Here is a 72,089-nt window from a genome sequence, read left to right on the forward strand (position 1 = left end):
AATTAATATAATGATAAATTATTCAATTAATAAAAATTAACTACGAATGACATATTAATTAACAATAAATTATTTATCAATAACAATTTTGTTTTTTTAAAATTAATTTATAATTTTTAAATTACTCCCCACCCTATTCCCCTGTAAACCCACAACCCGCTCTGATACTAAAACGCAAAAATTACTTAAAAAAATTACTAATTTCCAAACATTCAATACATATATTTAGAAATAATTAAAATACATTACAAAAAAAGTTAAACATACATATAAAATACATACTAAAATACAAAACACTGATATAAATATCGATATTATTAATAACAACATTTTTGCTTACGACATTACTTACTTTGATATTACTAACTTCGATATAAAAAAAAAACATATTACTTACCTTAGGGTCGATATTCTGGTCAAGGATATTCTTGACATCGATATTCTGTCCCTACGATATTGTAAACTCGATATAATTGTAGGTCGATATTTACAATTCGATATTTTGACAACCCACCCTCATATTCATGGTATGTCATTGCAAAGCACTGTACCACAACAGGACTTATGATACGCCTCTGCGTCATTGTTCTATCAGTCACGTGTGCCCATATAATGGAGCGCAAGTGACCTAAAGCTACCCAAGTGGAATGAGAGATGTCCCTGATCTTGGCTACTCAGACGAGAGAGGTTAAGCTTAAGTATTTATGTGCGAGCAAAGAGTTTCTGCAGCCTAATGTGGATAGAGGTAAGGAGTGTCACAGGGATTACCTAGCAGTTACCTGCCCCACGCAAGATCAACATTTCCAGGAAGCAGCAGAGCTTTAGAAACAGAATATAGTGATATATAGAAGGAGAGGGTATTGGTAATATATAATTAGCCTAACAGCGGCTCTAAATGGTCAATAGATGAAAAAGATTTTTGGGGTGAGTCAGTGGACCTCCAAACAGAGCTCCTATGAACATCACAACCCGCAATTGACGGAGAGCCAGTGATGTGTGTTTTCTGGCTGCAGGAAGGTTGCCAACCATAATCTGGGGAGCACGCATAACACCTATAAATCATACCTCTGAAGGACACTGCACTGGGTCTGCTTCTAGATACGGCCTGTGTCTGTTTCAATCAAAGAGCATTAAATAACAACTCTCAACATATACAATAAACATGATCCATCTCCCAGCGTATCATTGCATCATCTATGTTTGGGCGAGACTGGGCAGGCCTTGGCAACGGACTCGCATTACCTAGCCAAAGGGTCATGCAAAATCATCTTATTCCAATATTACTCTTTTCCCCAAAATACCTTTATTCACATTAGATCACTATCTTCAACATCACTGGCTTCATGGTATAGAAGTCATTCCATAGAAATAAATCTGTCATCATAACTGGTAGTAGCAAAGTATACACAGTCATAAACAGGTGCTTATTAGGCAACCTTAATATGTCTCTTGTTTCCAGTTGTCTGTCATCTCTGTTTCTGTCGCTAGATGCTCAGCGTCAAGTAACCACCTCAAATCTATCCCTCTCTTCACACATCATGAAGCATAGGTTAGTTCCTCAAGTGTTATCTGGGACAAGGCTTGGCAAGGACTCACCTGTGAAGCATCCATGGCTGAAGCATTCAATGAATCCAGTAGCTTTTATAAACAAATCGGGATCATCAAATTCCCTGGTTTTCCCAACAATCGTAACCAACATGGCAGCCTGTTCAAGCAGCCTGAAGCATATATTCCATTTCTTTTAGTAAGGTCTGAGAGCTGCTTCTTTTTTTTTTAAAGTTCGTCTCATAGGAAACCCTTGAGAGTCATATACTATGGGGCCCATTAGGATGTAGGGCGGATTTGCCCTACATCCTTCCCCGCCTGCCACCCATTTCCCCCCCGCCATATTAATATGGCGAGGGGACCGCGGCGGACGGGAAGACCGGGCGGAAAAGGGTTTAATATGGTGGTGGTGTCTTCTAGACACTACCATCCATATCAGGATTCAGGCAGGAGGTAGCCTTTCCGTGGCAGCATCTTTGCCACTGAAAGGCATGTGGATTTTCAAATTGTTTCAAGGCATGTTGCGGGCCCCCAGGATGTTGGAGGAGTGGGGGGGGCACATGGGGGGTACCATAGGTACCCCCCTTGCATGTGCATGCACAACATGGCAGGCACCGCGTGGTGCCTGCCACGTTGTGCATGTATATGCACAACATGCACTTTTGACATTGCGGCGGGTGCTGCTGAAAGCACCGCCCGCCGCAATGTTAAAAATGTGTGATGCGCCCGCCAGTGTGGAGGGCGCATCCTAATATCCCCCACTGGACCGCCACACATATGGCAGGTGGTCCCTTTTTCCGTCGGGATGGCGGGAGGGCAAAGTCCGCCTGCCATCCTAATGATGCCCAAAATATTCATCTTAATGGACAGAGGGTGTTTCTTCTATCCCAAAATCATTTGATGTGCTATCTGGTGTCTTTTGTGCCTCGGCCCCCTTCTTTTATTGTGATTCTTCATCTTTTTCCCATGCACCCTCTGAAATTAATGAGGTGTCGGAGAATAAAAGACTTTGTGAGCTCTGAGTCAAACCTAATGAGGAATGTGATCATGTCATGTGCTTTCAGTTTTGCAGGAATTTCAAAATAACCAGCTGTTGTCTCACTGGTTCCTGTCCTCCAAATCCATCGTCTTCCTAAGAAAGTTCCAGTGATCCTGTTCCCAGTCTAGTCCCTGAATGAAAGAACTTTTATATAGCGCAACGTTCACTCCAAGGAGTATCTTGGCGCTGTTTGTGGGGGGGAAAAGGCACCTGAATAGGAGAAGAGCTGGCACAGACCTATGATGTCAGAGTATTAGATAAGAGACATAACAGTGTTATCTGGGATACCAAAGATCCAAGTTTTTAAGGACTTCCTAAAATTGAGTTCCGTTTGTGTGTGTCTAAGTTGTGTTGGCAAGGGGTTCCAGGCTTTGGTCCCTAGGACCCTAGTTTTCAGTTTAAATTTGGGTACTGTTAGAAAGTTCTCAGAAGATGACCGTAGAGTGCATTGAGTGGTGTATGGTTTAGTTTTGACATTTAGATATTCTGGTCCATTTTTTGTTGTTGTTTTATAAATGATGGTCAGGACCTTAAAAAGAATCCTCTTACGGACCGCCAGCCAATGGAGGATTTTTAGTGCTGTTGCTGAGGAGGAGTCTCTGGGTAGATTGAATACCAGCCTCGCTGCAGCATTCTGGACTATCTGTAGTCTTCGCAGGACCTTTTTATTGGTTCCTGCATAAAGACAATTGCAGTAGTCCAGGCGAGATAGGATTAAGGCTGCTACCACCGTCTTCTTGGCTGGCATAGGAAGTAGATCGAATAATTTTCGGAGGATCTTTATTACTTGAAAGCACGTACCAGCCACAGCAAGAGCTTGCTTGTGGAAGGATTGTGTGTGATCAAATTTTATTCCCAAATTTCTCATAGTGTCTACTTTATTTGGAGGTGGCCACCATTGGACTGGTCTGAATACGTTGGTCTTGCCAAACAGCATAATCTCAGTTTTAGAGCTGTTACATTTCAGATGATTCCGTTGCATCCAATCCATCACTGCTGTTAGACAGTGGTGAAAGTTTTCTTCTGCCACTGTAGAATTTTTATCGAGGGTGAGGATGAGTTGAGTGTCATCTGCATAAGCGATGCATTCAACATCATAATTGTCCATCAGAAAAAGCAGTGGTGCCATGTAAAGGTTAAAAAGGGTTGGGCTCAAGGCCGAGCCCTGAGGAACCCCTGATGCCAGTACTTTTTCTTGTGATTTGTAACATCCCAATGTTACAATCTGATGCCTGTTTGATAAAAAGGATGTAATCCAGGCCAATGCATTGTTCGTAATTCCACTGCATGCAAGTCTGTCTCTCAGAATGTCATGAGAGACCGTGTCAAACGCCGCTGACAAGTCCAACAGAACCAGTACCGCATCCTTTCCCTGATCCATGGCAAGTTTTAGAGACTCAGTGGTGTGCAGTAGTACTGATTCTGTTGAATGACTTGGTGGGAAGCCAGATTGCTTGGGATGTAAGATGTTAGTTTCTTGCGTGAAATCATTAAGTTGGATGTTAACAAGTTTCTCTACAATTTTACTCAAGCATGGCAACAATGAAATGGGCCTCAGGTTGGAAAGGGTCGTGGGATCTGAAAGTTTATTTTTTTGAATTGGCTTTACAGCAGCAGTTTTCCAGCTATCGGGGATTGTGGCTAGCCTAAAGGTAGCATTTATGATCTGCTTAATGATGGGATTTATGGTATCCACCAGCGCATGTAAAATTTTGGGGGACAAGGATTGAAAGGCGAGACAGATTTACAGGAGAGAATAGCTTGCCTGGTTTGTTCTAAGTTGATATGCTTAAAACATGTAAATTCCTTTTTTCTTTTTCCTATGCTCTGGACGTTGTGCATTTGGGGGAGTGTTTTCGAGAAGTCTTTCTTTAAGTCAAGGATTTTGTTATCGAAGAAGTCGGCAATTCGATCGCATAGGTCCTGTGAAGGAGAGATTTCCTGTTCTAGGCTTTTTGGGTTAGTGAATAATTTTACTATGTTAAATCTGGTTCTGGTTATCAGCTTTATTTATTAAATTTGAATAGTATGTCTTTTTTTCTATTTTGATATGCTGGTGGTAAGATCTAAGTGCTGATTTAAAGATCCCCAGGTCCTCTGTTTTGTGGTTTTTCCCCCATTGCTTTTCTAGTTGTCTGCATTGTCCCTGCAAGGCTTTTAAACTGGGGGTAAACCAGGGAGCTGACTTATTTTTTATAATGTTTTTCTTTAGGGGGGCTAGAGTATTGGCCAATGATAACATCCATTCATTAAATAGATTGTTATCAATTTCAGGGTCCCCTGTGAGAGTGGGTTTTCCACCTTCTGCTATGCTTTGCAGATTGGTATTAGAGAGCAGGTTTTTCCACTTCCATGTGAAGCCTGGTTGCTCAGGGTTTTTTCTGGTTGGACATTGTTGAAGTCAAGCTTAAAAAGGAATTAATTTATGGTCTGACCAAGTAATCACAACTGGAGGAGCGGTGCATATCCCATCCAGGGTGTGTCCCGCCTGATGTGTGGCCCCCTCTATCAGTTGTTTTGGCCCTAATGTATTTATAATTCCACTAAAGGAGTTGGTGTTAGGTGTATCTGCTGCTTCAAGATGTATATTAAAGTCACCTAGAAGTGTGAAATTTGAATATCTAACCACTAAGGAACTTATGCTTTCTCCCAAAGTATCTAAAAACTTGCATGCAGAACCCGGTGGCATGTAAATCAGAGCCCATGCAAACGTGATGCAACTATCCAATTTAAAACTAAAACAGAAGCTTTCTGCTTCCTTTAGTTCCATAATATCGGAAATGGAGCACTTCAGGTGGTCCTTATATATTATGGCTATACCACCTCCTTTCGGGCCATTTCTATCCAGTCTGGAAATGGTATAACCCAAAGGAAGAGCTTGTGTTATATGAGGATTGGAACATTCTGTTAGCCATGTTTTCATTACAGACAATCAAAGTTCCAAGCCCTCAGCATTTCCCTTTATTCTGCGCAATCTCTTCAGCCATATGATAGCACGTATATTTACATGCAAGGCAGGAGAAAGGGCCTTTGATGTTTTCTGTGAATGTAGGGGGTTGGCAGATATTAGTTATTGTTTTGAGTGCTAAAAGTTATTTTCTAGTGTAAGAACAACGGTCTGGTCCTAAACCGGCAGCATTTATGGCCCTGGCAGAGTTCCGGGTGCGGACGGGCGCAGACGGGCTTGCCTTTGGTGCGCCCGCTGCACGCGCCCAGCAGGGCATCTGGTTTTTATTTAGGAGGAAAGTGGCCACTAGACCGCTAACCTCCCTAGAACCGGAAGTTGCCTAGTCCTCCCTCCACTCAAACGGGTGTCACCCGTGGTGGACCGGGGAGGGGCGACAGAACCGAGAGACAACAAGAGGGAGTCTGAATCAGGTAAAACAATTTTAAGAACAATTAAAAAGGCTGTGCAAATTTAAAGTTGTGCAAATGCATCAGGCTAAAACCGAGATTAAAACGAGGTCAGTTCAGGCACTATTCAGAATATTTCTAGGAGCAAGCTACAGGTATGACAAGATGCCAAGTAATCTTCATCACTGACATGACAAAGAGGGTTCAGGAGTTATTCAGAGTTACTGTGGCATCAAGACGCCACAGAGGGTCATTTCAGTTTGTTTTGCCTTCTTAGGTGCCAATTACGATCCTGTAAAAACCGGGTACGAACCGTCGGACGGAGCATATTCTCCATCCGACGCGTACCCGGTCGCAACAATATACAAACATGGAAGTACGATTCGCACGGAAATACTATTTCCGTACGAATCGTACAAAACCCCTACCGACGAAAATAAACATACAAATGTGATCCGGGAAAGCGCCGACGTGACGTCGGGACGCACGCAGCCTGCCATTCACGAACCATTCACACCGACGTCATCCCGCACGGAGAATATTTTCCGGCAGCCAAAAACTGCCGGGAAATCAGGACGACGCGAACAAGGAGTACCTGCACGCGACGGACAGACATGGACCCGAACCTACGTGTCATCCCGGCCCTCATAGCAGTCGACCTCCTCTACAGGTTACGACGCAGACTCCGCAGAAGGTCAGAACAACAAAGGGGGGGGGGCAGGAGCAGGGGCAGGCCACAAAACCCCCACCCAAGTCACACAGCTCACATGCCCTGGACATACCTGACCTCCAGGCCCTGGTCACTATGAGGGGGTGGGGGCGTGTCCAGCAAAGCCAGCGTCCGCCACAATGGAAGTGGTTGACGACGCGAACCGGCAACGCAACAATACAGGTACGTCCCGTACCCACGCCTTAAGAGCGTGGGTACGAGTCGTACCACGCTCACACCTACGTCACCCCAACAATGGTGGGACGGCTGTAGCCACGTGGCAAAGGCCTGGGTACGGCCCGCACAAGCATTCCACAGCGTGGGTATGGATATGTACGGACCGTACCCCCACCCCGTATGTATGGAGCGTACCCCCCACCCCAACAGTGTAAGTACGACCAGTACCCTCACCGCGTATGTATGGAGCGTACCCCCACCCCAACCGTGTATGTACGACCCGTACCCTCACCCGCGTACGTATGGAGCGTACCCCCATGCCAACAGTGTACGTACGGACCGTTCCCCCACCCTGTATGTATGGAGAGTACCCCCCACCCCAACTGTGTAAGTACGACCCGTACCCTCACCCGCGTACGTATGGAGCGTACCCCCCATGCCAACAGTGTATGTATGGACCGTACCCCCACCCCGTATGCATGGAGCGTACCCCCCACCCCAACAGTGTAAGTACAACCCGTACCCTCACCCGCGTACGTATGGAGCGTACCCCCACCCCAACCGTGTATGTACGGCCCGTACCCTCTCCCGCGTATGTATGGAGCGTACCCCCACCCCAACCGTGTATGTATGGACCGTACCCTCACCCGCGCACGTATGGAGCGTACCCCCCATGCCAACAGTGTACGTACGGACTGTACCCCCACCCCGTATGCATGGAGCGTACCCCCCACCCCAACAGTGTAAGTACGACCCGTACCCTCACCCGCGTATGTATGGAGCATACCCCCCACCCCAACAGTGTATGTACGGACCGTACCCCCACCCCAACAGTGTATGTACGACCCGTAGCCTCACCCGCGTACATATGGAGCGTACCCCCCACCCCAACAGTGTATGTACGACCCATACCCTCACCTGCGTATGCATGGAGCGAACCCACACCCGTGTACGTCCTAAGCGTACATATCCTGAAATAGGAGGGTTGGGTGCAGAGTCCTCCCAGCAGTGCCCAGACACAGGAGGGGTGTGTGCAGAGTCCTCCCAGCAGTGCCCAGACACAGGAGGGGTGGGTGCAGAGTCCTCCCAGCAGTGCCCAGACACAGGAGGGGTGGGTGCAGAGTCCTCCCAGCAGTGCCCAGACACAGGAGGGGTGTGTGCAGAGTCCTCCCAGCAGTGCCCAGACACAGGAGGGGTGGGTGCAGAGTCCTCCCAGCAGTGCCCAGACACAGGAGTGGTGTGTGCAGAGTCCTCCCAGCAGTGCCCAGACACAGGAGGGGTGTGTGCAGAGTCCTCCCAGCAGTCCTCCCAGCAGTGCCCAGACACAGGAGGGGTGGGTGCCTAACACTCCCAGCAGTGCTCAGACACAGGAGGGGTGTGTGCAGAGTCCTCCCAGCAGTGCCCAGACACAGGAGGGGTGTGTGCAGAGTCCTCCCAGCAGTGCCCAGACACAGGAGGGGTGGGTGCCTAACACTCCCAGCAGTGCCCAGACACAGGAGGGGTGTGTGCAGAGTCCTCCCAGCAGTGCCCAGACACAGGAGGGGTGGGTGCCTAACACTCCCAGCAGTGCCCAGACGCAGGAGGGGTGTGTGCAGAGTCCTCCCAGCAGTGCCCAGACACAGGAGGGGTGTGTGCAGAGTCCTCCCAGCAGTGCCCAGACACAGGAGGGGTGGGTGCAGAGTCCTCCCAGCAGTGCCCAGACACAGGAGGGGTGTGTGCCTATCATTCCCAGCAGTGCCCAGACGCAGGAGGGGTATGTGCAGAGTCCTCCCAGCAGTGCCCAGACACAGGAGGGGTGTGTGCAGATTCCTCCCAGCAGTGCCCATGGAAAGAAAAAGGGTGGAGTACCCACAGATCCAATTGCCACAATTGTCACTCAGGTGCACAAAGACCCTTCAGTACATGTAACACATGTGTGCGAGGCTGGGAGTACACATATGCATACTGCCTAAAAGGGAACATGTCCACATGAAGTCATGTCAACAGACTACATACCCAAGTACAGTGATCACCCAGGATGCCACGAATGATGCAGGTGGAGACATCGCTCTGCATGCATGGCCACAGTTGAAGGGGTTCGTCACACACCCAGCTAATGTAGACACAGCTCAGCGCAACATATTGGAAAGACCCTGCAGGGAAGATGTCAGGTTACACAGAGGAAGGAACACACCTTGGGACGATGTCACCATGCAGTAACTGCTTACATGAACAAAGTTATGTAGCCAACAGCTTGTGATGGCACACAGATACCAGGATCCACCCTATGACCAGCACAAGACTACAATTCCCACACACCCAACACATTATCACCTCCCAAAATAATGGGGCAGGTCCACCAATAGCAATACCAGACAGACAGTAGTGTACTAAGGAAAAATAAATTGCTTTATTCAGCATCCAAAAATCTGTAGGTCCCTTGAAAGTTCAAAATGTACAATGCCCATAGGGCAATCCAAAGTTCAAATCCAGGTGGGGGACACAGTGGGACGCGTGTCCCCTAGCTTGCCTGCACAGTCAGACTCCTTCGTCTTCCAGAGGAGGGAGGGCATCATGTGGGGGGGAAGAACCAGGCACCGCAGGGACATGAGGGCAAAGGGTAGGCGACGTGGGGGCAGGGATGGAGGACTCCACCACAGGGGGTGGGGCAGGGCCAAAGGCGGAGGCCAGGATGGCGCTGCACACCTTAGCAAGGTCCTCCAGCGACTCCCCTGCACCCGAAGGAACCACAGGCCCCAAGGAGGGGGGGGGTCAGAGGGATGGGTCGCAGCGCCACTGGGGGAGGGTGTGGACAGGGGGGGGACTCAACCACCCTGACCGGGGACTCCCTTGACCGCTTGCGGGGTGGTGTCACTGTGGGGCTCAGGGACAGAGCGGCCATGAAGGAGTCTTTGCCGGATATGTGGCCAGGAGAGCTGAGGGGAGGGGATTTGGAGGAGTGGATTTGGTGGAATGCGGACTCCCACTCTGGCTGCGTGGCTTACGTTTGCCCCCCGACCCAGTGGGTGTGCCTACTTCACCCTGTGTGTGCGTGCCAGGAGGTGTGCGTTTGACCTTCCCTGCTGGTGTGGTGCCTGTGTCTGTTGTGGTGGGTGCATGCTGACATCTGGGTGTACGTGGGACAGGCATGGGAGTGGGAAGTGCGGATGGGTCAGGGGTAGGGGGTTGGACGAAGCGCTGCAGGAGACCCACTGCTGCAGTCAGTGTCGAGTCAATGACCTCAGCAAGTTGCGTTGGTCAGCATGCGATGAGAAAATGCCCTCCAAATATGCCTCCATGTTGTTCAGCACTTGGCTGTGGCCATGGAGGACATTAAGCATTGCAGCCTGACCAACCTGCAACTGCCGCTGGATGTCCACAGACTCGGCATTGGCAGCAGCAGTGGAGACAGGGGCAGGGGGTGCGGTGCCTGGCAGGAAGGAGACATGCGGTGACTGGGCACGCTGGGAAGGGACACGAGCAAGTGGGAGGCGGCTGATGGCAATGGAGGGGGCGGGGAGAGATGTTGTGCCGCTGTCAGCTGCTGGTGCAGCCTCCGCCCACTCGGAGAGATCATCCTTGGACCCGTCAGCTTCATATTCTGTGGTGGCAGTGGACAGATCCTCGGCCTCACTCTCCTCCGCCTCAGTTCCACTCGATGTGCCAGGCACGATGTCACCGCTGGCACTGGTGCTCGGTCCCTCCGCTCCGTCTGTGCTGATGTCTCCCTCCGTGTCCCCCGAGGATGCTGTGGGCAAGGTGAAGAGACAGCAATTAATCATACACCTGTATACATATGTCACATGAGTCCAATCTACATAGGTTACAGTGCATAGCCTGAAAAGAAAGATGAGTAACATCTACAAAACAAGGTACATATGTAGGGCATGCAACACACAGTTGGTTGACCCACCATGCCACTGAAAAACTGTGGAGAGCATGACACAATAGCAAATGACATGAAATGGATTTTGACAGAGGAGCCAGGCCCTGGGGACAATCCAGCACTGCATCTGCACCACACAGCGTCGCCGAAAATAGGGATGAGCAGGGACCATATCCATGAACTTGAGGCACATGCTGCATAGGTAATACTGAAAACATGCCCACCATGACTGGCTCACTGCACCTTGAGTGTATGTCCAGACAAACATCACACACTGGCCAGACCTAGCAAGGAGAAATCGGGTTTTGACATGTAGGCTTTGCCCGCACCAACCACCCCCTACATGAGACAATTAGTTGAGACACAGGAAGCACTTACATCTCTTAGTCTGGGTGAAATACACAGGGGCTGCATAAATGCAAGATTGGACACCAAATACCCAAGGTGCGCCTGTCCAAATAATCATGTACAAATGGTCATCATCAGATGATTGTAACAAGACACACAGGCACTGGCCACCGTGAGTATGAACAAGGAAAATCAGGTCAGGCTGTACAGTGGACACTTGTACTACATTTTACGTCAATATACATGGTGCCAGGGGACAATGGCACAGAGCACAACCTATGCTGTGGACACTGAGAGTGTCCAAATTTTGTGATGACACACATGACACCTAGGAAAATATGCCCCAGGGGACAGTAGTGGCCACACAACTCCATGGTCCTGAATGGGAATGACTGCAACACACGCCACCATCCCTGCACCATGCGTATCGCACACTCATGCACATCATGTCACAGGCCACAACATAGGACATGCGTGCTGTAAGGCATGACACTTGAGAGACTAACTCCCATGTCTGGACTCTGCATCAGTGCCAACTGACATGGAACCCACAAGTACTGAACTGGACAGGGCACATGCAAGGTCCCAAAACCTGTTACACACCACCCCCACACATGATGCTACAGGCATTGTTCACGTGGATAAAGTGCCAGCCTAGATAACCTTGTGAAGGAGTGACTACACACAGACCAGGGAACACATTGCAAGGAGGGGAAGGGAGGCAGGAGAGCACCGCTATACTGTGGGTAACAGGATCTGCACAGCACCTTTAAACCCTGGCAGTGTATCCATGCAACTGTGCACTTACAAATGCTGGTGACACACAACAAACACACATGTACCTACCCCCTTCCTGCTGCTGCTTCTCCTGTAGGCGCCTGTCCAAGTCTGGAAAGACCACCGCCAGCACACGCTTGTGGATGTGGGTCAGACGGCGGCGCCCGCGGTTCTTATGGGTCTCAGGTGAGTCCCCCAGCAGGACCCGTGTGATCCTCCGCATCCAGCACCGGATATCCTGCCAGCGTTTTCTCACCTGGGCCAGGCGCCGCTTGCGACCCTCCATCCTCCTCACGGCACTGACGGCGTTCATCCATATCTGCTTCTTGGCAGAGGCGCCTACCTGTGAGGATGAACCAGTGACACTACATCAATACACCTGGCACATGTCACAGAGACACATATTAGAACAAATTTGCTGTTTACAACAAGGCATAGTATGCATCCAAAGCATTGCACCTTTGTCATAGGGACATGATCCTCTGGGGAAGGGCAAAAGCAGTACGTGCCATTGAAAGTACACAGGTGGAATGAGGGCAACGACACAATCAATGATCCAGGCTCACACTGTGCATCAGAAGGTACACCAGGATTATGTGCAGCACCTCTAAGCAGTCACATGCCACAGGCCACTGACGCTACCTCAGCAGAGTACACAGACACACACAGGCACAGGACATTCACCTGCCATTGCCAAATGCAGCGACAAACCTCACTCTGCACATGTGCCACTAGACGGGGGGGGGCTCACAGGTGTGGGGCTGGCTCTGCACGTCAGACACACAGCACTGCTCCCTGCTCACATCACATGGGCAGGGTATATCCATCCCTCATGCAGCCCGGGTGCTGCACTCCACATATGCACCCACCCACATGACAGGGGACTTACACACACACCGATGTCCAGGATACGAACACATCATGTGGACACTCTCAGCACAGGTACACAGAACTAACACACATCTGTGGGTACAGTCACCTGTCACACTGGGCTGACCACATAATCAAATGAGGACTGTAGAGGCTACATTCCCAGGAGGACAAGACAGGCAGAATGTGGCATGCACCATGCAGTGATTGTCACAGTAAACACAATCCAAGTGAGGACGGCAGACATGCACCACAGCATGCTCTGGCTGGGAGACATCAGGCATTCCCCCCCCTGGGACCCTCCCTACAGTACATAGCATGTGTGTCACAACTGGACACAATGCCAGAAGTCACAGTCACAAAGAGACACAGTCTGTGCTATTAGACTCTGCACTCACCTGATACCCTGGTCGCCCATACAGCAGGGGGTACTGTGGGAGGATCACATCCAGCAATGCCAGGTTCTCCTCCAGGGTGAAAGGCTGTGCCCTCTCCACAGACCTTGACATGGTTCCAGGGAATCAGGAGCAGCAGCTGGGTCGTAGAATCCAAAGATGTGCAGGCAAGTGCTCCCTCATGGGACCTGGCTGCCTTATATCTGCCTTGCTGGCCTGTTTCATGCACAGGAGTACAGAGTGATTGGTCACTCACATTTACATCCTATGTTTCCTCCAATCCCTTCAAACCTAGCACAGTCAGTGGGTTTTTATTGTTTTTTTTCTTGAGCATGATGTCAACTCCAGAACCACATTGCAACAAAGTAGATTAATTCAAAATGACTTCTGCTGTGCACCTTCTGGAAAAAATTCAAACTTTAAACTTGGTCTCCATGACAACCAGCATGCATGTAGGCCTTTATACTTGTCCCTCATGTGTCTCCTATGTAATTTGGAATTTCACACACAGGTACGGTGCGTACCGGGGCCCTAGGGCACCCCAAATGCATAGCAATGGCCCGTACAGGCGTGTGTACGGTCCGTATCACTATGGGTACGCATACGTGAGAACACCCATAGTGATAGTGAGCGTACAGGCGTGTGTACGGTCCGTATCACTATGGGTGTTCTCGCGTATGCGTACCCATAGTGAGACGGACTGTACACGCGTGCGTACGCTCACTATCACTATGGGTGTTCTCGCGTATGCGTACCCATAGTGATACGGACCGTACACACGCCTGTACGCTCACTATCACTATGGGTAGGCATACGCGAGCACACCCATAGTGATACGGACCGTACACACGCCTGTAAGCTCACTATCACTATGGGTACGCATACGCGAGCACACCCATAGTGATATGGACCGTACACACGCCTGTACGCTCACTATCACTATGGGTGATCTAGCGTATGCGTACCCATAGTGATACGGACCGTACACGCGTGCGTACGCTCACTATCACTATGGGTGTTCTCGCGTATGCGTACCTATAGTGATACGGACCGTACATACGCCTGTACGCTCACTATCACTATGGGTACACATACGGCAGCACTCCCATAGTGATAGGGAACGTACACAGGCCCTCTGAGCGAATGTACGGTGCCTTTCACACATCACAGTGGTGACAGGCAGCACACAGGAAGGAATAGAGCTGACATACTTGTCCATGGATGGACATCAAGGCATTGTCTGGTCAGTACTACATGTGTGGGGCACAGGTGTGAAAGGCTGTGATGTGGCACATTACTCCTGAGTCGAGAAGGCAACAGATGTATGATGAGATGTGTACAGATGTTATGTGTGACGGTGCAATGTGTGCCAGGCATGCCCTTCACTCCTTTGACATGTGTGCATGTCGTACTTCACACTTGGGATGAGCGTCACTGGCATGGCACAGTCAACAACACACGCAAGTGTCCCCTGATGCCCGCTACAGGGGTTACCACACCAGACATGTGACTACCCACGGGGCACGATGTGTCTATGTCATGTATGTGTGGTGTGTTCCCATTAGCTTGATGTTGGTGCTCCCTCAAAAGCATCAGCTGTTGCAGCAACCAACATGTGTCTGTGTGTAGATGGACATGGCACACTGTTACGCACACTAGGCCACATGTGGTATCGGATGTGAGGTGCGTATGTATGCATGGGACACGGAGTAGCGTAACAAGGACCTGTCTGCATCCTCTCAATGAATGTGTGGTGAGTCATTACATGTACACCTTATTGGCAAGGTGTGTGGGCTGTCCTCGTGGAATGTCATGTGATCTGTGGCTCTAGTGTTCCGCTACCTGTCTCTGAAATCGACATCCTACTTCTGCTGATGTGTTGATGTATGTCACTCCTGTGTTGCGTCTGGCTGTTCACTTACACTGGGACACAGCTAACCCCATGCCATGGCATGTGGAGGTTCACAATCTCCGTGTGTAGCTGGGTCTTGGTAGGAGTGTCACCTGGCAGCCATACGTGTCCAGGGCATGTGGCACATACCTGACTCCGTATGTAGCATATGTGTATTGACAGATTAACATATGCTCAGTACAAATAAATTGTTGTTGTAGTGCACTCACTCTTCCTTGTCACTTCCAAATTACTGCAGAGCTCCACCTCTTCCCCGACCAATTACGGACTTGGCTGACATTCGGGAGAATGACTGTATACGGTGCTACCGCTTCCCCCAACCGTTGATTGAGGAGTTGACGGCAAGGCTGGCACCACACCTGCAACCGCTGCACAGGTATCCTACGGCACTGACACCCAAGCTGAAGGTAATGGCAGCCCTACATTTTCTTGCCACGGGTACCTTTCAATATACCATAGCTCATGTTGGTGGCATGTCCCAGAGCATGTTCAGCCGTGTGCTGCATGATTTCTTAGAGGCCATGTTGCTTCACCTGGATGAGTTCATCCATTTCCCAACTCCTGAACTGTTGACTGGGGTCAAGCGTGGATTCTATGCCCTGGGAGGGATGCCCCATGTCATTGGGTCCATAGATGGGACACATGTGGCTTTGGTACCACCACAGGCACAGGAGGTAGCGTACAGGAATCGCAAGCACTACCACTCCATCAATGCCCTTGTGGTGTGTCTATCCAACATGGTGATTTCACATGTCTGTGCTCGTTTTCCAGGATCAGCAGACGATGCCTACATCATCAGGCGTAGCAGGGTGCCTGAAATGATGACGCAGCTGCGCAACGAACGAGCATGTGTTGTTGGTGGGTACACTCTGTCTGTCCTGTATTTTGCGTAGACTTCCAGCACGACCGCTTCTCCTGTCCTACTTATGTCCATGTGGTTTCCATGTAGGGGACGCTGGCTATCCCAACATGCCATGGCTGATCACATCTCTCCGCAACCCCAGCACGCCGGCCCAGCTCCGCTACAACACCGCCCATGGCCAGACAAGGCGAGTGATAGAGAGGACATTTGGCCTCCTGAAGAGCCGATTCAGATGCCTCCACAAGACCGGCGGCGCCCTCCCATATGCCCCGGCGAAGGTCTGCAAAATCTTCATGGTCTGCTGCATGCTGCACAACATGGCAGTTGAGAAAGCTGTGCCACTCATCCTGGATCAAGATGATCAGGACCATCCACCCGTGGAGGACGAAGGGCTTGGCAATGGGGCTAGTGATTTGGAGGATGTGGTTCCGCAAGAGGACATCCGGAGTCGGCTCATACGCGACTTCTTTGCTTAGTGGTGAGTACCAGTGTCTGTGTGTGCACGCATTGGTCCCCGTGTGGCATGTGTTGCGATGTGTGTGTCCATCTGCATGTATGCCATGTGAGTCAGAGGTGTGTGTGGATGTGTCACTCGAGTGATGGTGCCAGTGATGAGTGTATTTCCCCAGTCATAATTGTGACCTAGCATGTTGTCATCCTTACATGTGTCGTGTACATGCACATGCATGTGGCTGTGCTTTTTGTGGCTGACTTTTTGTGTTACAACAAACAAATGATGGACGGAATGCTGACAATGCAGACATTCTCCCCCAGTCAACAGATCTGGGTTAAATCCATCGTTTTTTTGCCCACTACACCACCCCAGTTTAGACATGGCCATATGCAAATCAGTCTTGACCCTGTGCCTCATGGGAACAGTCCAGCCCGAACTGCCAAGCCATGTCTTCCCTGGACCGGAATCAAGCATCCTAGGACCGGTTTCTGGCTATCAGCCGTCATCAGCCAGGATAGCTTGACTCCAGTGGCGTAGTGAGCACGGGTCCCACGTCTGGGAATACCCATCCCACTTAGGGCGAAAAGCGTTACAACAAACAAATGATGGACGGAATGCTGACAATGCAGACATTCTCCCCCAGTCAACAGATCTGGGTTAAATCCATCGTTTTTTTGCCCACTACACCACCCCAGTTTAGACATGGCCATATGCAAATCAGTCTTGACCCTGTGCCTCATGGGAACAGTCCAGCCCGAACTGCCAAGCCATGTCTTCCCTGGACCGGAATCAAGCATCCTAGGACCGGTTTCTGGCTATCAGCCGTCATCAGCCAGGATAGCTTGACTCCCGTGGCGTAGTGAGCACGGGTCCCACGTCTGGGAATACCCATCCCACTTAGGGCGAAAAGCGTTACAACAAACAAATGATGGACTTTTTGTGTGTCTCTCATCCCCAGGTACTTGCGCATGCCGTCTGCTGGTTGCATTGTTGTGGCACTGCTATTCCTCATGGACACGGACAAGTTTGGAAGTCTCCTTAGGGTAAGGGATGCATCAGGGGTGTATTGGGTGTGGCAGTTGTTTACGATGTGTGCACACTGCCCCTGTCGATGTTTGGTTCCTCTGCAGACATGTCGCATCACCATGGGACACATGACATGTAGCTGGGTACACCTGAATAGATGGTCAGACTTGTTGACAGTCCTCTGTGATGGGATAGTGGATTGTGATGATGGCATCAATGTGTGTAACACTGCCCTCGGACACATACGGTTTGCATTGGCTTGACATGGTGTGGGACTTCCACATCAGAGGATCAATGGTGTATGGCAGCCTCTCCGTGAGCAGCAGGGGGTGTTTAGCTGTTAGCCGACACTTGTGTGCCAGTTCCATGGCTATCACGCATTTGTGCTGCAGAAGGGGGGTTCCAGTGTTGGACCCACATGTTACTCCACATGACCTGTTTATGTGTACTCCGAGTTGCCTCTGCATTCCGGAATACATGAATAATAAAGGTGTCCCTATGCCTCCAAGGTGCCTATTCTCAGTCAATGCTGGTGTGTTGCCACGGTGCATACGGCATGTCTGGCATGGTTTTCCCTGATAGTGGATATATGTCTATGTGTCGAGTAGCAAGATGCAAGCTGTTTGTGTGGGATTAGACTGTGTATTGTGCATGATGTCCATGACTGTGTGGGTATTGTGACATGTGCCATCCCCATGCATCCAACGTTGGCCAGGCCACCATTCTCTGCATCCACCTGACTCAAGCTTGCAGGACATGGTTCTGCCACCTGTCCACACATACCTGGGTGCCCCCCAGGACACTCCACATGATCCCTGACCTCTGCGCATGGCTGTCGCTGTACTCAATATGTCTGTTGACATATTGACAGTTGTGCGGCCACCCCCTCAGCTGGTTGGGCCCATCACGGGTGTGTATGGTGCTCCATGTCTGTCTTGCCTAATACATTGTGACCCATGTGTGTCCTGTGCCAGACTCAGGCCCCAGGGTGTGGATGGTTGAATTCAAATGAGAACTCAGGCATGGTTAGACTTTACAAGACACATGTAAGGTAATAATGCAAAATGTAGGCATCATCTCTTTATCGTGTAACTTTTTAGTTTTGTTGGGGTACGTGGGGGAGGGGGGGGGTATGACATGAGGGGCTTTCCGGGTGTGTGGAATCCAAAGTTCACTAGGGGAGTTGGTGTCCTTGCCATTGGAAATCCTCAGAGTCCATGCCACAGTCTTTGTCAACATTGGTCAGACAGTGACCAGCAAGTCCATGTGGCAGAGAATGCCTTTTGCTGCTGTGCTGCTGTTGGTCCAGTGGGTCAGGTGCCAGGCCAGGTGTCCTCGGAGATGGTGCTGTTGCGCTGACCCTCACGGTCTTTTCCGTGGACGACCCGCCCTCCTGCGGGAACCCTCAGAAGCAGGCCGTGACGATGTTTGGGATGCTCCGTCGGATGTCTCCTCCTCCTCCCGATCCCTCCCTGTGGGTGGTGATGTTCTATGCCTGGTGGCACAGGGAGGGTTGCCCATGTTGTCGGCTATCCGACGGAGTGAACGGTGAATTCCCGTGAGCACCGTCACGAGCTCAGCCTGTCTGTCCTCCATCCGCCCTTGGTGTCGCAGTAGACAGGCATGTTGCTCCGCATGTTGCTGGGCCTGCTGGGTCTTGATCTCCTCGAGGATGGACACAACCTGGGCCATGCCCGTGGTGTCCTGCCGGTATGTCTCCAGGATGTTTCTGACATGGGAATATACCGGTTCCGCAGCCAACTGGTCAGGCTCGCGCCTCCGCCGTCCTCCACTCCCACCACCCCTGCCCACTTGTACCTGGCCTGCCCTTGTGGGCACATCGGGTCTCCGGGACCCCTGAGGGGTGGCATTGGCGTTGTCGCCTGCCTCCTCCTGGGTGCCCGGTACACCGTGTCCCTCTCGGCCAGCCTGGCTGCATTGTGGTGGTGGGGCAGGGATCCTGGGTGTCTCCTGGGATGTGGCAGGGGTGGGGGTGGTGGTTGGCCCAGTTGCACCTGACGCAGGTGCTGCAGGTGGTTGGACACCAGAGGGGCCAGGTTGGTCGGGGTCGGGTTCACCCACAGAGTGGTGAGAGTCGTCGCTGCCGGTGGGTCCGTCATCCCGCCGAGCCGGGTCCTGTGAGTCTTCCCCCCCAGTGTTGGGGGTTGATCCACGACGTTGACCTGTGTGTGAGAGAGACAATGTTAATTTTGTTCCATGCAACATCCATGTTTCATTCGTTTCTAAGTTGGCACATTTCCTCTGGGAATTTGGATATGTCTTGCATTCCACTCACAGTGCACTTGTGCATGGGTATGTCCCTTGGCCACAGCTTTTGCGACTTTACCTATGTGTGGCACAGTCTTACTTGCTGCGTCAATTGTGACTGCAGTCAGCAGTGGAGTGAGCAGGTGTGGCGAGCCATGCATTGGCGCCTTCCGTGTTGCACTGTACGTGGGCACATGGAGTTGTTCCACACACGTATGTAATGCAGGTAGCTGGCGTTGTGCTCGTGCACAGGTTGAGACATGGCCCAGTGTTTTGCCATGGAGAAGAGAGGGGGATTCAGGCACTGGCCACCCTTGCCTACATGCACGCAGTCCACCTGCTGACGAGCAGACATTTCCACACCACCCAAGGCTGAATTGGTCTCCCTGTGTGTCCCTTTCTCCCTCCCTCTCTGTCCCCCTCTCCCTCCCTCTGTGTGTCACCCTCTGTCACCTCAGCCCAGCTTCCTAGACACACACTTTTTCCAGTCCTTTGAACGGCCCTTGGCTTGTTGATGTGAGTTTGTTTCTGATCTCCAGGCACCCATTGGGTGTAGTGTCTGTGTCTGCGCTGCTGCTGTGGTGGTGTGTGCTGCCACTCTTTCACAGTGTTGGCTGTTCATTAGCTGCTGTCGTATTGTATTGTATTGTCATTTATATAGCGCGGTTGCTGCCCAAGGGCGTCCAAGCGCTGAAGCATCAGACAGAACTGAATATGGCGGATGGGTTTTAAAGTTCGGTGGACCTCGCAAACAAGTAGGTTTTCAATTGTTTGCGGAAGGAGAGTAGGTTTGAATTAGTCCGGAGGTATAAAGGGAGTGAGTTCCACATCTTAGAGGCGTTTAAGGAGAACATCCTGCCTCCGGACCTAGCTCTCCTGACTCTGGGTACCACAGCCAGGAAGGCCTCCGTAGATCTAAGGTTTCTGTTGGGGTGGTATTGCGTGATTAGATTGTCGATGATGGCTGGGCCCGACTTCCAGAAAGCCCGGTGGGCAATACAGAGAGCCTTGAATGCCACTCTTTGTCTCACTGGAAGCCAGTGTAGACTGTTCATTGCAGGTTTTGCTGACTGAGTCCGCGGGATCTGTAACAGGGTGCGGGCCGCACAGTTTTGTACCACCTGTAACTTTCGCAGGGTCTTCTCTGGGGCTCCAACATACAGGGCATTGTTCGAGTCTAGCCGGGACAGAATCAGGCCCTGTATTGCCACTTGTTTGGCATCCATTGGTAGGAGAGGGAGAACTTTCCTTAATGTTCTTAGTAGGCCAAAGCATGTGGCAGATAGTTTGGTGGCCTGAGTGGAGAAGGAAAGGGTTTTGTCAAGCCAAACTCCTAGGCTTTTTACGCTGTCCTTGGGAGTTGGGGGTGTACCCAAGCAGGGAGGCCAGAGGTGGGTGAGAGACACTGGGGATGCTGAGCCCAGGAGCATGAGCTCAGTTTTGTCTCCATTAAGTTTTAAGGAGGAGAGTGTCATCCACTCCTTAACATCCTCGAGACATTTCAACAGACCTCCTGACGATTGTTTGGTACCCTCTTGTGCCAATGAGACCACTAGCTGGGTATCGTCGGCATACGATACAATTTTAATACCGTGTGGTTTGACGATCCCAGCCAGTGGCCCCATATATACATTAAACAACGCAGGGCTCAATGAGGAGCCCTGCGGTACTCCACAGATCAGCGATTAACTGGGTGATAGTGAATCCCCGTCAAAGATCTGGAAAGATCTGTTGTTAAGGAAAGACTCAAACCATCTCAAAGCATCGCCTGTGACACCAATGTTGCACAGGCGGTTCAACAAGGTGGCGTGGCTCACCGTGTCGAAAGCCGCGCTTAGATCAAGGAGGATCACTGCCACTGATCCTCCCCGATCTAGTATCTTTCGCGACTCTTCGATGATTGCAAGCAAGGCCGTTTCAGTGCCGTGCTTAGGCCTAAAACCTGTCTGGGTTAGGTCCAGGAGCAGATTGTTTTCCAGAAATTGTACTAGTTGGATATTTATGTGCTTCTCCAGCACCTTACTTACCCAGGGGAGTAAGGAGATTGGGCGATAGCTGGAGTGGTCTTCTGGATTGAGGGTGGGTTTTTTTAGCAACGCCCGAACCATGGCTCTCTTCCATCCGGTGGGTACAGTGCAGAAGGCGATGGAAGAGTTGAGTAGATCTAGTACCACGGGAAGTATAGAATGGCTAGCCTGGAGTAGTGTCTCCGGAGGGGCCGGGTCACAGGGGGAGCCAGATTTAACTAGCCGTGCCAGTTTGTGAAGGGTGTCCAGGTCTAGTAGAGGGAAGCGTTCCAGAGTAGACTGGTCTGAGGAGGGGGCAGTGCTCAGAAGAGCATGGTTGGAAGTTCCTAAGTTATTGGCTACTGTCGGGAAGGAAGAGTATATTTGAGAGACTTTGTTCTGAAAGAAATCTGCTAACTCGTTACACTGTTCCGGCGTTTTTGTCAAGGGAGGGGCAGTGTTTGCTTTGATGCAATTTTTTACTATGTGGAAAATCTCCTTGGGTTTTGAATTGGCTGCTGTAATTTTGTCAGCAAAGTAAGAGGCCTGCGCCGCCCTGATCCCGTTTCTATAGGTTTTGATTGCCTCTTTATATTGGGATTTTTTGTCAGGGTGGAAATCAAGTCGCCAGGCTCTCTCTTTTTTCCTACAGAGGCGCTTTTGGTCTCTCAAGGTGTCTGAAAACCAAGGTGCAGTTTTGTGTGTCCTCTTTGGAGTAGATTTCCGTAGAGGAAGAATAGTGTCAAGTGAATCCCTGACCCAACTCTCATAATTTTTATTTGCTTGGTTGGGATCTATGCAGGGTGGTGGGCAGGAGCGCTCTAGGTTAGTTACCCATTGTTCTATAGGGAGTTTTTTCCAGTTGCGCTTGGTTACCGATTGAGGGGTGGATGAGTAAGACTTATCGGTGAGCCAGGACAAAGGGACCAAGAAATGGTCCGACCAGGGGAGACGAGTAGGTTGCCCCACTATTAGCTTGGTGCAGTTGCTAAATATTGGGTCTAGAAGATTACCCTTTTCATGGGTGGGGGCTGTAACCAGCTGGATCAACTGAAGGGCTGCAAGATCGTCAATTAATTCCCTGGCGATAAGATCTGTGAGAGAGTTAAAATGAAAGTTAAAATCTCCTAGGACCGTGTAATTAGCAGAGGTTAAAATTCGGTTGGCTAGTATGTCTGGTAAGGATTTATGAAACAGCTTGGCTGGTTCTGGGGGCCGATAAATCAAAGTACCAGTAAAGGAGGTGTTCGCAGTAAAGTAAATGCTGAAAGCTAAGCTTTCGCACTCAGGAATAGCTTCGGTAGCAATGCGACAACAATACTTGTCTTTTAGAATGATAGCCAGGCCGCCGCCTCTCCCCTTAATCCGGTCTAGTCTGTGAATTTGGAACCCGGCGGGTAAGGCAGAGACTATATCAGGTTCTGAGTGAGACGTGAGCCATGTCTCCGTAAGGAAGATGGCATCTGGGTTGAGCTCCTCTAATAGTAATGCAATTTGGGTGCTGTGTCGCGGTAAAGATCGACAGTTAAGCGCATACATATGGTATTCCTGTAACGTGGGTGGCAATACAATATTATCGAATGAGTGTTTGCAGCCGGGGCAACGAGCAGGGAGATCAGCTGGGAAATAGGAGTGTGGGCATAAGGCAGCTGTAGTGTACCTCATATTCTGGATGGCCACCGAGCTGTAGGTATTGGCCTAGGGAACGTTAGGGGCAAGGGTTGTGGCCTCTGGTCCCGTCTGGTCGCGGACGGGCGCAGACGGGCTTGCCTTTGGCGCGCCTTCGGCGCACCGCCGGCGCGCCCGCTGCGCCCGTCCGCTGCGCTTCCGGAAGCTGCACATGTTTATACCAGAGGGATGGGGCGTGGCCTATTCGGTGGGCGGAGCCCGGGAGTTCCCGGCGGTTACCCTGCAGCCCGCTACAGCGCCTGAATCAGCTGTGCGGCGAAGCGAGGCAGTCCTCGAGTGATCTAAGGTAAAACAAATTTTTAAAAACACAGTATTCACACAGTAAACAATTTAAAAGTAAATCTTTCCAACCTAAAAGTTTTCCTGGCTCTCGGCTTTTCGCCTCAAGAGCTCTGTCTGTGAGCAGCGCTGGCCGCTGAGCACGCCTAGTTATAATCACGGGGGGGGGGCGTGGCCTATTCGGTGGGCGGAGCCCGGGAGTTCCCGGCGGTTACCCTGCAGCCTGCTACAGCTCCTGAATCAGCTGTGCGGCGAAGCGAGGCAGTCCTCGAGTGATCTAAGGTAAAACGAATTTTTAAAAACACAGTATTCACACAGTAAACAATTTAAAAGTAAATCTTTCCAACCTAAAAGTTTTCCTGGCTCTCGGCTTTTCGCCTCAAGAGCTCTGTCTGTGAGCAGCGCTGGCCGCTGAGCACGCCTAGTTATAATCACGGGGGGGCGTGGCCTATTCGGTGGGCGGAACCCGGGAGTTCCCGGCGGTTACCCTGCAGCCCGCTACAGCGCCTGAATCAGCTGTGCGGCGAAGCGAGGCAGTCCTCGAGTGATCTAAGGTAAAACGAATTTTTAAAAACACAGTATTCACACAGTAAACAATTTAAAAGTAAATCTTTCCAACCTAAAAGTTTTCCTGGCTCTCGGCTTTTCGCCTCAAGAGCTCTGTCTGTGTCATGTGCAAATACGTGCCGTCACCCCCATGTCTTCGTGCAAGGCGTACGCCATTTGCTGGCAAGTCTTTCCTGTGTGGGGACACACTGTTTGTCTGGCTGTGACCTAGGTCATATGGGCAGAGGGCATTGTTGTCTGCTTCTGAGTTGCACTATGTGATTTTTGGGGCCCACACTCCCGCCATCCGGCTTACCGTGTCTTGTGTTGGTGTTTTCTGTGGCCTGTGACTTTGCATTGTCCAGCTGGGTGCATGGGGCATGGTGGCGCCAGTGGCATGTGCGTGTTCATGGAGTGTGGTTGAGTCATGCGATAGCTTGGGGTGGTTGCGTGCCTGATTGTGAGTTTGGTTGTGGATGACGTTCCCCCCATGTGAGGTGAGTTGTTTGTGTACTCACCCGGGTCTCGGAGTCCTTCTAATCTGTCCACTGACACCACCGGCAGTATGGCCATCACCCTCTCCTCCCAGGGATGGTAGTGTACGGGTCTGCGGGGCGGCCCTCCTCCAGTGACGTTGGCCTGGTTGTGGTCGTCGGTCATTTTGGCTCGGACCCTCCTCCGCAGATCGTACCACCTGGCTTGGCATTCATGCCTGGTCCTTCTGGTGGCCGCAACAGCATTAACAGCATCGACAATCCTCTGCCACATGGCTGTTTTTTCGGACATGCAGGTCTGTCTGACCAATGTTCCAAAGAGGTGTGGCTCGACTCTGAGGATTTCATCGACAAGGACCTCCAACTCTCGACTAGTGAACTTTGGTTTCTTGTTAGTGGGCATGGTGAGGGGTGTGGGTGTGGATGGTTGTGGGGGGTGTGGGTGTGGTTGTGCAGGTGTGTGTGTGAATGTGATGAGGGGGTGTTTGTGAAGGTGTGTGTGTGAAGGTGTGCAAGTGTAAGGTGTAGTAAAGGTTCAAGTATGGTGCTGTAGGTTGTCTGTGGGGTCTGGCAGCAGTGAGTCTGTTGCAAAGGCTCATGGTTTGTGTCTGTGGGCCCTTTTTATTGGTCCATTGGTGGGTGTGGCTGTGTTTGAACTTTGGGTGGGTGTGTTATAAGGAGTGGTTGTGTTTTGGGCCTCTGTTTGGGATTTTGGCAGTTGCAGGTCAGTGAATGTGTTGTTTTTGTGCTTGTTGGACATGTTTTGTGGCTTTGTGCCATTCGAATGGTGTATTCTTGTGTTGTTTTGCTTTGTCCTAGTTGTGTACGTGCGTTTTTAGCGTGTGTACGGTGTGTACTTCGGGAATTTTGTTGTACAGTGCTGTCCTTGTGTCTGGCTTGGTACGACTCGAACATGCGTGATGTTGGGTGGAGGTGCTGGTGTTGGGGCCTGGGGTGCGCTCCGTACTTAGAATGTTGTGGTGGGGGTACGCTCCATACATACGCGGGTGAGGGTACGGGTCGTTCATACATGGTTGGGGTGGGGGTACGGGTCGTACATACACGGTTGGGGTGGGGGTACGCTCCATGCATACGCGGGTGAGGGTACGTGTCGTACATACACGGTTGGGGTGGGGGTACGGGCCGTACATACACGGTTGGGGTGGGGGTACGCTCCATACATACGCGGGTGAGGGTACGGTCCGTACATACACGGTTGGGGTGGGGGTAAGCTCCATACATACGCGGGTGAGGGTACGGGTAGTTCATACACGGTTGGGGTGGGGGTACGGGTCGTACATACACGGTTGGGGTGGGGGTACGCTCCATACGTACGCGGGTGAGGGTACAGGTCGTACATACAGGGTTCGGGTGGGGGTACGGGTCGTACATACACGGTTGGGGTGGGGGTACGCTCCATACGTACGCGGGTGAGGGTACGGGTCGTACATACACTGTTGGGGTGGGGGTACGCTCCATACGTACGCAGGTGAGGGTACGGGTCGTACATACACGGTTGGGGTGGGGGTACGGTCTGTACATACACGGTTGGGGTGGGGGTACGCTCCATGCATACGCGGGTGAGGGTACGTGTCGTACATACATGGTTGGGGTGGGGGTATGCTCCATATGTACGCGGGTGAGGGTACGGGTCGTACATACACGGTTGGGGTGGGGGTACGGTCCATACATACACGGTTGGGGTGGGGGTACGCTCCATGCATACGCGGGTGAGGGTACGTGTCGTACATACACGGTTGGGGTGGGGGTATGCTCCATACGTACGTGGGTGAGGGTACGGTCTGTACATACACGGTTGGGGTGGGGGTACGCTCCATACATACGCGGGTGAGGGTACGGTCCATACATACACGGTTGGGGTGGGGGTACGCTCCATACATTCACGGGTGGGGGTACGTCTCGTACATACACGGTTGGGGTGGGGGTACGGTCCATACATACACGGTTGGGGTGGGGGTACGCTCCATACGTACGCGGGTGAGGGTACGGTCTGTACATACACGGTTGGGGTGGGGGTACGCTCCATACATACACGGGTGGGGGTACATCTCGTACATACACGGTTGGGGTGGGGGTACGGTCCGTACATACACGGTTGGGGTGGGGGTACGCTCCATACGTACGCGGGTGAGGGTACGGTCCGTACATACACGGTTGGGGTGGGGGTATGCTCCATACATACGCGGGTGAGGGTACGGTCCGTACATACACGGGTGTACATACACGGGTGGGGATTCGACTCGTACATAGGAGGGCTGGGGGGAGTGTTGGGCGCATATGCGGGCACATGTCTCCATGGTTGCTATGGGAGTTCGGTGCGGACGGTGTTTTGTTGTAACATTGGACGCACGGGATGGATCGTACTTGCGCGGTCGGACTTCACTTTTCACATTTGTACGGTAAATCGTCCGGGGACGTGTCGGACACATTTTCCGACCTGAGGACGTGTGGGGAATTATTCCCAATGCGATTCGTATGGACTTTTTCCCATGCGAATCGTACTTGGCAGTTTGTACGGCACTTGTACGATTCGTACGGTAAAAAGACCGGATACGAGTCGTACGGGGACATTTTTTCCAGGATCGTAATTGGCACCTTGTGTAATCTGTGAATGACATCACTGTATTTTCCGGTTCCTGGTTCTTCTTTGAATGCACCCAAGCTTCTCATGCTCTGGCCATGGATCCAGGCTCCTCAAACTTCTATCCAAATACCCCAATGTCCTCATACTATTTGGCCTAGTATTGTAAACTACTCTTACGAAGTCTATAAATACCAAGCTCCTTGCATTCTGTCTGTTTATGACACACCCTTTGCAATGTCTGTCCATGTGCCCCAATGTATGGCACTCCTTTTGTGTGTGCCATGCTATGTCTCCCTATCCTTGTGCAACCATCATCACAGTCTGTCAATGCTCCTCATACAGTTTGTCCTTGTGCTCTAAGTTCCTCACACTTGTTGCACTCAAATTTCCTCTGGCACCTGTCCATGTGTATAGCCACACAGTTCTGTGTGGCTAAAGCCCCTCACATGTCTTATCACATGCCCCACGCTTCTCATACTGTGTGACAATGTAAACCATGTTTGTTCATATGCCCCAGCTTCCTCAAACATTCAGTGCCTTGGCCTCAAGCTTCCTCAGCAGTCCATCCATGTGCCTCAAACTCATCATACAGTCTTTCTTCCTGCTCAATGCACCTCATGCTCATCTTGTGCCCTTCATCTGCTCAGATGCATGTTGTGGTCTGTCGTGGGTGGGGTCAACAAGCAGAGACTGGCCAGCCAACCCTAGAATCTCCATAAACATTCATATTCTGCAGGCACCACAGCTGGTAAGGACAGAAATGATTTCTAGAGACTGGTGAGTAACTGGAAGGAGGTGTAACTTTTCTGTGTATACAGACACAGAGGTCCACCCCATCGCTTGAGGTGACAGGAGTTATGGATGGAAGCTGTTCAAATTGACCTCGGTTCAAGCCTATTGGCTAAACACTGCAAGGGAGCTGTGACTGGTTGTAGCCACCTTATCTGATTTGAACATTAAATGGACTCCACAACATCAACTCCATTGTGCTTAAGTATTTGCAGCCAGGCTGATTTCACATGCTGATAATTGTCGATTGTTATTTAGAACATTCGAATGAGGTCAGTGCTTCATTTGGCTTGAGGTTTCTCTGGACTCTCGTCTTTGATAGATTTCATCTCCTCTGAGCGGAAGTCATCACTGCGTAGAAGAGCATGATTTCCTTACAGAAATAGCCTTGGTATCTCGTGATCACAGAAACCTCAGATAGAGCAATGCAGCTTTCGCAGCATGCCCGACCCCGGCAACAATACTCGGCCGCTCGCAATTGGCTGATAAGGGACACTGCATCCATCAGCACTTATGTGTCCTAAGTAGTTTTGAGATAAAGGTCTTTGAGGTTTGCGTTGCTATACAAATCATAATACAATGTGTAATCTGTACTGAGAACCTCTGGTGGGCCATCTTCAGGAACTCTGGCATCTCTTACCATCAATGCATTGATGATACTTAGCTCTGTTGTATGTATGACACGCCTGAAGACATCTCACATATAGACAAAACTATTGGGTCTATTCAGAACTGTTACTTTATTATCTTGCCTGAAAACTAACCCTCTTAAAAAAGAGTTTCTCTTAATTTTCTCTACACATTTCAACATCCAGGTTTAATCCTATCTGGACTTGTCTAATGTTTTTGTTTTCAAAGCAATGATCATTAAATGCCAATAATTGCTTGCCCTCACTTTAGACAGACAGGTGCCTAATTCACCAAGGTAAATTTGGACATAAATGTACGTTTACCACCGAATTTACCTTTTTTATTACTGCCAGGAATATACATAAGGATTTCTCATGAATATAAATGCATTTACCGCATCAGTTTTCTCCACCACGAGCGCAACAAAACCTGCAGTATTAAATCACATTCAAGGGCTGGGAAGTGGGCGCTCCAATGCATGGTTTACTTTGGAAGTTTGTGGACATGCCTGTTTGTGGGTGTTCCCAAACACCTATCCGACCCCTTTCCACCTAGGAGAGGTAGGACATATACTTCAGCCAAAAGAGGAGTACCTCCCCTTCCAGGATGAAAAGGAGAATGGATCACCTCCATACATGGTGGGGCCTAGGGGAAGGGCTTTTGTTCGTGGGAAAACATGGAGGCATATTATCAAGAAACGGCGCTAAAATTATCGCCGCTAAGTGGCGATAATGGGCTTGATAATATGCCGCAGAGAATTCCCATAGAAGCCCATGTTCTGGTATCAACATGGGCTTCTATGGGAATTCTCTGCAGCATATTATCAAGCCCATTATCGCCGCTTAAAGTGGCGATAATGTTAACGCTGTGCTTGATAATATGCCCCATGATTTCCCCAACAAATAGAAAAATGTGCATTTCCACAGGGGGCTTCATTCCCACTGTGCAAGATTCTTGACTATAGAACCCCCGTTTTGGAGAATAGGAGCTTTCACATGAAGTCACATGACATACTCAGAAGTCCAAAACGAGGGTGGGAGCACACTGCCTCACATCCCAGCACAGCTTTCCACGCATACTTATGGGAATGTTTGTGAAATGAGAAAAGTTGCACCTTAAGCAGAGTTGTAAATCTCATACTTTTACAACTTTTTTCACGACTAGTGTCTTAAGTCTTAAATCAGATTTAAATAGTTTGGCCTAGAGCAGGATATCAGGACCATAGTTCAATCTTTAGTACTTTGAAGATTGGTACTATATGAAAAGTGCACCTTACACCATTGTAAGTACCTCGGAACGAAGCTGCACAATTAGTAATGGCCTCTAATCTTTGAAAGTCATTGCCCTGGATGTTGAGATCCCAATCCCATCTACCTCTTTTTAGGAAAGGGCTAAAAACATGGTTCTTTTCTCAGGCCTCTTACTAAACACCAGCTGTGTTTGTCAGTGCGTTGAGAACACTAGCGCTAAGACAACCTCGGGCATTTGAGCGCTATATAAACTGGTTACTTACCTACTTAGCAGACAATAAGATCACATACATCTAATTTTCCTAACAGTTCAATGGGTTCCTATTGAAGCTTCTCCTATCTACAAAACTACACACATCACCCATAAAGTAATACACTCTAGCACTCACGCAGTACCTGACAAAAAATGACAAACGTCTCTGTGAAGTGCTGATTCTCTCCTTCTGGAACCTTTGATGTGCAAAAAAACCAACACACTGTGATTAAATGTTGCTCTAGATGTGCCACCAAGGTCTGACACTTTTTTTGTGTCTCTCTATACGACTGTTTTGCATGTGATGTTCGAAAAAGATCTCACTCAACTTCATTTTGAAAGACACTTCTAAACTGGACCACTCTGATCCCTACCTGCTGATATGCAAAGTGCGCACCACCCAACTATTATTTCATCATTTTTCTCCTACCCCGTATCCTCTCACCGTTCCCAATGAAACAGAGCATAGAATGCCGCTGGCATTTTGCACTACCCGTTAACAGAGGACAGGTCTTGAAACGCTTGCTGAAGAGACATTGGACAATCCTCTGCCCCCCCCCCCCCCCTTCCCCCTTGGACTTTGTCTCCTCTTTTCTCATCTCTAGAACTACATGTGTTAGCCACTTTCCTTAGTCCTTAAAGTTTTTAATGGGATAGTGCCTCATGTTGTGACTTCAGTTTTTAACGGGGTAGTGCCTAGTGGTCCTCTCTGTTGCAACTTCAGTTTGTTACTTGGTAATGCCTCGGGTCCTCTTACTGTTGTGATTTGAGTTTCTAACCTGGTGGTGCCTCATGGTCCACTCGCTGTTATGACTTCAGCTTTTAACTGGATAGTGCCTCATGGTCCTCTTACTGTAGTGCCTCATGGTCCTCTCACTGTTGTGACCAGTGTTTAACTTGATGGTGCCTCATGGGCCTCTCACTGTTGTGACTTCAGGTTTTAACTGGATAGTGCCTCATGGTCCTCTCAGTGTAGTGCCTCATGGTCCTCTCACTGCTGTGACCAGTGCTTAACTTGGTGGTGCCTTATGATCCTCTCACTGTTGTGATTTCAGTTTTTAACTGGGTGGTTCCTTCGGGTCCTCTCACTGTTGTGCTTTGAGTTTTTAAGCGGGTGGTGCCTCATGATCCTCTCACTGTTGTGACTTCAGTTTCTAATCTGGTGATGCCTCACGGTCCACTCACTGTTGTGACTACCGGTTTTAACTGGATGGTGCCTCATGGTCCTCTCACTGTTGTGACTTCAGGTTTTAACTGGGTGGTGCCTCGTGGTCCTCTCACTGTAGTGTCTCATGGGCCACTCACTGTTGGGACTTCCAGTTTTAACTGGGTGGTGCCTCATGGTCCTCTCACTGTTGTGACTTCAGGTTTTAACTGGGTAGTGCCTTATGGTCCTCTCACTGTTGTGACCAGTTTTTAACTTGGTGGTGCCCATGATCCTCTCACTGTTGTGATTTCAGTTTTTAACTGGGTGGTGCCTCGTGGTCCTCTCACTGTAGTGCCTCACGGTCCACTCACTGTTGTGACTTCCGGTTATAACTGGGTAGTGCCTCATGGTCCTCTCACTGTTGTGATTTCAGTTTTTAACTGGGTGGTTCCTTCGGGTCCTCTCACTGTTGTGCTTTGAGTTTTTAAGTGGGTGGTGCCTCATGATCCTCTCACTGTTGTGACATCAGTTTCTAATCTGGTGATGCCTCACGGTCCACTCACTGTTGTGACTACCGGTTTTAACTGGATGGTGCCTCATGGTCCTCTCACTGTTGTGACTTCAGGTTTTAACTGGGTGGTGCCTCGTGGTCCTCTCACTGTAGTGTCTCACGGTCCACTCACTGTTGTGACTTCCAGTTTTAACTGGGTGGTGCCTCATGGTCCTCTCACTGTTGTGACTTCAGATTTTAACTGGGTAGTGCCTTATGGTCCTCTCACTGTTGTGACCAGTTTTTAACTTGGTGGTGCCCATGATCCTCTCACTGTTGTGATTTCAGTTTTTAATTGGGTGGTGCCTCGTGGTCCTCTCACTGTAGTGCCTCACGGTCCACTCACTGTTGTGACTTCCGGTTATAACTGGGTGGTGCCTCATGGTCCTCTCACTGTTGTGATTTCAGTTTTTAACTGGGTGGTTCCTTCAGGTCCTCTCACTGTTGTGATTTGAGTTTTTAAGTGGGTGGTGCCTCATGATCCTCTCACTGTTGTGACATCAGTTTCTAATCTGGTGATGCCTCACGGTCCACTCACTGTTGTGACTACCGGTTTTAACTGGATGGTGCCTCATGGTCCTCTCACTGTTGTGACTTCAGGTTTTAACTGGGTGGTGCCTCGTGGTCCTCTCACTGTAGTGTCTCACGGTCCACTCACTGTTGTGACTTCCAGTTTTAACTGGGTGGTGCCTCATGGTCCTCTCACTGTTGTGACTTCAGATTTTAACTGGGTAGTGCCTTATGGTCCTCTCACTGTTGTGACCAGTTTTTAACTTGGTGGTGCCCATGATCCTCTCACTGTTGTGATTTCAGTTTTTAATTGGGTGGTGCCTCGTGGTCCTCTCACTGTAGTGCCTCACGGTCCACTCACTGTTGTGACTTCCGGTTATAACTGGGTGGTGCCTCATGGTCCTCTCACTGTTGTGATTTCAGTTTTTAACTGGGTGGTTCCTTCAGGTCCTCTCACTGTTGTGATTTGAGTTTTTAAGTGGGTGGTGCCTCATGATCCTCTCACTGTTGTGAGCTGTTTTAAGTGTTGGACACCTCATGACCAAAAGAAGTTGCAGTCTTTGTGAATTGAAGCTAGAGATATTTTCGGTTTGTAAATTTCTTCTTTGATATTGGTAAGTCCTAAATGTCATGTGGCATGAAGTTCCATCTGTACATATCCGTTCTTATTGCACAGTCATAATTGTATGTAACCATATTTGGATATGTCTGCTCATACATGTAAGTACACCAATGCCCCAATAAATAAATACCTAAATATGGAAAATGTGAACTGGGTGAGATGAGTTTACAAAGCATACATAGAGGTTGGAAACAAATACGAATTACGAGTTACATCTAATGCGCACATTTCCATACCTTTTGTAACACTAAAGAGTCTGGTCGAGAGCTTCTGTATGCAGCAGTGCGCTGCCAATTTCTGGAGTACATGCTTTTGCTTGTTGCCCAAACTCTACTTCTCACTGGGCAAGTTAAACTGACGAAACATTATACAGTACTATGCTACAATGCCAACGCCTGTATGGTACTGAGCTTGTCTCATGCAGTGATCCAAGTGTCTCCTCAGCTGTGCAGGTCAAGAACTCCTAGGCTACTCCAAGCGCTTGAAATGACAGAGGGTCACAGTAAGTTTAGTGTGTGGGCACATATGGGTTGGTGGGAGGCAGCGCTGAGGTAAGTTGCTCTAGGCTGGGGTGCATACCTCCGTTTGACACCACATGCTGGCTACAGCCACTTCAATATTTGTAATGGTTAAAGAAGATGGCCGAAATGTTGCATTGTGTGAAAACATCGCTACACTGACTAATTGATCCCATGTCTCAATATTTTTATCTGCAAAAAATGGTGTCACTGAGATACCCAGCAGGCACTACAAAGTGAAGTGCAGCGTGATAGATTGTGATTAGTTCATTTATAACCATAAATACCACTCTCTTTTTTTTTGTCCTAATTTCACAGCAGCGTCTGCAACTCTTGGACCATTTGGCACCCTCGATCTGTCTCGCGGTGCATTGCATTTACTTGCCGCAAGCCTCCCTGGATCTGGCGTTATCAGAGGGGGGGAGAAGTGACCCACCTCCAGATCCATGACCTGGTGTAATCATAGGACTATATTTAGATGTTTTACCAATAGCCTTATGTAGTGTCATGGGTGTTGACCTACCCACTTTATAAAATCCTCCCAGATTTACCCCAACCATGGTGAATTACATTTAATATCCATATTGCTAGTCCACTTGACCACTTTTAACTACTCCATAGGGTGTGGGGAGCAGGATCTAACCAGTGTTTACAGATCTCCCGCCTGGCCAGAAGCAAAAGGTAGAATGCTAAGCCCCTTTGCTCACTATTCAGAGTGTTGTGCGTAACATTGTCCACCCCTACTCAGACTACATGTGCCCCTACAATATCTCTAATAATGGTTTCCACAATCTTCAAAAATTCTTGAATCTTAGGGCATAAAAAGAAATTGTGTACATCATTCGCGCTTGGGAGGTTACATCTCTTACACCCGGGAACTGGCTGTATCACGAACGTAGCCACTTTTTGAGGGGTCCAATACAGCCTATTAATTACAAAAAAGTGGTGACATTTAAAATTCGCTGGCGTGAGTACTGAATATAATAATTTTAAAGAGTTCATCCAAAGAAGTTGTATCTTTTCTTCCTGGAGTGCCTCAGACTATATCGCATAAGGGGCTTCCAATTTCTCTTCCTCTGCCTCCAGGAAAAACCCATACCAATTTGCCACTTCTTTACTTTTCAGGCTGACTTCTTGTAGGAGGATCTCAAAGTCCCAAAGCCCACTTGTCTCCCTAGAGGCTGTTGCAAACCATGATGTAAGCTGCATATATTTAAATCTAGACAGCCTATTGCCCGTCTTTGTGCTCAACACATTCCAGGGTAACACGCCTTCCTTTTATATCAAGTCTCCCCCTTTGGAGATCCCTGCTTGTTTTAATGGAAGCCTTAATCCATCCCTCAAGCATTCCGGTGTCCCAGAGGAATCCCAAATCGGTGGGAATTCTGAATAATACCCGATGTTTAGCATCTTCCTTATTTCACACCAAATATTCTGTGCTGTTTTTCAAACTTTAGCCTAACTTCTGAAAAGAATTTTTGGGCTCCAAATTTATATAAAAAAGCTACTGGTCAAAGCTCTTTAGTCATTTACCTCAATAATGAGCCCCACGTAGAAGAATCAGGCTCCCCCTTAAGCCTTCGAAGGTTTTTGAATTGGAATACAAAAACTGGTTATGCAGTTCCTGAAGGGGAGAAGAAGAGGCGAGATCCCAAGAAAAAGGTAACAGGTTATGCTACGAAGAGGAGGGGGGGATCCCTCCTTTCGGAATAAGGGCCCTCACACACCCAGCCCGTTGGGTGTCATGCTTCATCATAGGGCATGCTCCTCGTCAGGTCGGCGCTGCAATAACTGACCGGCACCCTATGTAGGGGCTCTTTGGCAGAGATCTTTTATTCCTTGCCGTTTGGTGCAGTGGGAGTAAAGACCTACAAAGTTTAGAAGTGTGAATGTGTTGGTCAAATAGACCACGTGAGTTAAAACAGGAAATGGAAGAGTCAGGCAAAACAATTTTAATGACCCTGCTTTCCACTCTGATTAAAAGAATGGAGTGGCGACTCTCTGCAATAATGCTGTAGGGTGCTGCCCTCAATCTCGTGCGGTCGACATGTTTCTTGCCTATTAGTCTGGTGGATCTACTGGAAATTCCCAGGACCTAGTATATGTATGGTGAATCTACACTGGAAACTATGGTATTGTAGTGTCCTAACCTGTTTATACCATATGCGGTACCTAAAGGTGGAGTGCCTGTTGATGCGGTGACCAATCTATAAGGAAATTATAATTTTTTTTAATGTCAAAATAGTGAAGACAATCTTACTTATGGGATCACAACATCATACTCCCCTGTATCTCAACATCGTGTGCACGCACTCAAAATAGGTGAGCCTCACATAGTGAAGGTGGCTGAGAATAGTCTGTAATCAGCCATTCATGGCGTTTAGTCAAAATCTCGCAGCACATTGGTCAAACATACATAGTGAAACTGTAGAACCAAATAAATATAAACATGAAAATATGTGAATTAAAAAGTAGCAGAATGGTGAGAACAATCAACTCACCTAAAAAATAATAGCAAATGGCCCCATCAAATCACGGCATGTAAAAAGACATGTTAAAGTAACAAGTGTCCTGGAAGAGTGAGAAAGGGAGGGGGGCCAAGAGATGTAAAAAAGTTAATAGAAACAGTTGGCGGCAGTGATAACCACTTAGTACAGAGGATAGACAATGCAGTCTCTAGTGCGTGGAGAGTCAAAAGTCGACCGCACGAGATTGAGCGCAACACCCTACAGCATTATTGCAGAGAGTCGCCACTCCATTCTTTTAATCAGGGTGGAAAGCAGGGTCATTAAAATTGTTTTGCCTGACTCTTCCATTTCCTGTTTTAACTCACATGGTCTATTTGATCAACACATTCACACTTCTACACTTTGTAGGTCCCTTACACCCACTGCACCAAACGGCAAGGAATAAAAGATCTCCACCAAAGAGCCCCTAGGGTGTCCGTCAGGTATTGCAGCGCCGACCTGACGAGGAGCATGCCCTATGATGAAGCATGACACCCAGTGGGCTGGGTGTGTGAGGGCCCTTATTCCGAAAGGAGGGATCTCCCCTCTTCCTCTTCGCAGGATAACCTGTTACCTTTTTCTTGGAATCTCGCCTCTTCTTCTCCCCTTCAGGAACTGCATACCCAGTTTTTGTACTTTGATTAGAGCATGTATGCTGGACCTCCCTTAAAAGCCCTTAGTCCCCCTTTTTGATTGCATTTTGAATTGGAATGCCATACAATACAGACTGAGGTCTGGCAGAGCCAACCCACCCTTCATAAGATGACGCCTTAACTTTTTCCAAGAGAGCCGTACCCTGCGAGATGCCCAGATGAAACTAGTTATTTTCCCTTGTATTTTGTTTATTTCTTCCTTTGGGAATCTAAGTGGGATACAGTTGAATAAGAATGTCAACTTCGGGAGAATAGACATTTTAACTAGGTTGACACACCCATAGATAGTTAATGGTAGGTTCTTACATCTGGATAATGACCTATCGACCTCCTTAGCCACCCTCTTCAGATTACCTAACGGAATCTCATCAAATTTGTTGACTAAAACAATTCATAAATATTTTACCTCCTCACATAATCTACCTCCCCAATCCTCCACATTCCAACACATTACCTCCATCTTAGAGATAGTCACTAAGTATACAGATACTGCCCCATAATCTTTTGTCAGCTGTTCCACCCTAGGTAACATACTTGCTGGGTCAGAGGTATAGATAATCAAATCATGCACATATAAACCTATTTTACTGCGGGAGGGGAGTAGGTCTATAGGGGCTATCTGATCGCCTTTCTTAAAAATATGCCAATGGCTCGATCTATATATTGAACAGGAGGGGCGACAAAGGACAGCCTTGACTTGTCCCTCTATCGAAATTGAAATTCTTCGTCAGGGAGCCGTTTAGGAGGATTTTGACAGTTGGGCACTCGTATAACCTTCATAGTGCCTTAACAAAGCCAGCACTAAAGCCCATTGATCCCAGAACTGCCCAAAGAAATACCCAACTGATCCTATCGAAAGGCTTGGCAGCATCTATGGTGATCACTGCCAAGGGAATTGAACGATCAACTGCTAGATCTATAGTCCCAATTAATGACTGTATAAGTACTTGGATTTGTCTTTTTAGAACAACACCCATCTGATCCATGTGTATCAGTTGGGGAGCTACCTTTGCCAATCTCCCTGCCAGAATGCCAGTGTAAATTTTATAATCTACAGATTGCCCGGAATTTCCTCTTCCTTGTTCGTGGTATCACCTTGGGAGTTGATAACTAGCTCACCAATATGGTTTTGTGCCCTCTCTGCCATCAACATCCATGCTAGCAAGGCTCTGGCCCTCCCACCATACTCAAATTGTTGCATACGCTCCGTTACCCACCTCTCTCTACATTTTGTCTCTTGGTTGATCTTAAAGGTTTACTCTAGCTTCCTCCAGCTGTTTCGTGACCTCCTCTCAATTCTGTGTATTCCCTGTCATTTGCTGCAGCTTGATTTCTAATTTAACAATTCTTTCCTCCAAATTTCTCAACTCAGCCCTATCTATCTTATTCTTGTAGGAGACCTGACTTTGTAGGACACCTCGTGCATACACCTTAAAGGAGTCCCAAATAACACCACTGGAGGCCGAGTAGGTATTATCCAGGAAGAACTCCCAAGCTGTTTTTTTTATAAGGATGGAGACGTCCGGGTCTAATAAGATGGATCTTTTCAGTGTCTATCTCACATTGTAATCTGCTCTGATTCCCATTAGTGTAACACTGACTACAGCGTGATCAGAGATATGTCTTGGTGATATATGGACCTCTTTTAATTTCCCAGTCCAGACACTATCCACCAACAAATCATCCAATCTTGAGTAATAATTATACCTTTTACTGTGGAAGGTGTAGCCTTGCTTTTGCCCCATTAAATATCTCCATGTGTCAACCAACCCCATTTCATGTAGCATATGTTTAAGGGCCTGTCTTGTTTTAGGAGCTTGGCATCCCCTTCTGTGAGTGGACCTATCCACCTTAGCGTCTAATAGAGTATTAAAATCGCCCACTAGAATTATGGGGGTAGTTACCCCTACCAGGGTCAGTTATAAATCCACAATATATTGTGGGTCATCCATGTTTGCGCCGTTTAAACCGGCAAGGACAACCTCTGTACCAAAACATTTGAGAGTTGCTAAGACCCACCTACCAGAGCTGTCCATTTTAGAAGAAATCAACTCGACTCCTGACCCCCTCCTAATAAGTATTGCAACACCCACCCTTACAATATTCTGGTTGCTCTGATACAGCGTAACTTTCTACCCAACTTAGTTTTGGGAAAAAAAGCCCTGCTTTCACTTGGCGTTAGGTGGGTTTCTCGTAACATAACATCCTGGGCTTTGGAATCATCCAGATATTTCATCACCCGCTTTTGTCTATTTCTAGATTGGAGACCATTTACGTTCCAGGTTGAAATTTGTAACTTATTGTCATCCCCTCCCATCTACTTTAAATTGGGCGAATTTTATGTCAAATGGAGGTGCTTTGAGAACAGATTTTACAACCCCCAGAGATCTTTGGTGAGCTATTTCCATTATGGACCTAGACCATGTAAAAATTGAGGACTTTTGTTTTTCTTTCCTACTGCTAGACACCCAGTGCCCTACCCTCTTCCTTTATGCCCCTCTCCCACCCATGTGAACCCTCCCTAGACTATTAGGCATTGTGCCTGTTGGACCGCCGAAGAGAAGGCGAAACCTCACTAAACTATAATAAATAACAGTGCGCCCTCCCTCCCCTCCCCCCACCACTCAACCGTACTCCGGTACCTATGATTACTTAGCCACTTTTCCTCAATTTTTATTCCTATTTAGACTTATACCTCAAGATAGTCCCCCCTTTTTATGCTATCAGGCTATCGGCCTCCTCTATTGTCTGAGAATTGCGCATCTGGTTGTTCCACATAATGCGAAGCATCGCCGGGAATTTCAATTGGGATTTAGCTGCAAGTTTGTTCTCTTCCACCCTTTTACCCAATTCCCACTGCTTCTGGTGTGTTGCGTTGCATACATCCGACCTGATAGAGAAAGAGAAGTCCTGGCTGAATATGGACCGTTCCTCAGTGCTGCTGTCAGGATGGTTTATTTAACTGTATATGAAAGAAAATGTATGAATATTTTCCTTGGCTTCTGTTTCTGTATATTCCGCTTAAAGGGATCCTGATGTATCTGTTGTATTTCATGGTCCAGATCAATGTCGGGTTATTCCTCCTTGAGTGTTTCTCAAATCTTTCGAGATCTTCCTGAGTCCAAGATTTTCTTTGGCCAATGCTCCTAGTCCTTCAGTGTTTTTTACTATATCCTTCCTCATCAAATACCACCCTGTGCAGAAACAAATTTGTCGTTACAGATCTGGCAGTTACCCTCCCTGTTTGTCTATGGCATATCACTTTTATTTCCCTGGGTCTATCATACCTTTTTTAAATTCAGTTACAGATTGCACTTTAAACAGTGTTAAAGGGTACAGAATTTCATGTCTTGAGTACCCTTTCTGTGAAGTATATTTTCCTTATGTGGCTGTTGACCATCCGCTTGCAAGTTTTCATTCATGACCTTTTGCTGTAGAACCACCTGTCTGCTGCAAGGAGCTTTATTCTTCCACTTCTACATCTGCATTCTCCTGCTGTCCTCTAGTCTGGACAGATTTTAGGTCTTGAGACAATTGCTGGTGGTGCATACCATGACCTGTCTTCATATTTGGACTCTGCACTGTGCCTAATTGACTGTTGTCCTCTCAAAGATATGGCCCATGGAAATATCAAGTGACGTTTCACTAATTATTCATGCTGTAGTTACAAAGCTTCCTCGTTCTTATCGCTAAAAGACTCCATAAGCATCAAACATGCCCTCGGTCAACTTCACTACTCTTGGCACTATTTAGCAACACTGAGTTCATTCGATAAGGTAATCTCCCACTCCCACAGTGTTATCTATCTCATCCTGTACGTCTCCTCGATGCTGCATTTCTTCTGCAGTGTTGCTTGTCTGAACACTACTCCAGTTGTTTTAGCCCTCTTATTCAGAATTTTCACTATTTATTGCATGTGCCCAGAGTACACGCTCACGAGCAGCAGCCTTTATTACTTTTCTGTAGACCATTCCTCATCTATTTTGTTAGCCACACCAATGCTACAGAGCTTGCCATTTATTCACACATCTCTGTTTTCTACAAGTCCCAAGTCATAGGGTCAAAAAAGGGATCCTGTAATCATGTGTCTTGAAAGTATTCTAACATGGTTGTCAATTTGCCATTAATTCGCTCTACAGTTCCCATAAGGCGACTATGTAAAGCAAATGAATACATAACCACATTTTTTGTTCTTTGCTGAAATTTTCAGAGAGAGTTTTAGTCCAGGTCCAGCTTCTCTCTGTCTTCCTGTTCTCATGGCCATGAAACTTTGGGTTAAAAGAACTAAATCAGTATAGTTATTTCCTTAAGGTCATCTTCCTGCCAATCATCTTTTAGGTTTGATTTGATGAGCTATTTGCTGTAGGTTGTCTCGTTCTGCTGATCTGTAGCTCCTTTAGCTATGTTAGCTTCTGTTAGGCCTGCTGTGTTACTTACATGTTCCCTGCCTCCATGAGCCAACAGGCTTTGCAGTTAAAGACTCCATTTTGCGTAAAGAGTGAATCGGGGGTAGTGAAGCAAGGCAGAAGCTGCGTAATGGCCCAGGCTGTGGACAAGAGAAGTGGAGTGTGGAACATGAGGAGACAAGAAAAGGAAGGAAACAATAGAAGATCTCAACAGACACTTCAAATTGATGGACAGGTGGCCACTTCTCCTTCTCAGGATAAACTGCTCAAGCCAAGTCTCTGATCCACCATCTGCTGGGCACATGGGAGGACTGAAGTGAAAGGGCCCAGTTTGATAATGGACTCTGCTCTAGTCATAACCTCACCACAGCCCTACAAGTAAGTGGGCTGTTGCAGCCACTCTTTCCAAAGAGAGATTCAACATACAGTCTCTTTAGCACTTGATTAAATGGAATTTAACCTGGATCAGTGATTCCAGTTGTTACTCAACTCTGCATTTGCCTAAAAAGTATTCCATCGCTGCTAGGATGAACTAACTGCTTCTGTTTCCCATCCATGTGCCAAAGAAACCTAGATGACAATCCTGGAGCAATTATCAGCTTTATCTGTCCTTTACCCATGGAAAAACAGGAATGTCTGAGACAAGAGAATTGCCTTCAGTCCAAGACTGGCCCCACTTCAAGACAGTCCTTACATCATGCAGTTGTAAGTTTCTCAGAGTATGTTTTATTCCCTAAGTAGAGAGATCTTTGACCATGAAGAGTATAGTTCATTACCTTTAATTGCAAAGAAGTGATTTAGAATGGTAGTTCAGAGATTTTGTGAGCTAATGTCTTTGTCAGTCCATGTGACTATTTGCAACTTGCTGAGTGTGCTCAGATCCAAGGCTTTTCTTATTGGACCTTGACAAGATACGGGAGAATAAACTCTGAGGTCTTCCATTTCTCAAGGACAAGTCAGCCGCAGAGAGCTGAAGTTGAATTGCTCAGCACTAGAACTCCTACTTCCCATTTCTAGATGCACCCCGACAACACCACAGCTATATGTTCACTATGGAGCCACTCCTAACCTCTTTGCCGGCTAGCGATATGGCTGTGCAAGGTACGGCATCTCTTTTACTCTTCATATAGCAGGATTGGAGAGAAAGGAGGCAGAATACCACAATGGATTACACCATCATCTGGTTTAGGAGGAGCACAGCAGGTGCACTATTCAAGGTGTTGGCTTTTACTGCTCCCCTATTATTCTGTCTTACATTTACTTTCATGCAATTACTTTGAAAGCCCCTTTTATTTGTCTGCACTTACTGTGTAACACCATAATCACATCGCCCTAAGTATCAGGAAAATAACTTACATTGTAAGTACAATTTAGGGAATTTCACTCCTGTGTGCCAAGAGCATTTTAACATTTTTCTTTGATTGTATCGTAAAGTAAAATGGCTGTTTTGGTCAGAAAAAAACTGCAATGCTTGGCCTTAACTAAATAGGACAGGAAGAGTGCCACTGTAACCTGGTGTTCTAGTTATACAGGGGTCATCAGGTCACGGATTTCCATCAGCCTGAGGCTCCAGTGTGGAAAGCCACCAGTTCTCCACCTCTAAGTGGGGTGGGGAAAAGCAGATTTGACAGATGGGCATCTATTCTTTTTTGTCAGATTCCCCGCACCTGCTATAAGGAGATAGAATTCCCATCACACTTTCAGCCTATATTTTCTCTGGCGCGGCAGAGAGCTGCATTGCAATCCGGGTGTCTCCCGAGTTGATTATACAGTCAATGATGGTGGTGCTGGAGCTGCCGGTGGCCATCTGGGAGCAACGGGCCTGTTCAACTATCAATAGGCAGGGCAAGCTCCCCACACAGAACATAGTGGTGAGCACCAGCTTGTCAGTGTTTGTGGTTTCCGCCATCCCAAATACTCTCAGATTATTTATTTTGAAGAGACTGCACACTGGGAAGTGGGTACACAAAGATATGTAATGAGACCAAATCCACATTCACCAACCCCTGGCAGGGACAGCTACTATCCACAATCCATTACAGATTACAGCGCCCACTCACAACATTATTCACAGGTAATAAACATAACACATGCCCTTTTCCCAAATCTTTAAACTGGAAGAGTAAGGCCATCCAAAGGACAAAAAGGAATGGAAAAGAATTAAATAATGAGGGGAGTAGAGGAAATGGGATAAGGAAAGGAATAAGAAGAAAAGAAATGAAAAGCAAAACAATCCCGAATCTTTAAATAAAGTGCAATTAGTGACTTAGAAAGATAATCATTCAATTACCTTGGTCTCCTCTTTTCTCTGTCACTGGCTCGAACAGGTCCATGCATGTCACCCTTCTGCACCAGGACCGACCCCTCGAACCATAAACTTGTGAACCATGTACTGCGATCAAGATCACTGCATCTCATAACCTTCCTCACATCCACTGTCTCCCGACTTCCAATGCCACACAACTACCTCTCACATCAACCGCCTTCTTGGGATCTGATCATTTGGACATTCCCTGCCTATCTGCACAGATCCTTACAAAGCCACCATCATTAAACACTCACAACTGTTTCTTTAATATGTCATTGTGTCTGGCCTATTGATCCTGTTTGCCCTTAACTCTGTGAGACACACTATACGTTTTAATGTGATTGCCATCTCCCTCATCCATCCAGGCAGGTGCAATTGTTGCACACTGTACTCTACCTTTCAGCAAGAAAAAAAGAGTTTCCAGACTAACAGAAGATGGTGTGGTCCTATAGCTCCTCAACATCTTCCTAACGTCTTTCCGTCAGTCTAACGCATTCTGCGCGACCAGCTGCGCACACTCATACAGTTCCCTAGTAAACCATTTAGCCAGTCCATTCTCCTGTGATACTGGAGGCCTTCCAATGTTTAAAACATCTCAAACTTGCCTGATACAAACTGGGGGCCACTGTCTGTCACTACGTCATCTGCCCACCTTCCATTCTAAATACCTCCTCACAAAAACTCACCAAATTCGAAGCTTAACTTCATTCAAAATCACCACCTCAGGCCGCTTAGAGAAATAAACAATCAGCACTACAGCCTATCTGCCATGAAACCGGGACAACCAACAGGCAGATCTTCCTTCTGTTTCTTGTGGATTTTTATGGATGCAATGTTTTTTTCGTTTACTACATGTCTAAATGTATTTTAAAGTAATTATGTAATCCTCACCGACGATATCTCTCCATTGTTTCTCAGCTATATTTGTGCTATATAAGTTAATACATACATACATACATACATACATACATGTGACTTATCAATAAATGTGCATGCTACACAATGATGTACAAACCTTTTTTTATCTTCCAGTCCAAGCCAGGCCACCACAAATCATGACCCTCATCTTCATGGTGGACATTCCACTGTGATCATCGTGCAAGAAATTAAATATACTTAAGTGCAGTTCGGTTGGGACAATCAACCTTTCCCATCCCACCAACACCCCATTAACAGGGTATCAAAGTGCATTTTTGGAGGCTATGGCGAATCCCGCCTGCACGTAGCCTCAGGTGACCACTGCCCCGCCCCACATTGGGAAGTTGCCGACCGTTGGTGCGGATCTGTGGCTGCAGGGCTCTCTGAGACCGAGCGTGGCTGGCTGCTGCTCTTCGATCTTCGTGTGGTTGGGGAAAAAGCGCACCGCGGCAGCGACGGCTCTGCATGTGCCTGGTCTTGTTTTAGCTTTGGGCTTTGGGCGCTCGATACATTCCAGACATACATCGAACAGCAATGGAGATTTAAAAGGCAGCGCTCCGTTAGAACAAAGATTCTGAGATGACGCTTTCACTCAGGCTTCTTAATTGAGAAAGCCCGGCCCTCTTTGACATTTTACTCAGAAGGTGTTTGTGAATTGAGTCTCCTCAGCAGTCGGAAGCGGAGCAAGCAGCATCTGGAGATGCATTTTTGAATGTGCTGCTGGGTGTGAAAGGTGCAAGACTTCAAAGGAGAGCGAGACCTCATCAGTTACAGCCGGTAAGCGTGCTGGGAGTAAAAGGCGGCAATAAGATATAACTGCATATTAACATGAAGGAACTGTAAAATTAAAAGAGTTGGACTATTACCGTTTTTTTTTTTCACTGAACTTTGTGACTTAACTCTGCTTTCACTGAAGAAGCAGACTTGGGAGAAAGGAGGAGGGGAGAGAGAAGGAGGAAAAAAAGAAAGAAAAGAGAGAAAAAGACAAAATTTGAGGAGCCAAACTTTTCTCTGGAATTAGGCTGTGCTGGGCAGTGTGGGGCTTATTAGTAGAAACAAATCCTGCTCAGGATGGGAAAACATCTCAAAATTATTAATGCACTGGCTCAACCAGATTTAAATATGGCGTCTAAGACTAAAATTCATACTAAAGCTGAAGATTGCTTCTGCGACAGCAAGAGCTGAGCGTGCGCAGAAAGCTCGCCGAGGGTCAGACCCAATTACTAGTCCTATTAGTTATGAAGACAACGTCTTGGACCATGGTGTGGGGAGCCAAGGGGCCATTAGTCAGGAGAGGGTGGAAAACTCCAGTCAGAGAGGAATAAAATTAGCCCCAGAGGTATTAGAACAAGGCAGCGCATTATCTGGCTTGGTAACAATGGGAGAAAGGCTGATTAATAACTCTCCGGTGGTGAATCGAGATGAAACAGCGAATCAGGAGAGCACTCAGGAAAATCCTTCCAGTACGCCTCTGGGCAAAGTCAAGGAATATTCATTATTTATGAAATCAAAGGCGCCTCTACTTCCTCTGCAGCCTCCACTCCCTCTATTACATCAGGCTTCGGATCAGGATGTACAGGATGCACAGGACGTACAGGCTCAACCATGTCTTGAGTCGGCTGCTCAGGAACTCCCTCTGCTCTTTTGACCATTGCGAACCCTTCATCATCATCATTGCCAACTGTAGTGGCCGATAGAAACCTATTATCAAGTCAACAACCACGGCTAGTATCAGAGGATCCGTCTGGGGCTCAGCATTTGGAGACCGGTACAAGTTTCCACTGCGAAAAAAAAGCTATGCTCAACCTTATTCTTGACGAGATAAGAGAAATGAAAGCCACTCAAACAATGGAGATGGCAGCACTTCATGCACGTCTATCAAAAATTGAAGAAGTAGTTGGATCTTACTCGGCAAGACTGCAGGAGGCTGAATCAAGAATCTCTCTCCTGGAAGATCAGGTGACCTCGATGCAGCAGCAAGTCTCAATTGGTAAAAAGCAGAAAAACCTGCTGGAAACCAGGCTAGAAGAATTGGAGAACCATTCTTGACGTTCAAATCTGCAGCTAGTTGGGGTCCCTGAAGGTTGTGAAGGGTCACAAACACTCTAGTGGGTCGAATCTTTTATCAAAGAGAATGTCCTTCCCAAATTCTCAGGTGACCTCACGATCACACGGGCATACAGAGTTCCAGCGCAGCCATTCCCCAATTCAAAATTGCCTAGAACAATCTTAGTGAACTTTGCCAACTATCGACTAAAGGAGCAGATGTTGACCAGAGCGATTCAAAAGAAGCAATTCTCCTCTCAGGAAGTTCCTAAATGTCAAATTTTTTCGGATATGAGTGCAGCGGCAGCGCATAGTTGGAAGGAGTTTGTTAAGCTTCTCTACTTGTTTAAAGCACAAGGAGCTCAAGCGGCCATTGCTCAACGATTGAAATTATGAGTTTTGGTCCAAGGCAAATTTCATAAGTTCACAAGTCTTGATGAAGCCCAAGAACTATTGCAAAAAATTAAAAAAAGAGAAGTAAAGAGATTGGACTGTTCGACACGATGGACATTGGGTTCTAATGTTCTTATGTTCTTCTCCTTTTCTCTTGGGTTTCTCTTCTTTTTTTTTCTTTATTCCTTTTGGGGCGGGACGGGGTAGTGGGTCACACTAGGGTGCAACAACATGGCACCTGACATAGGGGGTTTACAAAGAGGGCAGGCAGGGGGTACAGCGGGCTATTCCCCATCTGCCAGGATTAGGAAGGGTCACAGCAAAGTGGTGATGGATGGGGGGAGGTGGGGCACGGGGAAGGGGGGTGGGAGGTAATTGGAAAAAAAGAAAAAAGAGAGCAGAATTAGAGAAGTAATCTAACTTATTAAGCCAGATATTAGATACAAATCGTACGCTTCTTGTTTTTACTTTGATGCAATTTGGATTCTAATCTAAGGATGATATCGATAAATGTTAATGGGATATCTAATAAGAAAAAACATGGTGGATGATTAGAAGACTTACTTCTTTTTCTCCTCAGATTTTGTATCTTCAGGAGACCCATCTGAAAACGAATACTCCCAAACTTTATATACCTAAATACTATTCTGGAGCCTTCTTTGCCTCAGCAGGGCTTGCAGTTAGAGGGGCAGCCATTTATTTTGCTCAAGGAACTAACTGTGAGATACATCAAGTAACGAGAGACCCTATAGGGAGGTGGATTTGGGTTACTGCTAGGGTAAATGGGGCACTGTTTAATTTTGTAAACTACTATGCACCAATTAACGATGATCCAACAACCCTTATAAAGGTCAATGAGCTGGTTAGAGGCAAAGAGGGCCCGATAGTGCCAGGAGGAGATTTTAATTTCATTCAAGACCTAAAAAAGGATACCTCCAATAAAGGGGAAAAAAACTCTAATACCAAGGATGAAAAGGATTTTATCCTCTATGAAACAGGATTATCTTTTTATGGATCCATGGCGGGAGTTACATCCAGTTTACTTGCTGCTCCCAGCGGTATAAGACAGCTTCCCTATAGATTTTTTTTTGATCCCTCGTTATGTCAATTGCGTTAATGCTGAAATTAGAGCTAACTTCTTTTTAGATCACTCTTTGCTTATTATTGAGATAAGAATAGAGGGGGAGAGGTGGGAGAATACCAGGTAGCAGATGGATCGGCTCCTCCTTTTAAACCCTACATGGGTAGAAGAGATGAAGGAATGGATTAAGGTATTTTTTCAGGAAAATAAGGGTACGGCGACTCTTTTCTCAATATGGGGGGAGTTTAAGGCTACAGCAAGGGGCCAGATGATAGCCTTTTCGGCATTACAATCAAAGATGCGGAGGAACCAAATAATTAAACTACAACAAGCTGTGGATTTAGCCTTAATGCAGAGAGATAGTTGCAGTGGGGAGCATCTCGAATTGGAGCAACAACTAACAAGAGCAAAACAGGAGCTAAGGGAATTTTTTATTCTTGGGGAAATAGACAGCTCCAGGACATACCAGCAACGCGTATACGAGGAGAGCCAGTTAGTGGGAAAACTCCTCGCTTGGTCAAGTAAAACTAAACAGGAGTCTATGATAATTTCAGAACTGATAGAGCCGGAAATAAGGGTAGTGATTATGGATAAGAAAAAAATTGCACACGCATTTCTGAGTCATTATCACAAGCTCTATGCAACTGAGTTTATGGTACCTAATGAGGCGATAACCCATTATTTGGGAGACATTGATCTTCAATGTATGGCAACTGATCAGGGAGTTGAGGTATGTACTGAAACTACCTCAAGCAAAATTAAGGGTGCCCTTGCTTCAATGCCGGGTGAAAAGGATTCAGGAAATGATGGCTTACCCACAGAGGGGCAGATTTACAACCCCTTGCGAGACATTTACGCCGCCGTTGCGTCACTTCTGTGACGCAGCGGCGGCGTAAACCATGCACCATGTTGCGCCTTATTTACAACGTGACGCATCTAGGGAGATGCGTCACGTTGTAAAGCCCTGCGCTACATTAAACCTGTGTCAGGTTTAATGTATGCAGGGTGGGCGTTCCGTCGGAAAAAGCCTCAGAAAAGTGACGCAGTGAAATCTACAAGATTTCACTGAGCCACTTTTCCGACGCTGCCACGTCAAAACCCTGCGCCTGCTTGAAGCAGGCGTAAGGCATGACGCAGCATGTTCGGTATGGGCAGCCTCTGAGCATTGCTGGAGTTGCGTCGTGCTTGCGACACGACTCTAGCAATGCGCCACCCTTATGCCAACAGATGCGTCACGCATCTGTTTACCCTTGCGCCACGATGCGCTGCATTGTAAATGCGGCGCATCTGTGGTGGCGCATGGGTAAACTTGCGTGACGCATCTTTCCTGGCGCATCCCTGCTGATTTGCAGGGATGCGCCAGGAAACATAAATCTGCCCCAAAGTTTTTAAAGGTATTTTCAGAAGAATTAACACATTTCTTATTGGAGTTATTTAATTTCATAAGAGTGGGAGGAGAAGTTCCTTCTATTTTTAAGTTTTGTTAAAAAAGATAAGTGCCCTAAAAACGTTAATTCGCACAGACCAATTAGTTTGCTGAATGTTGACTATAACATTTTAATGAAGATTTGGGCAAATCGTTTTCCTCCAATAGCTCAGAAGATTATTCATAAAGATCAGACGGGGTTCGTCTCCGGCAGATATATGTCATCCAACACTGGGTTCCTAGTCCAAGCGCTTGATTTTTTTAATTCAAATACACTACCTGTCCTTATAATGACCTAGTTAATTGAGAAACTCTTTTCTTAGTTCTCACAAAGGTCGGATTCCCAATGCAAATAACACAAATGTTGGCAAATCTATATCAACGGGCTCAGGCACAAGTTATTATATATTCGCAGCTAGCAGGAAGAGTGGCTATAAGGCGAGGAACCCATCAGGGATGTCCTTTATCACCCGCTTTATTCGCATTTGTGCTGCAAAAATTAGGGCTAACTTGCAGATTCAAGCGCCCTTGGAAGGAATGCCAAAATTTAAATTATTTGCTGATGACATTATTCTTTACCTTAGGCCAGAGGAACAGAATATCAGGACAACCTTGACTGAATTTAAGCAGTTCGAAGCTATTGGAGGGTATAAAATTAACCATAATAAAACAGACATTTTATTACTTAATGCAAGTAGTGAAACCTTGTCTGAGTTTTTGTAACGGCAAGCCCAATCTTCAGTGCCTATCCGAAATTTAAGGATTTACGTGACAAAAAGTTATGAGGAACTTTTTTAACTGAATTACTTAGCAATGGCTACAAAGATTAGAAACTTATTAGATAGATGGACTCTTCTACCACTCACAATAATCGGTAGGGTAGCACTAATAAAAATAACCATCTTACCATTATTAATATTTCTATACTTGAATGTTCCCATAAAAATTAACATAGCATATTTCAAACAGTTGAAAGTTATGATTCGACAATTTACTTGGAATAAAAAAGCATCACGAGTAAGACTTTCCGTTCTCCAACTCGATATCAGATAAGGGGGTTTGGCACTTCCAGAGATACGAACTTACTATGAGGCAACTCTGGTGGATATAATGGTTAGAATGTTAGATGGTAAGGAATTGCTGGCTAACTTTTTTATGGATAAGATGGTGCAGGAAGCAGAATCGTATGCTTCAGTTTTTATTAAAACGGCCAAACTTCCGAAAAAGACTTGTTACAAGACACTGCAGGGAGTCGGAGAAAGAATATGCTCATTTTATCATACAAAGGCGAATACAGGGGGCCTGCTGGACGTAGAGGCCAAATATTATGCCTCCCTGGTACTAGAAGAGCTTAAGGCATGGACTGACGACCTTAACCTAATCCCGGAAAACCAGACGGGCTTTAGACAAGGCCTTGCAACGACGACGAATATTTTAGGTCTTTCGCTAATTACAAACAAGTGTAAGCAGAGGAAACTGCAACTTTACCTCTGCTTTATAGACCTAAAAGCTGCCTTCGACAGTGTTGATCGCCATCTTCTGTGGAAAAATCTGCGAGCCTGGGGTATCCCTGAAAGGCTTTCAAAAGGCATCCTGTTATTCTATTCAAACACCTGGCTAAGGATTAAGATAGGTGATGGGTCCAGACTCTCAAGGAAGCTGACAACCACCAGAGGCTTAAAACAAGGGTGTGTTCTGGCCCCCCATCTTTTTAATTTGTTTTTATCTGATCTCTCTCAAAGGCTGGACTGTACCAATTCCCATCCACCAAAGCTTGGCGAACTGAGACTTTCACATCTCTCATACGCGGATGACGTGGTACTAATGAGCCAAACAAAGATCGGCCTGCAAAGATGCCTGAATGAAATGTCAGTTTACATTTCAGAAAACAAGCTTGAAATAAACACATCCAAAACAAAAACTATGGTGATTGGAAAAAAACAGTTAAGAAAACAGACAATCTGGCTTAACGGAATCCAACTTGAGGAGGTAAAAAAATACAAATACTTAGGCCTTTATATCGACAACTCAAGAAATCTTACGGAGCATAAAAAATATATGTCTCAGAGATCAAGTGCACTAACATTTGCTTTCTGCCTATTAGCTAAAAAGCTGAAGGGCCCCTCCTATAAACCTTTGCTCGCCGTAATGAAGGCAAAAACCCTGCCAACTCTAACATAGGCCAGCGCGGCCTTCCATGGCGAGGATGGAGAGCACCTAAACCAACTAATAGCTTCCATCTACAAAAAAGTATACCAGATTCCAAGGTCAGCTTCCCCAGCCCAGGTTCGGCTGGAATTCGGCCTTACAAATGAAGAAGTTGGCAGAATGTACGCGACGGTGAAAACCTGGTACCGCTTCAAGCTAAACGCTGCTACATCAAAAATCAACGAGGCCATCTTTACTGAACTAAACCAAGACAAATCTTCTCCTTTCAATCAATATCTTTGCAAATCCCTTTCGGCCACATGTACGACGGAAATATGGAACAAAAACTTGCCGTACCAATCGATTAAACAAGTTGTAAATAAAGCATCAAAAACCCATTCACTGCTACTGGACAAAAATATTCTAGGATCAAGGTCGCATGCCTGGATGGTGATAAACCACTATAAGTCCCTTGCACCGGTGGCTTATTTATGCGAAACTTACTCAATTAACGTAAAAAAACAACTTATGGCACTGCGTTTTGGAACACTACCATCCCAGGTTGAGCAGCCAGCTTGGCTGCACACAGGACCTAAATCGTGCCGGCTGTGCAATCATCACAAAGAAGACTTTATCCATATAATTTGCACATGTAAAAAACTGTGGGTTGAACGTGTAATCTTTCTAAAGACAAGTTTCAACGAAAGAGGTATTAGATCCTGCAGAGCCGCAATAATGGCGTGCCTAAGCCCCTCAGACCCCCCACTGCATGCCAGATTGATCAGATTTCTTAAAGCCTTTAAAAAGCTTTGCTAAAAGGGTCGGAAGCTGGGCAAATGAGGCCTAACTTTCTGCATTGAACTTTTAAGAAACAAAATGATTTTATACTTAAATTTCTGCTTTTAACTGCTTATCATAATATTGTGCTTTTGCTACTTGTTTTAAATTGTTATGGTTTTAACTAACTAAATAATAAACATTACTACTTAGTGGCTCGCCCACCTCTAGACAAAGCCCCAATCGCTGACCTTCCCACTGCAGCCATGCCACTCTGTTCACGCCCCATTCTGAAATTCATGCCAGCAGGAGCTGCTTCTTTTCTTCAATATGAACACAGGTCCTCCCCCACACAGACGGAGAAATGCTGCGCCATGTGGGCCCAGCACCCTATGCCCCCTCCCATGGAGCTGGCAGGAGCCTCTCACTGCAGAGAGTAGAACGGTGAGTCTTGCCTGCTCGCTTCACCGCCCACCTTCAGCCGCCTTGCTGTTCCATACTTTGGGATGCTTCTCAGGTATCTGTTGAGGTTGTGATGCAACATCGGGCACTCTGATCCATTCAGCTTGAGCTGCTATATATTCAGGCCCGGACTGGCCGTAGCGGGCACCGGGCAATCCCCCGGTGCACCGCACGGGTGAGGGCCGGTGTTGGCCCCTTGGGGCCGTATTTGTTACAGGGACGTTTTTGCAGAATAGCTGCAAATTTGGCCCTGTAACAAAATCGGCCGAAAACTGGCCCTGGCAAAGCGCTCGGCGGCACCCCCAAGCTCCGGGGGGCCGGCCGAGCACTTTGCCAGGGCCGGTTTTGGTTCTCAGTCCGGCCCTGTATATATTACCCATAGGCTGGGGCACCGCCTTGTGCCCCTCAACGCTAAAAGCTGCCACCTCCCCTCCAGTCTCTCCATTTTGTAGTATGAGGGACAGTAGCCACCAACAGCAGCTCCTCCGTAATGGTGGAGGAGCTTCGCCCCACAGTGGGCCAGAATTGTTTTTTTAATAGTAAAAGACATTTATTATCATTTTATTTTACTGACTGAGCTGATGCCTGTCTAGGGCAGGGTGGGGCCGGGCCATGGCAGGGAGGAGGAGCGGTGGGCACTGTAAGTGTGCATTCGTTTTGGCCTGCACACTTGGGCTTCTCCTGCCCCCATGTATTCCACAGCCAGGCCGAGAAACAGCACAGACTCCCTGTGCCTGAGCGAGTATCAGAGCAGCCTGCTCCTGTCAATCCTGTCGCTTTTCCCATACTTGGTATTTAGCATGAGAGCAGCCTTCGGGATTGGGTGGGGGGTCCTGTTCTGTGTGTAGTATGGCAGGAGCACTGAGGCGGACGGCAGAGTCAGGTAAGTATTTTTGATTTGATTTTTATTATTCACCCTCTCGCCCTCCCCACTTTATATGGCCGCAGCAGCCACTGGTAGCCACCCTCAGCTTCACTGACTGCACTCTCTGACTGGCACAGCCTAGTGTCCTGCTGTATATCGCTTGGCTAACCAACAAAGGACCTCCGATGGCATCACAAATTGTCCAGTCAATTTGGTGATAATCATAGAGCAGACATGAAAAGGCTGAACCTTTTCGATACGCTGCATACTTCCTGTCAATATATAGCACGCTGTATCCTAACATAATAATCACCACGACGACACTACAGCCCACAGAATTCACAAGAGCAGTGGCTCGTAAACTATTGATGTTTGAGGACCCCACTTAATGATTACTGGAACCTGGGGACCCTCGCTGAATCATTATTGGAACCCGGGTACCCTCACTGAATCATTATTGGAACCCGGGGACCCTCGCTGAATTATTATTGGAATCCGGGAACCCTCACTGAATCATTATTGGAATCCGGGAACCCTCGCTGAATTATTATTGGAACCTGGGGACCCTCACTGAATCATTATTGGAACCCGGGGACCTTCACTGAATCATTATTGGAACCTGGGGACCCTCACTAAATCATTATTGGAACCTGGGGACCCTCGCTGAATTATTATTGGAACCTGGGGACCCTCGCTGAATCATTATTGGAGAACCAAACACAAAGCTAGCGGTGGCCCTCTAGAACAGCACCGGATTTGAAAATTACCCAATGTCAGTTATGGTGATATAATCCAATCACCGCAAGTGTGCAAACTTGGTAGACACCCGCCAGCACAATGTCGTTCCAAAAACTGGAAGATACATGTACAATCACCAAACCAAATGCACCACTTAAACACTGTAAATTAAATCATATTCAGATTCTTGAGTAGTTTTATGTTTTCACAAAAGATCCACTTTTATTTTGCGATAATTTTACACTTAAAAGTCAAAGTTTTCCAGAACAGCCGGAACAGCCGACGCGTTTCGTCCACCAAAGGACTTCTTCAGGGCAAGAGAAATTAATCAATGTGACGTAAAAGGTATCTCCATAAATAGTTCTTGATATTATGTTTTTCTCACAACTGCCGATGTCCCCAGTGATGAGATTTAGGGTCACTATATTTCATATCCGAAAAACCAATGTCATGGTAGCAAAGCCAGTTAATGTATGGAAGAAAACATATCCAAATTTGGATCAGAAAATGAGGGTCGGTCAAAGTCGAGTATCATCCAATCAGTTAGGCATATGTAGATAAATGAAGAATACCAGAATCCGTATCTCCAACGGAGCCGGCTACCTGATTGGATGGGTGGATGTTTGACCCTCCGTTGGAGATACGGATTCTGGTATTCTTCATTTATCTACATATGCCTAACTGATTGGATGATACTCGACTTTGACCGACCCTCATTTTCTGATCCAAATTTGGATATGTTTTCTTCCATACATTAACTGGCTTTGCTACCATGACATTGGTTTTTCGGATATGAAATATAGTGACCCTAAATCTCATCACTGGGGACATCGGCAGTTGTGAGGAAAACATAATATCAAGAACTATTTATGGAGATACCTTTTACGTCACATTGATTAATTTCTCTTGCCCTGAAGAAGTCCTTTGGTGGACGAAACGCGTCGGCTGTTCCGGCTGTTCTGGAAAACTTTGACTTTTAAGTGTAAAATTATCGCAAAATAAAAGTGGATCTTTTGTGAAAACATAAAACTACTCAAGAATCTGAATATGATTTAATTTACAGTGTTTAAGTGGTGCATTTGGTTTGGTGATTGTACATGAATCATTATTGGAACCTGGGGACCCTCACTAAATCATTATTGGAACCCGGGGACCCTCACTGAATCATTATTGAAATCTGGGGACCCTCACTGAATCATTATTGGAATCTGGGGACCCTCACTGAATCATTATTGGAATCCGGGATTCTCACTAGAGTCGCTACAGGGAGCAAGGGATCCCGTCTAAGCATTTTTTAATATTTGAACCGCAAAATAACACACGAAAAACCCAGAAATAAGCATTCATAAACAAGTACACAAATTATGAATATTATATTTAATTCAGAAACAAATATACAATTTTAATAGAAAGAGTGGAGAGTTTCTAAATTCAGTTGAGGCCATTCATGGTCCATACTCTGTTTGAAGCACTTGTACTGCTCCCAGGATTCATCTGAGGATAATATGTTGAGCCTCCAATTTCAAATGACTTCACATTTACAGAACGTTTTACATTTTTCAGTTGTTCATTTTACTTCTTTATTTATGTAAAAAATGTAATCAGTTAATAATATTTGATTTGTTAAGAAGTCGCTGACCTCCTGAGAAGGCTTCGTGGACCCTCAGGAGTTCCCGGACTCCAGGTTAAGAACCACTGCACCAGAGTATTTCGGAGGAATACTGAGTTCAACCATACCAGGCCCTGCCTTTTTACGCTCATTGTGGCTTTACAATCCAGTGGAATGGAAGCAATAGACTCAGGGAGTGCACAGCTGGGAATGAAGTCAAGAGGATGGCTTACGAGGAGGAGACTCAGTGACAGTCAGTCTGTGATCTGGCGGTACATACGTATGATCAGTACTTAATTTGTAACAAAATAAGTGCCAAAGCATTAGATGGGAGGCCACTGCAGCTTGCTCCACCCATGCCCCTGTCAGAGCTACCAGTCAAAATACCAACACAACTACGAACTATCAAACTGCTACAAGTGTGAAACTATTCCACGCCCTCAAATAACTTGGGTTGCAGGTATCCGTCATTTTTAATCAGGGCCACTGGACCTATGAGGCAGAAAAGGACCAAATTATGAGGCAGGGTTGAACAAATTATGCGGTAACGAAAGGCAAATTATCCAGCATAATGCAGCACATTTTGTGATAGTATTACTTCAATATTTTGTCATTTTTACACCTGGTAACAGTGTTTGGGAAAAGAGTTCACCTTATTAGTAAGAAATTAACACCCAAATACAGCAATAAGCAACTTAAAGATGACCAGTCAGGGGGGCGTGGCCGACCGCTGAGCATGGCAGCTGCATCCTAGAGGAGCTCCGGGCCGGACCCGAATTATCCTGCTCCTATTTGCTGATCCTGGGGGTATGCACCCTGCACATCTCTACTAACGGGTAGCGGACACTGTTGTGCACGTTTGCCCCTGTAAATGACTCTTGCGGGTCCTCTGCTGCCAGGACCCCGCCGAGTACCCTTGCTGCCGGCTGCTGCGGCCTTACACTGCCGGGAGTCCGCGCCCTCTTGTGGGGTGGTACCTTTGACTTCGCCTGGAGCTTGGCTGTGTACTGCCTGCGTTCAAGCGGAAGGGCGGTGGGGAGAGGCCTCTCGCTGCCCAGGGAATACTGTCCATGAGTATTGCTGCCCTGGAACTGGACATTAATCGGCGGCTGTGGTCGAAGGTTACCGAGAGACCGCGGCTTGCCGTGCACGCTGGCTGAGGACCTTGCCTGAACTTTGCCTACGCACCGTCTCTGTACGAAAGGAGAAGCGGTAATGGGGGACATTTCTTCGCCAGCGGAGGAGTTTCCTTTACATGTCCTTGGGGCCCCGGGGTCGAAACTATATACGATCCTAATCCTGCACGCATGGCGATGAATTGCCGCACCAGGGGATACTGTTTTCCCGGCCCAAGCTGTCCCGAAACGGATCACTGTTCGGTAGTTACGGCCTGCCGCCGCTCTACAGCTGAACTTTTCTGCGCTGTGTCTGCGGACTTGATCTAGATCATTGCGTCGATCTGTGCTTGGACTGTGGCCTTCCCTTCTGACACCAGCGATCCCCTCCACCCCTCTCCCCCTCCCTTGTTGGTTGGATGGCTCATTGGAGTGTTGCTGCTGTCCTGCTGAGGTCTTCTTGTGATGTTGTGTGTGTGAGCGGAGGCCTAAGCCTTGCTTGGTCTCAAGTGACTATCGACCTTGGTCCATGCTGCCTGCTGTGTACTGGAGCAGGCAGAAATTGCTGTGCCTTCTGGGCCTCCTTGTTGCGGGCTCTGGCCCCCCGGTTGCTGTCGCTGGGGATATCTCCTGCGGTCGTCGGGCCTTGGGGTAAGGAGACGGGGTGGATACACGCCTCCTACCACCAACACTGATGCGCCCTACACTCTACGTTCCCCCCTGAGATCAGCGGATATCCCCCCCTTGTTGACCGGATGCGGAGTTGGGAGCTGCAACTGCCATGTTTAGCCCTCTGCGAAGCTGTTGTACCTTGCCTGCGACCTCTGCAGTCACTGTAACCGCGCCTGCGGGCCCCTTCGCTGGTGGCGCCCATCCTATGTACTGTCATGGGTCACACAAAGGGGAAGCAGACTGATATGTCCGCAGGGGATACTCCGCCTCAGGGGGACTACGATTCGGCCTCCCAAACATCTTCAATTAGCTGTGTTCCGCCGATGGCCCTGACACCCCCTCCGGACAAACTGGACCAAATACTTAATGAGATTAAAGCGTCCCGCCAGGCCACGGAACATCAAATGGGCACCACTACTACTAATCTCAATCTCCTGAGGGCAGATTACGCCAAGCTTTCTGACACAGTCAAGAACAATACGCAGACCCTTGCGTAGATGGTGCCACAACCGAAGGAACACTCAAAACAGCTAACGCAAGTGCAGAAACGACTCGCCACCCTACTAGAAGAGCTGAGGACGCGGAGGGGAGTGCTAGGCATAATAACATCCGTATCATAGGTATGCCGGAGCGATCGGAGGGCCCAAATGCGACCCGTTTTGTGGAGAAATGGCTTCAAGAGCATGTGGCCCCAGAGGGTCTTTCCAGCTTCTTTTGTGTGAAATGTGCGCATCGTATACTTACCAGCAGGCCAATTGCGGGTCAACCACCAAGGCCGCTCATTGCCCGTGTCCTTAATTACAGGGATCACGACCATCTACTGCAGGCAGCTCGTGAACACGCACCGATTCAATACCAGAACAACCGAATCTCACTCTATTCGGACTACACCATACAGGTGCAGCGTCAGAGAGCCTCCTACCAGCCACTCAGGAAAAAGCTCCAGGCCTTAACCTGTCCTATGCTTTGCTGTTCCCCTCCCGTTTGAAAATCCTTTACCAACAAAAAGCTCACTTTTTTGACTTTCCTGAGGCAGCTAACGCTTGGTTGGAATCTACTCTGCCTCCCCAGTCCTTGGATAACATGGACCAACAATTACGACGTAGACCATTGCAGCCGGTTAAATCGGGATTCCGCCGCACCAGAACAACCTGCACGCTCTCAGCCGAAAGACCTACACCGGCGCAGGCTGTCACGGTGCAGGCATCTGCGCTGCTGGCTGCTGTTTCTTTCCGTGATTCTACGCGGGTCACGTCTCCGGAGCAGTCAGACAACAATCCAATACCATCCGACTCTGAAAGTAATGATGTCCTGTTCCCTTCGATAACTCCTCAAATTGTGAAGGACCTCTATGGTTAACTCGCTCATATCACATTTATGTTTAAACAGACCTTTCCACTGTTTGCAGGACTCTGGACATGCGGTGGACATTAATATACATGTTCGTTCCTTTTGTTTCTCCAGGTTCCTCTCTTACTTGTATCTCTCATGAGGTCTGACCTGTTTGCACAGAGATAGATATGGTGTAAATGTGATTATAACGTCCTCTCTCCCCAGGTTTGGCTTTTAATTCTTTTTATTACAGGGTCCGGCCTAAGGTGTAGTTTCGTCATCACATGCTTGATCATGCTCTTCTTGGCGCCCACCCCCCCTGCAGTTTCTGCAGTATATCACAGTGTGATTGTAATGTGTTTTCTTGTAAGTTTGGACCAGCCTAGTTTGAGTGCTGGCCCTAGAATTCTGAGGTTTTGTTTGGGAAGGGGGTTTTTGGTTCCTGGTTCAGGTTACATTATATCTCCTTCTGTGCTCCACAGTCTCTTAGATGGTGCATGGCTACGATACCCTCTTAAACTATGGCTGTTTTGGGTAAATATAAAATACTGACATGGAACGTTCGGGGAATGGGGTCTGTGCATAAAAGGCATTGTATCTATGCCCAGCTGAATAGACGCAAAGTTCATATAAATTTTCTTCAAGAAACTCACCTGACTAACTCAGAAGTTTCTAAAATGCGTAGGAAATGGAAAAGAATTTTTTTTAATACTTCTTACTCAGCTTTTGCCAGGGGGTCCTTGATATGGATCCGCAGTGGGGTGCCTTTCACATTACTAGAACAGCGAGTAGACCCTGAGGGACGCTATGTATTATTGTTTGGAAAACTGGACGGCTCTCTGGTGATTCTTTGCATAACTTGTTATTATCGACTGGTAGGATTCCACATACGCTCCCTTCCTTGCTTAAAACGGCCCTCTTATATTGGAAACAAACACTCAGATACACCAAGAAGGTTGTTCCATATTCCGCTAATACCCCATTACTTGGGATCCCCACCGCTACTGGTATACTTACTAATAAAATGTTATCCTTATGGCTAAATGAGGGGGTCTCGACGGTGGGAGCGCTATTTATAGAAGGCACTCTGGCTGATCACGACAATTTCTTGCGTTCCCAGGGAGTTCCTCCGACTTTATTTCTTCTAAATGCTGCATTAGTCCGCTATATCAAGCAACACTGGGCTCCTGAAGGGTCCGAACCTCCTACACATGATTTGGTCCACGCGTTACACCTTATGGGGGAAGGTCGACATCTTATCCGTTGGTTGTATAGGGGTATCAGGACTCACTCCAGCACACCCTTACTTTTACTCCGAACCCGGTGGTCCTTAGACCTAAGTAAGGAATTTACAGACAAAGAATGGGCCTTGATACTGGAATTCCCTTAGAAAGTATCTAGAAATGCTCGTTTTAAATACATTCAATGCATGATCTTACATAGAGCCTACCTCACACCACATCGTCTTAACAGTATATATCCAGATGCCCAACTCTCCTGTCCTAGATGCCAGGAGGCAGATGCAGACCTTATTTACATGCTATGGGCCTGCCCTCGACTTCGTTTCTATTGGCATGCTGTTACTTATGCCATACGACAAGTCACTAACACGTCTGACTGGTTGTCACCAGAAGCTTGCCTCTTGGGCCTCCATGGACGCCCCCAAAAACAGAAGGTACAACTCAAGTTCGCGGACTTGGCAATACTCATTGCTAAGCAAGCGATTACAATGAGGTGGATGTTTGCCTCTCCCCCTACGCCACTATATTGGCACACAGAATTGATTTGATAGGGCATAGCTGAAAGTGCTATAATCCGACAGGAGGAATTCTGGGGACTGCGTAAGACTCCCATCTCTTTGGAATGGGATCACATGTTGGAAATTTTCAAAGCTATTGATTCCTTTACACCCCCAGTATCACCACTAGTTCGGACTCACTCCACCACTCCTGCACCCCCCTGAATGACTTGATTATCTCTAATTGGTAAATGTCAGTTAGTTTTTCATGGTAAAGCAAATCTATGGCACTTTTTGCCCACCACGGTTGTCGATATATGTCTTTATGCACCACTATGTACCACAATCTTTTAACATACCAGAGGTGGTCCCACAGGAAATTGGATTATTTCTCGGTATTTACAAACCAGCGAATGGGGGGGAGAAGAGGAGAGTTGGTTCTCTTCTTATTTATTATTTTGTTAGTATTAGGACTGCTGCGGCAATATACAGGGCAATCTTGTTTATGCTCAAACTGTTTCCTTTCTCAGATGTTCAGGATATGTAATTTGTGTTTCTCCTATTTTATTGTCATTATGTATTGATCGGATGTCTGACTCCGTTCGTATTTCTATTGGAAATGTGTCGATATATTTACTATGGACAATGCTTTTGTGTTTTTTACTACTGCCCTTTGTAATACTCATTTATTATGGATATGGACAGTTGTCCCTCTCATGTTGTACTATTTGTAAAACTAATAAAACTATGTTTAAAAAAAAAAAAGACGACCAGTCAAACTTTATGAAAAGTGTTCCGGTGCCCCAGGTACCCGAGTCGCCATATTTTTTTAATAATTTTTGATCCGTTTGAGCTAGAAACAATTTTTTTGTTAAAATCAGCCAATTATGCAGCAGAATATGGATTATATGGCAAATGCAACCAGTCCATAATTATACGAAAATTGACACGACCGCAGAATCACATAATTCCAGTGACCCTGTTTTTAATTTGTACTGAATTAGTAAACCACTGTTACTGTGCTCATCTGTAAATTAGACAGACAGCGCCTTCAAGTGGCAGACTGTCATAACCACTGGTGTTGACAATTAAGTGCAGGTGCAGAGTACTGGAAACCTCTGGCTCAAATGAAGCACTGAGCATGATCTTCACAAACTCTGGTCCCAAATAAACGGACATCTAGGAAAGATGAGGTGATAAACCTGTTCTGGTTTACTTTAGTATAAAGGCACAGGCCATTATAAACAGACCAAATTGTAAGACAGCTTTGCAGTGGAACAGCTGTGGTGGTTAATGCACCTTGTTCCGTGATCTGTGTGTAATATTTTGTAATAGTTTTGAATAATCATAAACTGCTAAGAGGTTTAATATGTCTGCTGCATGACATTGCTGTAATCTACAGGACACATGTTTGTACGGTAGTAAAAGAGATCAGTAGATTACTGTTGAAATAAAGCACTGTATGGTGTGCAGGCTTCAATTTTGACAACCCATTTCTTAATTGGCTATGTGCTTACTGCAAACGCTGTTATAACCTCAAAGTCTGTCTCCTTGCAGGTTTCTTCTACTGTTGATAAAATGTATATCATTAGGTTGGGTGTAATTAAAATGCCTATAAACAAGTCAGTTGTATTGTGTGCTATATACATTTTCATTATTAGGGTTATTCACATAGGGCAGCATAACATACACCAAAGGACACGCATACCTTACATCCCCACAGAGTTTGAGAAAGTGAAGCGCTTTCATATCTCAGTTTATCTCTTGGTCAGCTTGGGAAGTGATATGCACAGTGTGTTTTCGTTTCCACTGACGGGCTACAGATTCGGAGGCGAGATGCGGCAGTGCCTCGGGCTGTGGGAAGTGAGCGTCTTGCCACTCCCACGAATATGCACGAATGCGACGACCACTACTGTAGTTGGTGACGTTTTCTGCATGCGGATCTTCATATTAAGATCAAGACTTTCACAGCCCTTGTAAGTTTCAAAGTGGTAAGGAAAATGTTTCTAAAGGTGACTTGTGAGGATATGGCAACAATAATTTTTAGAACCACATCAAACTTCCAGCGAGAATAATACAGGTTTTTGGGGAAATACTACCCAAGGGCATTAAGGTAGGAAAAGTAGTTAACTGCAAACTACATATGGGTAGGTCAGTAATCTGGATATATGCAAACTTTACTTACTTATCAAAACTTTGAATTAACCAGGAGACTACTGTGGTAAAAGGAATTACTTGTTTACTTTAATTGAAGCATTTGGCACAGGCATGCTGATGGGGAAGAGAGCGTCTAATCCTCCCAGGCCCCTTGTAGCACGGCTCGACACAACATATATAAACACATTAAGCCAGAAACTTGGGAATCAGGCTGGATACCTGTTATGTCCTCTGGCTCCCGCAGTCACGATGCGGGAAAACGACAGCCGGGGAGTCGCGACTAGCGGCCTAGGGATGGACCCAATAAAGACCCCGGAGACTAGTTATGGTGTTGTAAGGTCCGCCGTCGTAGCCCTAGTGGCGTACGTACGTGACCATCTTTTATTAATTATAACCACATGACGACGCGTACGCGCTAGGCGTATCGCGTCACAGTCACAGTCACGACATTACATTCCTCCCCAACAACATGAAGAAATAAACTAAACAGCGTTCACCATTCACAGAAAAAATGCCACATCTTTAACAAACATAAAATAGAACATTCTTACGTGAGGTAGTCCTTTAAACGACAGGAGGGCTCAGGATTGTTCCTCAGGCTGTACTGGGACATACCCCGGCGTTGTGAGTCTCCGGTATCTTCACTTTGCACCTCAACAGGAGTCGAATTCTCTTGAGACGGTAGCCCCGGACTCATCGCTGTACTGGGTGACGCTCTCTGCGGGGATGACCGGGGAGCCTCAGGTTCTCTCGGGTCTTCCATAACTGGTTCCATCTCTTCGCTACCAGTTCTGATGTCTTCCACCCGCCTTGTGTTGAAATTGTCTTTCCCCTGGTTGGGGAGCATTTCGGCCTGCTGTGGGTAGTACTTCTTAAAATGCGACACGTTTCGGGTTATTCTCTCTCTCCCGCGAGTGGCAGTGACGCAGGTTCTCCTGACGGACACCACTGTCCAAGGTTCCTTTTCAAAACTCAGGCGAAACTTGCTTCCCTGAACCCGGTTTTTGAGCAGTACAACATCCCCTCGGTGCACGTTTGGCACAGCGGCCCTCTCCGGCGGAGACTAACATGAGCGTGTGTTTTCCTGCGTCGGGCATCAATGATACTGTCCTCGGGCGTTTCCGGTTGCCACTCAGGGTGATGAGGGATGGTGTCAGGGATTATTCGTCCCATGAGTAGATGCGCCGGAGCCATACCAGTGGTCGTGTGAGGTGTCTGGTGATAACTCCGGAGAAAGGTGAATATAGCCAACTCTAAGGATTGAGATTTGTCATGTGCAATGCGTATTACTTTGTTAAGTCTCCGCATAAATCTTTCAGCTTCTCCATTCGCCTGCGGCCAGCGAGGGGTGATCCGGCGATGATGGATACCTAGCGCTTGCATGTATGAGGCGAATTCTTGACTTTGGAAAGGGGATCCATTGTCAGTTCTTATTTCTTGCATTAGTCCATGGGCAGCCATGATCTTCTCAAGCTTGGGTATGACTTTAGCGGCGCTGAGTGCTGACAGTATTTCCACTTCGGGATATTTAGAGTGGTCATCGATAGCTACCAAGGTATGGCGCCAATCTGGAAGACTGCCGAAGTCTATGCTCACTCGGGACCAAAGGACCCTCGGCCGAGGTTCTACGATGACAGGGGCAGGTCGAGGCACCTCCCCAGTGACCTGGCACGCTGGACATGTCGGAACCGGCGCCCCCAGTGATTTGGTGCGCACATGCGCGTGTGAGAGACACTACATTCTCTCAATCAGTACACACCACGCGTGTGCGCGGAGACGAGTGTCGTGATGCTCAAGCATGCGCGTTCAGACGCGCGGGCGTGCAGAGAGATAAACATCAGCACCTGGGTTCAAATGAATAATTGTCCTAATTAGGGCGGATATTTAAGGAGTCCCCTCCTTCCTGCCGTCACCTCCCAGACCGCTCGCAGTCTGGCCTGAAGTACCGACGGGCAGGTAAGGAGAGGGGAGTCCTAGGTTCTGCAGGTTGAAGACTGATTCATCTGTGTTTTACTTACTGTGGCTGGTTGGGATGAGACAGTGCAACAGGAATATCTTCCTTTGAACAAACAAATATTTCGGCAGTGTTCTCTCCCAGGCCTGATGGTATAGGTCTTTAAAGAGAGGTTGATGCTCTTAAACCATATGTAGGGTGGCAGTACTCCTCGCCCCCCCTCAGTTGACTGCACAAGTTGTAAAATAGTGGTTCATCCTCTTTAATATCAATACGAGGGTCTCTCCAAACAGACTGTATTCTTAAGAGAATAACTTCCCCGTATACCTGGTTTGTCATGCTCGCGGGGCGGGTTTCTAAAAGTCGGGGACTTATTGGTTTTGGTGCGTTAAATACATTGTAGGGAGTACAGATGGACAAGTATCTGTGTGCAACTTGTTCTTTTTGTCCTTACATTTTAACAGAGCGGTGCCTCCTTCTCCGAGCAGTCAGCCGGGTGAGGTGAGGCTTTGCTCCCACAGAAAGCTGGGTGAGTTAAATTCAGGTTTTGAAAACCTTACTTATTTGTAACCACGTTTTGGGTTCTTTTTGTAGCAAGTGCAGAGCGTAAAAGGCACTGCAGAATAGTAGTCACTGATGCTGTATACGTATGTGAGACACCTTTCTAATGGTTTTATTCTCCTAACTCCTTCTAGGAAAGAAGACAAAGTTCTTACATCCGAGCAGAAGGTTGCTTGTCTGGTAGGGTGGCCGTAGCCACAGACTTACCTGATGATTATACTTTTACTGTTTTAAGGAATTTTTGTTCTTCACATTATTTACACTAAACAAGTCAATCCTGCAGTAGCCTTGATTTCCATCAATTTAGGTCCTGAAGAAAGCCGGGTCAGTTGACCACATCGGCTGAAACATGTCGACCTCACGAGACAAAGTCAGGAAATAGTCAATTTTTTCAAGACTATTTGTTCTTTTAGATATGACACTTGGTCAATCCTTAATAAACATATTTTTTGCCCACGTAGTCATTTTTAATGCACATTCACATTTGAGCACTGCACATTATTAGAGTCTTCACGAGTTGGAATACACACCGTGGCAGGAGTTCTTTTCTACCTTGGGATCATCAGGTCGGGCACCCGGCAGGGCCGGCTGGCTCGATATTGTGGGCCCAGACCTTGACCCCTTAGAGTCTCAGATGACGAAGCTCCGCCAAAAAGGGTGGGCAGATGGACTCTTAACTCCGGCCAAGTGATGTATTAACTATTTGAAGAGGCTTTCATTTTGTTTACAGCATCTAGTGGCTTTCTGTTCTTCGTGATTGGACTTAACACCTTCTGTTAGTTGTTTTCTTAGTCCATGGGCAGCCATGATCTTCTCAAGCTTGGGTTTGACTTCAGCGGTGCTGAGTGCTGACCGTATTTCCACTTCGGGATATTTAGAGTGGTCATCGATAGCTACCAAGGTATGGCGCCAATCTGGAAGACTGCCGAAGTCTATGCTCACTCGGGACCAAAGGACCCTCGGCCGAGGTTCTACGATGACAGGGGCAGGTCGAGGCACCTCCCCAGTGACCTGGCACGCTGGACAAGCCTGGACTGTGGCCTCTACAAGGTCGTCCATTAGGGGGAACCAGACTTTGGTGCGAAGCCGCAACTTCGTTTTGACCATGCCCTGGTGTCCTACATGGGCAAGGTCTACAACCCTCTGGGTTAAAGATGTAGGGATTACCAACCTATGCCCTCTTAACAGGCACCCAGTATCATCCTCGGTGAGTTCATCCCGGACATGGTGCAAGCTGTCCATTATTCTTTGTGCCGTGGCTGTCAAACTCTTCCACTCCTCCTTAGCTCTGTGCCAGCCGTTGTTCCGGATGGCTCCCTTGGCGCGCTGCACACAGTCATCTTGGTCCGTGGCCTCCCGTAGGCTTGTCATGGAGATGGGTATCGGGCATGATCGAGCGATGACACACCTGACGTATTCTTCGGTGTCAGCTGCATCCTCCATTTCCTGGGCCGTGGCTCTCCGAGGATGGCGGGACAGGTAGTCGGCTGGTTTTTTGGACCCTGGTTGATACTCTACTTTACAGTTATAGTTCTGAAGTTGGAGAATCCACTTCTCAATCCGTGGCGGCGGCTTGGTCGATGTTCCTGAAAAGAGTGCCACCAGCGGTTTGTGATCTGTTGCGACTACGAACGATTTTCCATACAAGTACAAGTGGAAATGGTGGCACACCCAGTGGATAGCGATGGCTTCCTTTTCTACTTGTGAATATCTCTGTTCCGTGGCGGTAAGGGATCTGCTGGCGAAGGCTACGGGGGCCCACTCTTCTTGAGGGTTCCTTCTTTGTAGGAGGACAGCTCCTAGTCCGACCGGACCAGCATCCACGGCGACTAGTGTCAATTTCGCGGGGTCAAAGAATGCCAGGGTGGTGGCTTCGGAGAGCGCCTCCTTGATTCTCTCAAAGGCCTGGGCTTGTTCACAGCCCCACTTCCAGGTGGTGGATTATTTGGTCAGTTCCCTCAGCGGTGACCTCAGGTTAGCTAGGTCTTGGACAAATCTCCCGCAGTAGTTGACCATCCCAAGGAAGCTGCGGACTTCCGTGAAGTTGGTGGGAGCGGCAGCTTCTTTAATGTCCCGAACTTTCTCAGGGTCCGGGTTAACCCCTTCCGTAGAGAAGGTGTAGCCAAAGAATTGCAGCTTTTGGCATAGGAACTCACATTTCTCCCGGTGAAGGGTGAGGCCTGCATCCCGCACCCGGCATAGCACTTGGAGAAGTCGCTCATTGTGCTCTTGGATGGTTTTCGCGTGTATCATTATGTCATCGCTGACATTGATAACCCCCGGGATTCCTGCGATTAACTCCTGTATTACATTTTGGAATACCTCTGCGGCAAGGATACTCCAAAGCTTAACCTGGTGTACCTCCGGAGTCCCACATGTGTGGAGAATGTGGTGATGTTGCGGGAGGCCTAGTCCAGCACGAGTTGGTGATATCCGGATCTCAGGTCCAGTTTTGAAAACCAACAGGCTCCTGCCATTTCTCCGATGAGATCATCTATCGTGGGGGTGATGTGGCGTTCCCGCTTGATCGCGGCATTAGGAAGTCTCATGTCGACGCAGAATCTCACCGCGCCCGGCTGTTTGGGTTTCCGGGCGACGATGATGGGGGACACCCATGGTGTGGGACCGGACACTTTTTCAATTATCCCTGCTGCCTCTAGCTTCTTGAGCTCCTCCTCCACCAGTGGCCTCAGGTGGAACGCTATTCGCCAATGTCGTAAGGTGACGGGCTGGACCGTTGGGTCAATGTGGAGGTGAATCTCTTTTCCTCTGAACTTCCTGATCCCCTGGAAGACTTCCTCGAACTCGGCCAGGATGTGTTGCAGGGACTCCTGGTGCACGCCAAAGGCAAAAGTTACAACTCCTTGGTCCTCGGCCGCTCGGCACCCTAGCAGCATCCCTTGGCTGTCCTCCGTGACGTAGACGTTGGTGGTGACCGACTGCGTGCCTTGGGAGATTACTGTCCGGAACCGTCCGCGTATTTTCAAAGGAGCTTCCTGGCCATACGCAAACACCGTTATCGTTGAGGGGTGTAGTGCTGGCTTCGGGTTCATGGTGCTGTGTAGGGCTGCGGCCATGATGTTAATGGTGGCACCAGTGTCCACGACTGCAGTGACTTCCTGAGACGCTACTCGGATACTGCATTGTGGTAGGCGTCTTGCCTTGCGAGTGGTGGTGCCAATCATGTGGATCTTGTGCACCACTCTCTCTTCCTCCTCATCATCGTCCATGTCACTGGGTGCTGGGTCTTCCTCCTTGAGAGTGTTCGCCACTTGTCGGGGCTTGCGGTACTTTTTTGACCGGCATACTTTTTCGAAGTGGTTGAACCTCCCGCATCCCGAGCACCTTTTACCTTTTGCGGGACATTCTGCTGCTGCGTGCGGCGACCCTCTGCAGTACCCACATGACGTAGGCTGTCCTTGGGAGGGTGTGCCCGTTCCTTTCTTGCCCCACTGCTGAGTGGGTCTGGTCGACACCGCGTTCACTGGTTCGGTTTTCACTGGCACTTGAAGGGCGGCTTCCATGTGCGCCGCTCGCGCTTTCGACAGCTCTTTGGTCCGACCCATGGTCAGGATTTCCGCCAACGGTTTCCCCGACTCTTCTAGTATGCGCTCTTGCAGCTTGGCCGATGCACAGCCCTGGGTGATCTGCCCCCTGATTTCTTCTGTCTCATCTCGGAAATCACACGTGGCAGCAAGGTTTTTCAGGCGGGCGTGGTACGTATCTGGCGATTCTTCCGGAAGCTGGCGCGCTTGTCGGAAGATGAACCTCTCATAGTCTTGGTTGGCCATAGGTTCGAAGTGTTCATTGAGGGCGGCTATCAGTGTCAGGTGTGTTCTGGGAGTGGCCTCCGCTAGCGTTTTGACAATGTTGTGGATGTCTTTTCCGCCCAGGTGTATAATCATTGCCCTTTTCTGGTCCCTATGGACCTTGGTGGCCTCGAAGAATATGCGCAAGCGATCTTCCCAGTCCTTCCATTTGGCCGTAATCGAAGAGGGCGATCCCTCTACAATGAAGGGTTCTATTGGTGGTGTCGTGGCCATTATTTATGTTCAGCGCTGTGCGTGGTCCTCTCAGACCTCTGCGTTTATGTAGGCTGCCTGACTTGCTTCCCGGTCTCGTGGGCCTTCCTTTTCCTGGGGCACTCCCCGCTCCCAGCGTCCCGATGCACTACGTTATGCAGGAGTTGCAGGGGCGTGTGGGCGGTCCCTCCCCTTCTCCTTATGTGCGTGTACTTGGAGTGCTCCTCCTTGCGCTTGGCCTGCCCCTGACTGCTAAAGCCTCCCTCCTGTGTAAAGTTAGGGAGTACAGGGCCTCTGCACTGGGTGGTGGGCTGTTTCCCTCAGTCTGTCCATCAAGTATAGCAACCAGTACTCACAGGGCTTTCCAGGAACAGCTTTCCTTCAACAGTCTGAGCAGCAGTCACTCGCGGGGCACAGCGCGGTGTTGTCGCGTCAAACCGGCACTCTCCTAGGCCTCACCCACGTGGCTGGCCGGCCGATGCCTCACGCGCCTCGTTCGCGTTGTTCAGCAGCGCTGCAACAGGGACGTTTGACAGCACCTCACGCCTGGCGCCCCACGATGTGCGCAACGAACAGCGCTCCGCACAGCGCGCTGGGGCACAAGCGCTGCGAGCCAGGAGAAACGCTCGCGGCCGCCACACCAGCGCACCTGATCACTTCGGCGAGGGCACGCCCACCCTCGTCGCCAGTTTATGTTATGTCCTCCGGCTCCCGCAGTCACGATGCGGGTAAACGACCGTCGGGGAGTCACGACTAGCGGCCTAGGGATGGACCCAATAAAGACCCCGGAGACTATGTATGGTGTTGTAAGGTCCGCCGTCGTAGCCCTAGTGGCTTACGTACATGCGCGACCATCTTTTATTAATTATAACCACGTGAATTTAAGCGTATGGGCTAGGCGTATCGCGTCACAGTCACGACATTACAGATACCCATCTTTCCTTTATGGCACACATTCTGCAGATGTATTCATCTTGCTTTGTGAAGTTAAAATTCATGAGGAAGCTATTGTGCTTTCTCCCAGAGGAGAGCCGCAAGATCATTGTCCAAGCACTGGTGACTAGTATTATGCCAACAGCCTATACCCGTGGCTTCCAGTTTATCTGATTCATAGATGGCAGATAATTCAGAATGTGGTGGCGAGGATCATCTGGCAGGTCCCTTTCCACCGCCATATTTCCCCTCATCTACGGCAGCTCCATTGGCTCCCTGTAACCAAGAGGATCGAGTTCAAGGCCCTGACATTTGCCTTCAGAGCCTCAATGGGCACAGGGCCACATTATCGCAGACAGATGCTCAGCTCATGCCACCAGGAGCAAACCATGAGATCTAATCAACTGCGACTCCTTCGTATTCCAAGATTTGCCAAAACTCAACAAGGTGGCAAGTTCTTCTCGGTAAGGACGGCTAAGCTTTGGAATTCTATACCTATCCATGTACGCTTGGCTAAGACAGAACAGGGATTCAGGAAGGACTTAAAAACTTGGCTCTTCAGTCAGGCGTAGTTGAGCTGGTTGGTCTTTTCTTCAGTCTCACTTTTAACACAGGGACTCCTCAATGGTGGTAGCTGCACGCTCTACAAATGGCTTTGATCGATTGATTGAAGTAGGGAGCAAACATTTGTGCAAAGGAAAATAGGTCCTGTTACCAGTAACCCTAGAACCAAATCCTTAATACAGAATTTCTGGAAGAGGAAACCTCACCTACAACATGTGATATGCTTCATAATTGCTTTCTCACTGCACCCTGGTAATAGGACTAACAGGGTGGACTCAACCTCACGTTGCAAGGGAGTTCTTGATAAAATGTGTTTCCTGGATAACTCAGGGATTCAGATATAAAGATACCTTGGGCTAGACCTGAAGGGTTTTCCTCTATTGCTAGGTACCATAGGTACAGATAAAAACTATAGTGGGGATGTTATAGGTGGTATGACCTTTTCATCCATTCACCTGCCAACATGTTTCTGCCCATTTTATCGCTTGAAAAAGTCAAGGGCAATCATCAGATCCCTCCTCAACCCTATTCCACAACTCCATACAGGTGAGAAAGGGGTTTCCTACCTTCACCTAGAGGAATGTATAAACCAACAGAAAAATGTGCAAATAAATAGCAAAATTATGACTTTTATTGTGATAGAAGTATTGAATACTTTAAGTGACAGTAAAGTAATCACACATGAATCTGGGGTTCTGTGGATAAAAAAACATGCATACACACATGTATGCAGACTTACCCGTCTGTGGGCAATTAATTACATCATGGTCATAACACCAGGGTGATGGCTCGTGTAGTCACACACTAAAGATAAATTACAAATATTTAAAGTATTAGCATTAAGGGGAGGGCGTTTGCCTACCGAGAGCTCCAAAGATTAGGACATCTATGAGTATCTATCTCATGTGGACAAGGGGAATCAAACAAATACATGTACTATGGCAAAAGATCTAGTCTATTTTACCTTATCTGGAGACTTGGTCTGACCAACAATAGAAAGTTGTAAGGAGCACAAAAAAAGAAAGTATTAAAGTGTATCAAGTAAGGGCACTACATTGGAGGGACGTTAATCACAGGTACCTAACATGGGGTTGAAAAGGACTCACTTCTTCAAAAGTGTGGCTGAGTACGTGAGGGATGTGGCTTATAAGATAGCGGCCGCCATGTTGGTGGCCTGGTCTGCCCATGCGTGCGCTTCTCATCATAGGAATGTGA

Source organism: Triturus cristatus, chromosome 3_1 (genome assembly GCF_964204655.1).
Source record: "Triturus cristatus chromosome 3_1, aTriCri1.1, whole genome shotgun sequence".
NCBI lineage: Eukaryota > Metazoa > Chordata > Amphibia > Caudata > Salamandridae > Triturus > Triturus cristatus.